The 57,866-nt window shown below is 42.0% G+C and overlaps 1 protein-coding gene across 1 annotated transcript; it reads left to right on the top strand.

Annotated features, from left to right (window-relative positions):
* The first annotated feature begins 10,477 nt into the window (after positions 1-10,477).
* Positions 10,478-53,637, top strand: clmna (calmin a). Its single transcript, XM_054614600.1, has 13 exons — positions 10,478-10,829; positions 37,780-37,841; positions 40,543-40,638; positions 40,749-40,832; positions 40,912-41,004; positions 43,454-43,647; positions 43,836-44,029; positions 44,502-44,584; positions 44,894-46,855; positions 49,873-50,051; positions 51,175-51,265; positions 51,346-51,407; positions 52,378-53,637. Exons 1-13 carry the CDS (start codon positions 10,745-10,747, stop codon positions 52,499-52,501), a joined length of 3,309 nt encoding a protein of 1,102 aa, XP_054470575.1. The 5' UTR covers positions 10,478-10,744; the 3' UTR covers positions 52,502-53,637.
* Positions 53,638-57,866: the final 4,229 nt, after the last annotated feature.

The raw sequence follows: 57,866 nt of genomic DNA, 5'->3' as shown, positions 1-57,866 counted from the left end.
TGTGAAAGTGGACACGGACGTACACGTTGTACACACTGAGCTATCTGCTATCTGACTTATCATGATACTATATCCAGCTACCACAGTTCCACTCTTTTTGGAGACATCGCTGCGTCTTCATCATCTGATCTTCATGGCCGTGGCGGTCTGTGTGAGTGTTCTTCTGAATGTGCGCTGCCTCCTACGCCGCCATCACCCCGTCCTCCCAGCCAGGCCCGCCGAGCTGTGCCGCAATCTGGAGCGCTCGCTTTGCCAAATGCGTGGAGCAAAATAACACCAGAGCAGCCTCTCTCCCAGAGAAGATTCCATGTTTTTAATATAGTCTCAGTCCAACAAAATAATCAATGTAAATTCTCATTATATATGAATATGAATTCCGCCTTTTTAAGAAATTCACTAGAGGGGTATCTAAAGAATCTCTAAAGCTTGTGTCAACTAGACCTTATTTCAGTTAATAAACCAAAACCCCAATAAAAATATAACATTGACTTCAAAATGAGGGAAGCGGAAGAGCTAAAATGCTAACTCATTTCCAGGTTTTAGGACTCCACTCCGCCATAGACGTAAACCTTAAATGTTTCCATTGGGTAGCAGGTTTTAGCAGCTGGCTTTGTTACTTTGCATCTGTAACGTCGTCCGTGTTAGGGGAAGTGATCTCCATGGCCCTGTCGTTGAGCAACCACGTAAACGCATTAGTCGAACACAAAGGAATGTGTGGTCGTAGCTATGGTATGTGTTATTATATCGCCGATACGCAATAAGATCACTCGATTTCAGCTATCCGTCTTTATAACAAGTACTAAATACTTCAAGAAACTTCCCTTCAAGCCACAAACAAGGTGAGGTGTAGGCTAGCTGCTTCCAGTCATTATGCTAAGCTAGGCTAACCACATTCTGACTCCTGCTCTGTACTTAACACACAATCTGATTATCTCACTCTCAGAAAGACAGCAAACTGTTTCTTTATTGATAGATGATGCTGTGTCTTTAATAAAACAGCCCTGTCCTTCACTTCATTTTGATTATCATTCTAGAGTACTGTCTGTTTTTGGAAAATGTTAAAGGGGAACACCAATAAACTGAAGGTGTAGGGTTTAAAGTGGACATGTAGGAGGCAGAGGGTCAAATGAGAGACTTTATCGACTTGTATTGTGAAAAAGAGTGGGATCTATCACCATAATGGCTAAAGTCAGGTTATATTGGCCTCTGGAGTCCCTACATTTTATAGAAATGAAATACTAAACAGATTTAAACCATGAAAAACTATAACAGGTTTGCTTCACTGTGTGTTTGGTCTGTACACAGCCCAAAGCCAACGCTCCAGCTCTATGGGCCAGAGGTTCACATCCCCCTCTCATGCTCCCATCTCTCCTGTCTCGGTCTGTCTTTATAGTGAAGGTCTCTAAAACAGCATTTAGGACATCCGGGGGATTATAAACTCTATTTTTACACACACTGATACAAATATTTTGGGATTAGTAGGTCACAGAGTCTGGCTGTCACATATCTGTCAAGATCTTTAGGCCACTTGTGTGAAACACTTTACTAACAGCATAAACTGAAATTCCTAGGGGGCCCCTGGATCTGATTTACCATTCATCCTTAAGTAATCTCTCTTGAATTATAGAGCTGCATCTTTTTTTAGTGCATAAGCACATCTATCATTTATGGTGTTAATATTCACATAGACCCATCAGACCTATGTCAATCAGAACGTTCCACATCCCAGCATGCTCTACCAGCATAATATATATATAACGCTTACTGTCACTTTTTATACCACACAATGATTGCCCTTCACCACAGAGGTCTGTAGTGTAATTCCATTGTTGAGCGTTCTAAAAACACTGTGTTTGCTGATGGGAAGCCAGTGAGGGATTGGGTCCCTGCTGTTGCGGGACTCCCTAAAAACTTGGCATTTCATACTCAAGGCCATGGTTTTGCAGGACGTAGCAGTGCACGCTTCGGCGAGCTTGTGAGTGCACGTTCACAAGTTACGGTAGCTTTAAGTAGGTACTACTTCTAATTTCCCCTTTCCAGTCATGCTAACACTAGAATGTCATAACATGTGCCCCATATCAAGTGCCATGAAAATGGCATTTTTAGTCCCACGCTTGAAAAATAAATATAAACTCATGTTGTGTTTATCACATCCACACACCGTCTCCAAATCTTTCTCCGGTAATAACGTTTTGGTTTTTTTGCTTTTCTGCGTTTTTCTGCATCCATCAGAGGCGTTTGATCACTCAGAGCCACCGCAAATGATCCTCCAAAAGGGCATCTGATGAGCTGATTTACTTGGTAAGTCGTCTACCAGCACAAAGCACTTTAGGACAAAGAAAATAAAGAACACAGAGATGCAGAGATTGTGTCAGGTGATCACAGAACAGCTTGGAATCAGAGATGGCAACAAAACAAAGGATGTAGGAAAACATTGATGGTAGTGATTAAGCTCCAGGCAGCAGACCTAATGTCATTGTTTCCTTAGCCCCGTTTGGAACCCATGTAATGAATTCAGTTTTGTCTTTTACCGCAACTTTTTGAAACAAATAGAATGATAAAACGCATCACACTCAATCTGCAACATATTGTATCGGATTAAAAGAACATATAAAAAAGGTATGAATTGGGAGTGTAAAGGCACTGGAGGTCAAAGGACCACAGTGGAGTAGCTATGTGTACTCAACACTTCTTGGTGATGTAACGCTCTGTGTCAAAGCTAACTCAGGACACTCGGTCTGAGGACACCAGCTGAGCCGACGCTGATTTGAAAGTGAAATGCACTATGCAAAATTACACAGAGGTTATACGAGAAGAGGACAACAGTGATTATCACATCACGCTATGATATCTGTTCATGGTTACACTAGGTCATGTGTATACGACCTCTATCAGTCCTGCCCATGCTGCCGTCCTCATAATACACACGGCTTCATCAGGGTCCAGATTCAGGCTGAGCATACAGTATCACACACTGAATCAGCTCTGTGTTTGTGCAGTCAAGTGTTCCTTCCTAGCTGCATGTGGTGAGAGCGCATGGGAACGGGTGCAAGTGACGATGAGTGTGTGTGTGTGTGTGTGTGTGTGTGTGTGTGTGTGTGTGTGTGTGTGTGTGTGTGTGTGTGTGTGTGTGTGTGTGTGTGTGTGTGTGTGTGTGTTCAGGCAGTCACACAACAGATGGACAGGGAGATGGACACCAAGGTCGTTATGGGAAGGGGAGGAATTTGTATTTGTGACCATGTTGATGTGTGTGTGTGTTTGTGTTCAGGAGAAGTGGATAAGGAAGTGTTTTGGTTTCAATGCTGTGGATGTTGTTTTGTTATCATCTGAGAGTGTGATGTGAATCAGTTATTCTGTTTGCTACAAGAAATCAACTCACTCGATATAGAGTTCATAAACGTGTCACGCTTCGAGGTGTCTACACGGGAGCGGCCAAATGTGATGTCGTCATCTTCTACGATGAAGCACAATAGCTGTGAGATCTTCAGTTTATCTCCTAAGTTATGCAAGACCAGCTGCGAGTCAAACAACAGCAAACATTTTTATGCTTGGATAATGCAGTGAAGATAAAGTTATGAAGCTTAAATTCAGTCACTGCAGACCCTCTGTGACTCAGGGCACCGGGGGTTTGGACGGTCGATCAGAGCCACTAAAGCCGCTAAATGAAGCTCCGTCCCTGAGAGCTGCTTCACGCTCCCCTTGCAGGCATTACTTTTGCGTAGAAACGCCCTGCTGTGGGTCAGTAGTAAAAAAAAATAAAAAAAATTGTATAACAGGGATCTGTCAATTTAGATCGTATGACCCAGTAGTGAAGGTGAAATGCTGCCACCTTTGTGTTTGGTGCAGATTGCTCAGTACCACCTTTAAAACATGAAACAAAAAATAATAATTTGCATTTGCAGATTTTCTGGAGTTTTAATAAAAATTTAGCCAAACGTTGATAAAAACTTGATTGCTGTCTTTCGTTGCCAAATAACACATTATTTCTTACTAAGTTACCGCTGCATTAATCATTTTTTGACCACTTGGGTGCAACAGGATGAGCTGAAAACAATCACATAATTTTATCACATTATAAAGTGGTCATGGTGAACGTACTAGCACATCATTTAACACAGAGCAACAATGCTCATTGCTAAATGCTGTAGTGTGAGAAACGGCCACAATTTCTTACTAAGTTACCGCTGCATTAATCATTTTTTGACCACTTGGGTGCAACAGGATGAGCTGAAAACAATCACATAATTTTATCACATTATAAAGTGGTCATGGTGAACGTACTAGCACATCATTTAACACAGAGCAACAATGCTCATTGCTAAATGCTGTAGTGTGTTACCCGTCTCTTACTAAGGCGTTCTGTGTGTTGATGCTGGTGAGGCGGTATGAGAACGCTCTCGCTGAAAACAAGTTGCAAAATAATGAGCTATACTGATGATAATACTCTGCGGTTTCATCGCTATGAACCACCTGCTTTACACCACACATGTCATTCCATCCACATGTACAGTACGCCTGGACCCAGATACAGTTAAATATAGCCTACCCTGCCATGTGGCATCTTGCTCCTGATTGGCTGAGGGCCCTCTAGGCAGTGACTCAATGAGCCTGTTTCTCAATTACTGTAAGAAGGACTGACCTGGTCTCTATCTGGACAGATTGGATGGATGGATGGATGGATGGATGGATTGGATGCATGGATGGATGGATGCAATTCATACTTCTGGAGTTATGGCTCACTTCCTGTTTATGTCTCCACTGCCAACTCTGTCACAGCCAGACGTTCTGCCATAAATGACATGATGTTCCCGTCAAAGTTTCAAAAATGTTAAACCACTCACTCGCACTAGAAGAATGTGATAAGTTGGTTTATTCAGAATCGTGACTCATCAGCAAGTCAGTTTCTGTAAATAATGCATGTGCTCTCTGTAATGGAAAGGTCCATGACGTAGGTTAGCTTAGCTGTTATCTCTGCTGTCCCCTCTTTCTTCCAGGGGTGGTCCACCCGCTCTGTTTTCTCCAACTCGTCTGACTGGGTGGTCACCATGTCGTGGGCGATGATTGTCTCAAGGCCGCTGCACTGAATCCAATCACCACGCTTCCTTTTCCGGTGTAACGAGTGTCTCTGTGATACATGCTCCAGTAACAAATGAAAACTAAAATGTAGTGCAGTTCAAGGGGGCACCTTGGAGGGGCAAACCATCAAAACAGTGGTAAGAAGTGACATTTCTTTACTGTCAACGATTGCATTTTATTTCCATGGAAATTGGTACCAATATTCAAAGTCCCAAGAGGATGAACCCCAATTTAGCCTTGGTGTTCCCCAACCTTTCTATAAGCGCCTTCAGCAGGCAAATAAGTTTTCACTTATTCATTCATATACATATCTTGACATTTACTAGATATTTACTAAGTGTAATCTCTTTTCATCTAGCCACTTTCAAGTCACCTTTTCACTTTGTCCAATAGTTTATGCCGTACTTAGCGTTTACTGCTAATTAGCAAAAGTAAGCGTTCTAACACGCTGAACTAAGATGGTGAACATGGTAAACATTATAAATACCTGCTAATCATCAGCATGTTAATATTATCACAGTGAGCATGTTAGCATGCCGACATAGAGATGCTGATGTTAGCACTGTTGATGTTAGCATGCTTATGTAAGCAGTGTGGATGTTAGCATGCTGATGTTAGCATGCTGATGTTAGCATGCTTATGTAAGCAGTGTGGATGTTAGCATGCTGATGTTAGCATGCTGATGTTAGCATGTGGATGTTAGCATGCTGATGTTAGCATGCTGATGTTAGCATGCTTATGTAAGCAGTGTGGATGTTAGCATGCTTATGTAAGCAGTGTGGATGTTAGCATGCTGATGTTAGCATGCTGATGTTAGCATGCTGATGTTAGCATGCTTATGTAAGCAGTGTGGATGTTAGCATGCTGATGTTAGCATGCTGATGTTAGCATTTATCTCGAGTAGCATCACAGAGTTTCTCGTGTAGCTTTAGGTTCTTGTTGTAGAAGAACAGCTCTTTGGCTGAGAACTTTCTCCAGCTGCCACCACCACTCTTGTTATTGCACATAGCAGCTTCCTTCGCCTTCTGACACACATAATGAGACCAGCACGACCTCTTCTCATCTGTGGCATTCTCTGCATTCCCCACCAGCAATTACAAGGTCGATGCTCTTAAAGATAGGAGCACACAGCATGGTCAATGAACCCAACACAAGTATGTGATTACATGTTCACGGATTGAGCCACATCAGAGAGGCGGCAGCGGTGGAGCAACAGGCGGGGAACCATTTTACACTGTGACTGGATGAGTGATGTTGTGTGCTGATTGTAAGACAATAAGTCCTAAGGAGTGCATTGTTCCGGTGGAAGTATCGCCCTGAGATTTGATTATTTGTTGAGCAGCCGGGTGCAGTGAAATGTGCCAGATGGCCGTTAAACCGATTTCTCCAGATGATATGTGCTGGCGAGTCTCTGATTTCAGCCCAGCAAAGAACAGGATGGACTGTAAGGTTGACTCACTGCAGTGGCTTTGTTTTTTTGTCAGTGGGAAGATGATCACTTTGCTCTATAGTTACGTAACATCTGCGCCTGCTGTGCGTGGGCAGGGGTGCACTGATTCGTCATCCGAGAGGGAGAAGTAACCTCCTAACTGTCCCACTGGGTTAATGTGGGTCAGCATGCAAATGTGCCTCTCTCTCATCTGTGTTTATTTATAGGAATCCCCGTTTGTGTTTTAGCTTGCGTGGGTTTCTCCATGTGGGTTAAACAGAGTGGAGGCTGCTCCTTCAACAGATAGTGAAAAGAAATGATTAAGTGTTAGGCACACAGTTCGAGCGGTCTTCTTTTATCATCTTATCTTAGTGTTGAAAAATGCACGTTATCTTTTTTAAATGTAGCCGGACTCACTTTCAATAGCCTTTTTCTGAACCTTCCCAGAAATAGTTTGAGTCATTTTCATTTTGGGAAATATGCTAATCTGCTTCCTCCCTGAGAGTGCGATCTGAAGGTGGGGTGGAATACAGAGCTGGGGTCAGGACATGGTTAGCTTAGTTTACTTTAGCTTAGCATAATGACTGGGAGCAGGGGGAAACAGCTAGCGTGGCTCAGTCCAATGTGAAAATACACATACTATTACCTCTAAAGATACTGCCAATAATAAGGGCTGCAACTGACAATCATTTTCATCAATGCTTAATCTGATAACTATTTTATTGATTATTCTATTAATCATTTGGTTTATGAAATGTCAGAAAATGTCGTAAAAATGGTGACGACAATTTGTATTCATCCAAACATCTTAACCCTAAAGATGATCAGTTTACTATCATTTAGAAAAGAAAAGAATCAAATCCTCATATTTGAAAAGCTGTACCCAGTAAATATTTGGCAATTTTGCTTTGAAAATTACTAAAATCATTAATCATAATAGTTGATTAATGTTTTTTTTAATTTTTATTATTCAGTGAAACAAGCGAGGACATGGGAGACAAGAAGACAAGACATCTGATTCATTTTCTGTCCATTTGGGCGAATAATTGTTTGCTCTACCACCAGTTTATACATTCCATTTGATTTGCTTAATAAGGAGAACAACAACAAGTTCTTCTGGGCCACCATTTGTTTTTAATATCTCCATGCCGACATGTTTGTACCGAAGGTGGTAACTTCACTGTAGCAGTAGTGCTGTGTGAGTTTTTTTCCAGGAATAGTTCAAGCTACTTACTTTCCCAAAAAATGCAAAACAACACAGTGTGTTTATTGGTTAGCCATCGCCTGTTTGGCTAGTCTGAATCAGAGTGAAATTGAATCTTGTGGTGGTTTTCTTCAGTCTGGTTTGGTTTCACAGCGTTTCACACATTAGAGTGGACCAAAAGAATAAAGAATGTGCTGAGGGTTGTGTTCAAAGAATCTATTATGAAAAACAGTGATTTTATCTCACAGGACACAGGGCTATACACACAACCCCACTTATTGTTATTTCCAAACAAAGCAGAACGTCCGATTACTCAGATCGTACTAGCGTTCACAAAATTCATAACCTTATACACCTCAGAAAATATTATCATAATGAGTAACTGTTCAGTCGTGGCCTACGCTGTTAATATGGGGGACACCTTTAATCTGAACTGGTTCAGCTTCATCAAAAAAGACGTTAATGGAGACTTTTTCAATTCGGTGTCTGTCTGTCTGCCTCCCTCACTTCTTTATCATTGTAGCTCCACTGTAAACTTCTGTCTGAGGTGCATAAACATGCCTCACTAAGATGAGACTCATTTCCCGTGTGGTGACAGAGACCAGACACGGCTTCGGCCTGGACTTAATGACTGCAGCACAGGAAGAGACGCATCATATTAATTCGATTTGAAGCCTCGTTCAGCTGCTGTTTATACACAAATGAAACATGAATAAATACTGAACCAGAGCTCTGCAGAAGATAACGAGTTGTCTTCACGTAATCCAGTGTGCACGTGTTTAGGAGGTCTTGTTTTACCAGTAAAACACAGAACACATTATATCTCGTCTGGTCACACAGACAAAGTAGTAGGACTTCTTCCTAACCTTCAATTATGTTTTGACATGAAAAGACTGACAGAGAGACCTTAGGTTTTGTGCAGTTAGATATTATGACATCGACCAAGATTACATTTGTTTAAATGCATATTTATCAATGTACATTATGTTAGTTCATGTGTATAATCAAGAATCAGGTATTCAATGGACTATAGCTGTTCAACTGAAGATGTTGAATATCTAGAATCAATCATGTTCTGTTTGGACTTTTAGATAAAGATAAAGAGGTTTTTATTGTCATTGTAGTGATTCAACAAAATTCCGTTTCGTTTTTAAACTGACTTGGTTCAACTTGGTTATTATTGTGATCAGGAATGACCTTTTTGCCAGACACAATCACAGGATGTTACAGTGACCCATCAGTGTAAAGCAACATATTCAAAACATAAAATGTTGCTATATTTTTATATTTATATTTGTTGTGTTAGTCCATCTCAATACTGCCCGGCTTCCCATCATGTCTGTTCCACTCCCAAGCCCTTTGGTTCCTAAATGAGATGTAAATATATAGTTTCATAAAAATAGTTCATTTGTTTGGGACTATTTTCAGCGCTGGATGAATAAACTACGTTACTGTAGTTTCATAGGTGTGTTGTAGAACTATGGTGGCCTTCAGGTGGAATAAAAACGTCTCTCTCCAGTGTTTAGTTTGTCCGTTTGGGACGTTTTAGGCAACGGAAGAGAAGAGTGTTAGCATCAGAAGCGTTCTTGTGTCAGATGGGAGTCTGAGTACTGACCAATCAAGTCTTTGAACCCGTCCTCTTTACTGGTCTGAAATGAGCTTGTCCCCTGGCCTCTTGTGAAACAATCTGGTCCTACATATCTGTCTCAACTACTTTACAGCATCCCAAGTTGCTAATAAGCGTGTGAACAACGAGCAATGCAGTTTTGGCCCGAGTATAAGCTGGCTACACCGGGACCCTCAGAAATATGGCACCTTGCCCCCAGAGGATTATTGTTGTCATACCAATAGACGATGGGTTCAGAGATTTGAGAAGAAGACCTGCTTCCTGTAGATATGAAGGGCTAGTCTTAGCCAATGAAAACACAACGACTCTAATCAGTAGTCCTTCAGAACTTAAACTTCACTTCTTCTTCATATATCTTGTTACAATGTGTTACATTTCTGTGTAGTAGATCTTTATTGTACGCACACTTTTCTTGGTTGTATTTGACACTTGCTTTGTAGAGGTATGTTTCCATTGAATCTCCTTTGAATTCAATTCAAATGGGGAGAGAGAGAGATAGAGAGAGAGACAGAGAGAGATAGACAGAGAGAGAGAGATAGAGACAGTGAGAGAGAGGGACAGAGAGAGGGAGGGACAGAGAGAGATAGAGAGAGAGACACACAGAGAGAGACACAGGGAGAGAGACAGAGAGAGAGAGAGAGAGAGACAGACAGAGAGAGGGAGAGAGAGAGGGAGAGACAGAGAGAGAGAGGGAGAGGGAGAGAGAGACAGAGAGGGACAGAGAGAGAGACAGAGAGGAGAGAGAGAGAGAGAGAGAGAGAGACACATACACACACACAGAGAGAGACAGAGAGAGAGAGAGAGATAGAGACAGTGAGAGAGAGGGACAGAGAGAGAGAGAGAGAGAGAGACACAGAGAGAGACAGAGAGAGAGGGAGAGAGAGAGAGAGAGAGAGAGAGAGAGAGGGAGGGAGAGAGAGACAGAGAGGGACAGAGAGGGGAGAGAGAGAGGAGAGAGAGAGACAGAGAGAGAGAGAGAGGGACAGAGAGAGAGAGAGAGAGAGAGAGAGGAGAGACAGGACAGAGAGGAGAGGAGAGAGAGGACAGAGAGAGAGAGAGAGAGAGAGAGAGAGAGGGAGAGGGGGTTGGGCTCTGGATCAGCTCCATCCCACCTCGGAAACACTAACCAGGTGCTGCGGTTCTTCCTGCCCTGCTCTCCGCTCCTCCCCGCGGGCTTCTCCTCTGTGTGACGGAGAGAACCCCGCAGTGCGCGCTGAGGTCCGGACTCTGACATGGAGCCTCTCCCTCTGTAAAGTTACCTGCTCGCATGGCTCTCTGTCGGCCGGCCGGACAATAGACAGCCCGCTGCAGCTTCTCCTCCTCCTCCTCCTCCTCCTCCTCCTGCAGCCGGGGAGCCCTCTCCCTGCTCCGGATCCCCGCAGCAGCAGCAGCCTCTCCGCGGCTCCAGATGGCTGGACACGAGTGGGAGGACTGGTTCGAGCGGGAGGAATTCATCGGGCAGATCAGCGACATCCGAGTGCAGAACCTCCAAGGTAGGAAGCATCCCGCGGCTCTGGGGCTCGTTACTGCCGCTAAACCCCGCGGGTCGCCCGGCCACGCACGCACCGTCCTCCGGCAGAACGGTGCGCAGCTCCCCGCCGGCAGCTCTCGGGTCTGGGGGACTTAAGCTCTCGGGTCTGGGGGACTTACTTGGGACGGTGTTTAGGTGCTTTTCCACCACGCGGGCAGCCCAAACTTTGTGTCGTGGTTCTGGGCAGCGTCCCCGCCCAGGGTGGAACGGACGGCATTGTGTTTAAAGAGCAGAGCATGGAGCCTGAACGGGTCCCTGGTCCCTGAAGGGCTCTCTGTCCCAGTGCTGTTAAACAGGAGCCTAAAGTTACATGGGAAGCACCACTACAAGCTGACAAACTCTGAGGATGATTGATTGATTTTATTTGTGGATTATCAGAAAAAAATATTGTGACAGGTTTAATTGGAAATATTTTATTTCCAACATGGTCCCAAAATGTAAAAAAAAAAAAGAAAACAACCCAGCACAAGAGATTAAACATAAAAAAACTAAACAGAAGCCATCCTGAAATCTAAAAAATATGTCCCCAAGATTTAAGAAAAAACACAAAATAATTGACCAAAATAAAAACCAAGGAGGGATAAATCTATGAGCCTCTCTTAAAGAAAGACTTGTGCATCACAAGGATGTTGCATTCAATGTCTCCAGTGTAAACAAAAAAAAAAGGAATTGACAGAGAATGTCCCTGATGGTCAACATTTTTGTAATGGATCATTGAAGTCAATGTCTTTGCTGTTGTGGACAGAAGGAGCTGAACACATTCTGAGCTGCTGTCCATCACACAGCTCCTCTGAAGAGATGAGGGAATTCAGAGAGACTCATTCCGTGCGTTGCATATCAGGGTTTGTCTGCGTTCAGCTTTTAGAGGCAGGACTCGCTGATTCTTTATAGTCTTTCTTTGTATTTGACAAATTATGGAATTGGCTTTGTGAGCGTGTTGATGTGCGTGAATACAGTCAAACCAGCAGCTGAATGAAAGAGCCATGCTCATTACATTTCATACATTTGGCAAAGGTGGCATTAAAACTCCATCAGCAACTTAAAGGAACACTTCACCCCCAAAATGATCATTTGTATATCAGTTCCTCACCATGTGTTACCTTGAATTCTTGAATGAAAACGTTGTTTTTCAGTGAACGAAGAATTCAAAAATGTAAAAAAAAGTCTTGATGAATTAATGTAAATGGGGGCAGCATTTATCAACAGCAAAACTACATGAAAACATCTGTTCACAAACTTTAAATAATGAGATTTTAGTGAAGATGCATGTGTTTGGGAAGTAGTGACCAAAGGACCGGATAAATATGACTTGGATAATACTGAACGAGCTGTTTGAGTTTTAAACGGATGTTTTGACGTCCTCCATTTGCTTCATTTCATCAGGACTTTTCTCTGATTTTTGATTCTTTGTTTACTGTGGAGGCTTGAAAGAAAAAAACAAACGATGTTCAAGATCTAAATACTATAGTCCCTAAACTCCAAAAAACACTGGGTCCTATATTTGTCATAATGCAACAACTCTATATTTAGCTAGACCCTCCCTGCAATGATCTCTACTTATTCTGCTGACCCTGTTTGATTTAAATAATGCCTTCTGTGCGACTGTTTTGTCCATTTTTTCTTGTGGTGCGTTCTGCCTCAAATAGTAACTATGTGCAGAGAAGGGGTGGTGTTGTTGCTCTCACTCACAGGTGGAGGTCCTGTATGAGCTTGGTGATGGTCAGTGATGGGCTCCTGACTAACACCCCTCCCTGAGGCTTCTTTATGCTCACGTCTTTGTTCTCTCTGCCTCCCCGGTGGATCTATTCCTGTATGACTCCGGTTGAAAGAAGCCCAAGTTGCTGCCTGAAGTTGATTGAGTAAAACCAGAACCTGATGTTCACTGTGGATGTTGTTGATGGGATCAGTGAAACGCTTTCACGCATCAAATTATGTTCCACCGTATGCAGCCGCTGGAAATCTCTAGTATGATGTCACATTGTCTATAGCCAGTTATCCACACAAATAGGAGCCAAAAACAATCAAATGTAGCCAGAAAAGCAAGTTACATCACTGGAGCTGAGCGATGGGGTCATCTTTTTTATAAAAAAGCGCACATCAGTGATTCAAATATTCTAAACTGTGACAGCCCTTTTTAGAAAAAAGAACTTGTAAAGCTGTTATGGTAAATGGACTGTAGTTGTATATTGTTTTTTCTAGTCCTCCGACCACTCAAAGCGCTTTAACACTACACCTCATCATTCATCCATCATATCAAACCCATCATATAGACAGCAGTATGATTAAAAACCTTTTGGTACAAAGTGTTGCACGCTGGATCACAAACACACAGGCCAACATTTAAATAATAAATATATTAAAACATGTTTGAGATACATGACTTGCTCTGCTGTTTGAACTGGAGTACACTGTAAGGGCTGCAAGTTTGCCAAACAGCGGCTTTACAGAGATTAGAGGGGCATACTAACAATAATTGCTCTTTAAAGTGGAAGTAATTGATTTAATGAGTGTGGTGAATGAAGGCTTTGTAAAGCTCTAACCCAGTTCATCCAAAAAGCCTGTAAGAGGCAAGAACTATAAATCTCCCCATACATTCAGACCGTCACTTCATATTATATGTTGGCACAGAATACAAGGATGAAGTATTAAATACAAGGCCTGCTAGTCACTGATCTGGATACGATTAGCGTAGATGAGACTTATGTATCAACATTACAAAGGTAATATGGCAGCATCATCTTAGGTCATGTTCGTGTCCACCTGATTAACACAAGGCCAATAAAGATCCTTTGTTTCCTGTGGGAATGTGGATCCTTTATGTCAATTTGAGGAGAGCATATGGTTTGCATGTTCAATATTGTAAGTGTGTCATGCAGTGTGGGACTCAAACTGGTCTGGTCTTGAATGGGTCTTGCCCTGGCTTGGTCTCGGTTTTGACATGGTCCTAAACCCTAAAGGTCTTGGTCTTGTCCCAGTCCATACACTCTGGCCGTGGTCATGACTTAGTCTTAAGGTCTTGGTCTTGTCTCGGTCTTGATACATTCTGGTCTTGGTCATCACTTGGTCTAAAAGTCTTGGTCTTGTCTCGGTCCCGGTACTCTCTGGTCTTGGTCACAAGTTGGTTTCAGTTTAGGTGGTCCTCTAGAACTTTGCTTTTTAGGAAGATGTAGGTGATGAAGGTTTTTTTCACCCTAATGGGTTTAAAACGTGATAGAAGATGGATAAAGTGGGCCAACAGTGAAATATGTATCTTATAACACCTGGTGAGCAACCGTTGCCGTGGGAGCAGAACAACTGTGCAATGCAATCTTGGCTCAGAAGTCAGAGAAGATAAAAAATGTATTGGAATATGTTTCAAATAACACATGATGTCTGATGATTTGTTTTGACTGTTGTGGTGATAATCAAACGTAACTGGTTCTTGAAATTATGCATTTTACTTTGACCTTTTGTTATTTGGGAATTACAGGTCAAACAAAAATACTTTTACCAGGAGTCACTGTTCTTGTCCTGTGTGAAACCACGTCAACAATGACTTGTCTTACTCTTTACTCCTTCTAATTTAACTTTTCTATTTTCGTAACAAACATACTTATTTTAACCTAAACCACGATCCTTTCCTAAACCTAACCAAGTACTTAATTAAACCTTAAAACTAAGTAAACCTACGTTGGAAGTTTATTTTGAAAGGAGACTGTATGCTTGTAATCAGCAGAGAGTGAGCCGCCGTCCCTGACTCTAGATGGGGACCTAGAGCATCATAGTTTGAAGCTGAATGTGTTGTCCTAGATTTTAAAGTCAGAATGAGTCCAAATGAATAATTCTGGTTCATTACAACATGGCTCTTATTTTGGAGTGTTTCCATCATTCCTAGTGTTAGTAATAACACTACGCCGACCGGACTGCTTATGGTTGTTGGTCTTTAAATAGACCCTATAAGTCACAATAAACCAAAATGACCCTGGTGCTTCTTCGTCAAGTGTAGGTCTGCCTTCATGCATTGTACGCTTCCTATTGGTTCTTCCATGTGACCCCGGCCATGTGACCAGTTTCAGGCGACTATTAACATGGTCATATGAGCTGTTCAGTTTGGGCATTGGGTGTCACTTTGCAGCCAGCAGACATCACATCTTACCCAGGATACATTGGATTGGACGGAGGCAGTATGAGCTGTAGGGATACAACATTAATAATATTTATCGATTTAAATATTACCTCTGTCCTGGGGCATTTATTTGTGAGAAACATGCACTATTAGTCTATTTTGTTGCCTTTTATCCACTCTGGCACCGTATTAACTTTTGTATTCCCAGAAGATAATGGGCAGGACTCGTGGTACCCTCTAGTCCTCCGGCCCTAAGTTGAGGATCTCTGAGCTAGTGTGTGTCGAGCCTATAAGAGTGTGACGAACTCACTGCAGCAGCAGTTACACAACCTGTGGTGTCTGTCCCTGCTGGAGTAGGAGCTCTAATGAGTAGGTTGCAGATTCTCACTGCCTGTTAGCTTCGTGGGCTCCAGCTTTGTCCACATTTTTGTACAACACTGAGGGACGAGCCCGAGCCGTCTGATGAGTGGCTGTGATCCTCTGTGTGAAAGCTGGAGGAGCAGCTAGCTTTAAAACAATGGCCTGGAGGCTGTTGCATAACACATGATGAGAGGGGAGAGCTGGTCCCTCTGCATTACAGAGCCCGAGTCCCTGAACATCATCATACTTCCCACACAGCGCTCTCTCACACACACACACACACACACACACACACACACACACACACACACACACACACACACACACACACACACACACACACACACACACACACACACACACACACACACACACACTCACATGCCCACTTACACACACAACCACACACTGCCTCCCACCTCAGTGGAACCAGGGTTTTCTCTCTGAGTTCCAGTGAAATGAGAAATACACTTTATCAGTTATTATCCTGTGTCTCTGTGTTGATTGTTCATTTATTTTTTTGTCAAATAGATGTCAAAAAATCTCCATCGGAGTATTTATACCTGTCTTTTCTCTCTTCTGTAAAACGGTTTCAAATGTTAAGTGAGTCATGCTTCACTCGGGGGCTTTAACAAAAAGAAAATCATCCAATCAAATGAGAGAGCCACTAGCTAGCCGCACGGCTCATATAAAACTAATTAAAAATGCTTTTGATCGTGGTAGTTAATGGAGCAGTAACCGTGCACTGCTCAAACATTCAGCTTCACTGTGAAACGTGTCACAGTGAAGAAGGTTAAGGCTCTCTGACTTCCATTTCACCGGGTGTTTCAACATTACTGTTGTGGTACTGTGTTCTGCCAATAAAGCAGTTCCATCATGGTGTAGAACTGGATTCTGATTGGCTGGAGAATGATTTTTTGCAGATGACTGGTGATGTCATCAGGGTTGTTTTAGGCATTTCACTTGGTGGTTGTGGAGTTTGAACGATGTAAGTGTATATCCAACAACTCGTGTGCCACTTTGAATTCAACCTTTATTTGAAATATGAAAAATGTCAGGAAGGAAATGAATCAATAATCCCCATAAAGGATCATAAGGAGGTGATACTGACTAAAGTAAAGACTAACCCAAAGCCTCCAGTGAACATAGCGTTCAATCTAAAGCCATATCAGGCCCTCCTGGTCACCATCTCGCTGTCTGCTGTAGATTAAACAGAGATACATTTGGACTGTTTTCTGACGGTTTCCTGACTTTTAGACTTTTGTTTAAACATCAGGAAAATTAGTTAGGAACCTCCCTGGCCCCTCCTCCTTTTCACCATGTGAGCGTTAAAGTCCCGAGCAGAACCAACACGTTCCCATCCCAACTCGTCACATGCCGACGCTTGGTCAGATCCCTTGGTGTCACTTTGGCCCACCGGTTAGCCCGGCGGGTGAAACTATGACGCTTAACTAAGGTCTAAACACCGTAAACATAAGATAAAATAAGATAAGATAATCCTTTATTAGTCCCGCAGCGGGGAAATTTGCAGGTTTACAGCAGCATAGAGTAAAGTGCACACAAGATAAAAATAAAAAATGAAAATAAAAAAAAACAAGTATTATAAATAAGCAATAAAAAACAGTAGAAAACAACAATAACTGAAATATTATATTTACAGACAGAAAAAACTATTTTAACTATTATTGCACAGTGTAATGTATTGCACAGGTTTTTATTGTCATGTTTTTATTGTCATGTGTCATGTGGTCTGCTGGGAGCAGAGTTGATTGTGCAGCCTGACAGCAGCAGGAAGGAAGGACCTGCAGTACCTCTCCTTCACCACCGGGGGTGAAGCAGCCGGTGGTGAAGGAGCTGCACAGAGCTGCCAGGGTGTCCTGCATGGGGTGAGAGGTGTTGTTCATCAGGGATGACAGCTTGGCCATCATCCTCCTGTCTCCCACCACCTCCACCGTATCCAGTGGACACCCCAGCACACTGCTGGCCTTCCTGACAAGCTTGTTGAGTCTCTTCTTGTCGGCTGCTGAGATGCTGCTGCTCCAGCAGACCACTGCATGTGGTTACTGCTGTGAATTCAAACATATAGAAGTAGAACGCTCCCTCTCTTCAAACAACATTTTAGTTTAGAGATTCAGATTTGATTTACCAACGCACCAAATGTCTGGTTGTTAGCGCTCCTCCTGCTCCTGCTCCTGCGGTGCCACAGGGCCGCTACGGTTCCTGACGAGGTTAAAAAAGAACAACTGTACTACCAAGATGTTGGGAAAAATTCTTTAGGTGCCTTTCGCTCCCTGGGCCACTGTGCTTCATTCAGCTATGGGGATCCATTTAAAACAGGGATTAGGCTCCAGTATTCTCTGAGGTTTAAAACATATTCTATTATATAATGAAGCCTCAGGGACCTGAGTTAATATCAGAAATATTAGCGGGGACATCAATTAGCTGGGTGGATGTTAACAGAATTGGTTGAATGTCGTAAGAGCTTTTTATCATTGGAAAAAAAAACCCTCCCCTTTTATTGTTGATACAAAATTGCATAGAGACACTTTTAAAGTATGAAGAAATATGGAGATAAACTTACCATGACAAACTTGAGTGATGGATTATTTTGATACTGAAGAAAACCCTAAAACCTGATGATTCTTGAGCAAATAGGGAGTTTATTTTTAAAGATTTCTAAACGGATTTATGGATCGTCTTATTTGCCAAGGACGTCGGAGATACTGAATCCAAAAATATGGGCTGTGTGTTCAGATCTGACTGAACTATGACTCTAGGAAGACGCTTTGACAATATTTTTAATGTGATGGGAGATTTATTAAATGTACACTGTGTGTGTGTGTGTGTGTGTGTGTGTGTGTGTGTGTGTGTGTGTGTGTGTGTGTGTGTGTGTGTGTGTGTGTGTGTGTGTGTGTGTGTGTGTGTGTGTGTGTGTGTGTGTGTGTGTGTGTGTGTGTGTGTGTGTGTGTGTGTGTGTGTGGTGTCATGGAGACTGTGTGAAGGTGTGTCCAGCCTCCATCTGTCACTGTGTACATGCCCAGTCCTGCACAGTAGAGCGTCATGTCTTCATCTGTTCTCAGAGAGAAACTCTTGTGAAGGATTCCTCATAGAGTTCAGACAAAGCCCAACAAAGGCTTCTTCTCCCACTGAGCTGTGTTGACGCTCCAGTGTGCAGACGGCGGTGAAAGCACAGCCTCTGCTGCTCACGCTGGGCTGAATGTGGCGTTCCTGAACTGGTGCCCAGTCCCCCCTACATGCCCAGGGGGCCGGGTGGAGGGTGGTGGGCCTCGGCCTTTCACGGACTCTGCTACGAGGGTCCTGGAGGTTATAGGGGGTCCGCTCATAACAAAAGGTCCCTTCTCTTCAGCTCATCCACTCACCGTTCCTCCATGTCCTCCTCCGGACGTTTTCATAAACACTTTTCAGGAGTCCACTGTATTCGCTGCAAATAAGCTTTTCTCTGCACAAACCCTCAGGCCTATATTTACTGAATAAAGGCAGGATTTGTGATGAGGCAGCACATGTCACACACACACACACACACACACACACACACACACACACACACACACACACACACACACACACACACACACACACACACACACACACCGTGGCAGAAGACTGCAGTGTGCTACAAAGGAAAGAGCTTTCCTCTTGCACCTAGAATGCTTTCAAACACGGCTCTGTGAGGAGAGGCTGGTACATGCTGCAACTGTAGTCCATCACCAGACATCCTGATGATTAATGAAGCTGCCAATCCTCCAGCTTGTGTTAGGCTCAACTAACGCTAATAGACAGTAGTACTAGCCACCAGTTAAAGAACGAATGTGTTCCGGTGTTATTAAAGGAGAAGTTGTGACAAAGCTGGACAAACCTACACTACATTCTTTACACGGAACAATTCAAAGGATTCTATGCAAAGTACTGCAGCAGAGACTTTTTTGTTTAGTTGTATTTGCTTAGACAAATAGCTGTGGTTCTTCTCTGCATCTGCACGTTAGCATTGTCAAGTTAGCAATTAGCTCAAAGAGCCGCTGTCTTAGTTCAGCCTCACTGAGCTGCTAGCTCGCCGTCTTTTTCTCTGTTTGATGAACGATTAATAGCACATCCTGTCGACCGGTTCTCACTCCAGACTTCTCAAAAACGACGCTTGGTCAAAAAAAGCCCATTAGTGTCTGTAGGAGACGACTCTGACTTCAAACTAACTCCAATGTAAACCATACATGTCGGGATTAGATGCTCAGTGCATTGTTGTAGTATGAAGAGCGTCAAACTGTGAGGGGAGGTTGGACAGGCCATACAAACACAGGACTTTCACCCAGGACACAGCTGTTTGTGTCCCACCTGAAACCAATCAAACATTGACTTATTTCACTGTAATTGTATTATTCCGAGCGTGACTCCGGACTTCTACGCCAGTTGTGCAACATAACAAACACGCTTTCATTAACCCAGACCAGGTTATTATCGTAAAACCTAACCAAGTAAGTAAATGACCCTACGTTGGAGGTTTGTTATGAACAGAGACTACATGCATGCGACCAGCAGAAAACTGTACTTTTACCGGGAACACGAAGAGTTTATTTTGAAAAGGCACTACGCATGTAGCAAGAAGAAGCTGAGACTCCGTCCCTGACACGACCAAAACTGACTCAGAGGGGAAGCAATAGTGTCAGATTTTGAAGAGTAGGAACACTGACCAGGAAATGTTATACGACAAGTTGCGAGCGAGTCTGTGTTGCTGTAAGGAAATCCAAACCTCACTCGTATTCAAGCTCCTTCTGTCCTTTTTATCAACTGGTCCTCATAGCTGTCATCCACCGGCGATGCAAGCTTAGTGAATGTGCTCCAGCCCACTCTTTTGCAATAAAGGGTTTAATTAATGGAAACATGTTTTGTAATACATTATTCAGATTGTATAACATCCATCCTCTGAGCTGAAACTGAGGAGCGAGGTGTACAGAGTGTCTCAGTGTAGGTGTGTTGAAGTGTGGGCTGACAGGCCACATGGTGAACAGGCAGACGATGAGTAAGCACCTGGTTTCTGTGGAGGAGGCGATGAAAGATCAGTGCCGGCGCTGGAGGGGATAACGCTGAGGAGATATGCTGAAGGTATCCTCATCACAAAGTCTCTCTTCACTTCTCACAACAGACCGTCCCTTCATGGCGTGCCTCGTTCCCGCAGCGATCGGACGGTTGAATGGTTATTGTGCTCACTGACACAACCCTGAGCAGAATCTTTCACGAAGTAGTTGAGCGGAAAATGGAGACGGAGGCCAAATCCATCTAATACGGGCACGCTGCCTTTTAAAAGAACGGAAGTCATTGAGCAGATCTGTTTACATAACTCTCACACAAAAAATACGAGAGCTCTTACCGGCTTTTACCTTACACAGTGTCTGTATTTGATTCATGTCGGGAGTGAGTAATTGAATTCAGAGGGCAGCAAAGTCAGAGACCGACCGTATCTCAAACACACTCCTAAATGATCTTTCAACATCACTGAACAGAGCTGACTACAACAGCTGGACTGACAGGAACATTCACAGCGTTAATCCTGCTGTTGGCTAATGTAAGTAGTTCGCAAACACACAAGAGGTGACTAAGTGCCAGGCAGCAAACATACAGTCAACCATGAGGATATTAATGGGGAACACTGGAGGGGTATAAAGGCTGTTTACATTATGCAGTTCTCATTGATAAATGTCTAGCTTTAAGAATTTCACAAGTAATGCATATATGATTGGGGATGTCCCGATCAAATTTCTTTGGATTTAATCAATCTGAGTTCTTTAACTTGGTCGGTATCTGCCAATACCAGGATGATGCCATACTCTAATGTAAAGGTGTAAGATGGGGTCAGAATTTCGGTTTAATGTTAAAACATTTTTTGAATAACGTTATGAACAGAATGCGAAGAGTTAAGAGTGTTAAAGTCGGGCGGCAACCCCCGGTTCTGAAAAGTGATGTATCTTTAACCTGCATTCTCTCTAGTGTCCATCAGGGGGCGACTCCTCTGGTTGTATAGAAGTCTATGAGAAAATGACTCTACTTCTCTCTTGATTTATTCCCTCAGTAAACATTGTAAACATGAGTTTATGGTCTCAATCTCTAGTTTCAAGTCTTCTTCAAAACAGCATGATGTTCATTTAGTAAATGATGCTCCATTTAGAGTCAAACAGACCATAAAGCAGGGTATGCTTTAGGGCGGGGCTACATTGTAATTGATAGGTCTATACCAGAGCCGTATACGGCGTCTCTATGAATCTCCTCCGCAGTCCAAATATGGTCCCTTGCTGTTCACTGGTTGCAAAGAAACATAATGGCAAAGGCCGACATCCAAGATGGTGACAGCCAAAATGCTTTGAATGTAAGTTGTATTGTTTTTGTTTTAGTTTTGTAATGGTTGTATTTCATTTTTAACACTGGCCTGACACCCAATCCTCCCCATGGTCAGAACCGGGCCTGGAGGGCAGCAAAGAAATGGCCGGCATTTAAACAGCTTTATTTTAGCTGATTCTGATTCAATAAAATAACCTTAGGCGGGCCATGTTACCGACCCCTAGGACTGCCTCGACTCGGGTCATCTCTAATCCTAGTGTGACTGGTATATACTGTAAAAAAGTTTTGAAATAGTTTACTGCTAGCCCCAATTATAATACGTTGATTACTCAGTCAAATCATCTGCAACTATTTTAATAATTAATTGTTCAGTCTTTTTCAGGTCAAAATATTAAACATTTTGTCACATATGAAAATAAAGTAAATAGCTTAAGGTTTGAAATGTTAGGCCACACGAGCAGAGTTAAGCCAGAATGTAACCGTGTCCTTCCAGAAGTTATGAATGTTTACGTTTTATAGAATTGATTTGAGTTTTGTAGTATTCATACTGTTACCAACCATTAGGATTGAATTTAGTAATTCCTTTAATAAGAGAAACAGTCTGAATGTTTTATTGTTAACAGTGAGTTCTGACATGAATTCCTCCTGCAGGTAGCAGCTTTATCTCACTCCCACTGTTTTTACCTTTGGAAGTGCTCAGAAAGGAGCCTGAAAAGTGCTCCTTTCATAAAGCCGGCATTTCCCCTCTAAAAATACCTCGTCCCTTTTAAAGGTCTCGGTTATGGTGTGAGATAACCGTTGGTGATGTAAGACTTGGTTAGCTCACTCTCTGTCTCCAGTCTGTGATTGGGCTGGAAGGCTGCTTTTTATGAGATGCAGGTGGTTCCACTGCTGGGCTAGAACAAATATCCAAGGGGGCACGAGGCTTACAGCAGGGGGGGCGCGGTGGGCGTAGCTTTCGTTTCAACAATGGGGGGTGCACATACAGTGAGGTGGATGTCCTTTTTGAGCATCAAACACTTCATTTCCTTCTTTCTGGTTCATTTTTATGCACCAATGTATGGTTGAAATGTCTTATGTACAAAATGAAGGCTCTCAGACACTTTTGCTTTGAAACATTTATATATATATATATATATTATTTATATTAAATCTCCTGTTCATCAACTTTTCTCATTTAATGTTAGTTCTGCTGAGTCATGGTTTACTCTTCCCTCCTCTCTGTGTGTTTTGTAGTATCTGCCACCGATTCAATGCTATAGGAATTCATTTAATTGATGTAGTGATTCATTTATGTATCTCACATATCTTTGTTCTCTGAGATTTCTAGAATACTTTAGTAACATTATGAGATAAAAGGTGTAATTTAATAAGAATAAAGTCAAATGTTTTACAAAAAAGTCGTACTAATACCATGATAATAACGTAATTAAATTAGGAAAGAGTCAAATAATTCAGAAAAAAAGGCTAAGTATTATGATGAAAATGTCATAATTTGAGCACAATAATGTCATCATATTTCTAGAGATAGTTGCAGTATTATAAGAATACAGTTGTAATGTGACGAGAATAAAGTCAGAATATATCATGAAAAAGTGGTAATATTTAGAAGGTTAGTTTATAAAATTGTAATTTAGTAAGAATAAAATCATAATGATTGTAAAAAGATATTTCACGATAAAACATTTTATTACCATGATAAAATAGGGTCATAATATTTCTAGAAATAAGTTGCAATATTATGAGAATAAATTCAAAGTTAGTCGTAGGAGCGCCTGTGGCTCAGTGGTAGAGCGGGTCGTCCTTCAATAAGATGTTATTGCTCTGCTGATGTGGTAGAACCCTCTTTAGACCGTCTGACAGACACAGAACCCTGTGAGGGATCTCCCTGAAGGAGACAGTTTAGAGAAGAGACTGTACGCTGCTCTTCATCAGAGGAGGAGAACCAAACTAACAGAAAACACTGGAGCTCTCTCCTGCTAAACACACTGTGCTGATTCTGCTTCATCTGACAGTCACTCCATGATGATGATGATGATGATGATGATGATGATGATTTGTTTATAACCAGTCAAGCAGCACTGTCAAATTAGATTGATCAAAAGAGGCCATTCAGAAGGTAAGCCTTCCTGAAAACATCCCGGCCTAGCCATGATGTTCTTATATGTATTTTAACGCGTTTGCAAATGAGTAGTTAGGCAGAGCTGCCCTCAAAGGGTTAACAGCAGTGTTGACGGAGAGCCATGTGCCTCACCAGGCAGTGTTTCTAAGTGACGGTGCTCTCAGGTTGACCTGCGGCCCCCAAGGGCCTTCACTCCACAGAAAAACAGCCACCCACCAGGGATTGCTTTTCATTTTTCCACCGGATCAACCTGAGCTGCTGATAGCATGAGCCTGTCAGTTTAATCGTAGCCGTGGTTTCGTGTAATCTGCTGGAATGTGGACGACGTCTGATGCTGGATGACGGCCCATCAGGTATTGTGTGGAGCTCTCAGTACAGTTAAACAATTCAGATAGGAGCTTTTACTGAAAGGCAGTCCCTCTGATTTGATCTGAGGGATCAGAAGTCCATTATCACTCTGTGTCTGCAGTCAAGGAGCTCTGGAGATCTCTGTATTCTGCCCTCCCTTTGAACACACGCCATCACATCCATCATCCATCACAGTTTACTTAACTCCGCCCTGAATCATAAGCTGTACAAACACATGACATCGTCCCAGCTACAGGAAATCCATATTTTGGTAATGAGGGAGGAGCTGACCTTCACCTTAACTGACTGCTGGCTCAGACTCCCCTCCAACAAATGAACTGCTATGATTCATTTGTGCACATTTCTCCATGTTTAAAAATAGTAGAATGGTTTGTGGACACATTTCTGGAAACGGCACCATTGTTCGGGCTATGTTTGGAAAGGGTATTGGCTGCTCTGTTCCAACTATGTTAGGCTGAACAAATGTGCATGCAGGCTGGGTAAGGAAAAGTCTGCTAGCAGCTAGGCTAATTCATGCAGTGTAAAATGTCATATGCTTCGTGCTGCATTCATGTGGTATACGAGTAATTGAAAAAATTTGTTCCCAACCGGGAAAATGAACGTGAATGTCCCCTAAAGTCTGAACTACAACTTGGAAACAGCTTTGTAAAAACCATCGTGGTAACTGTTACTTTTTCTTTTCTGGAGCGTGAAGCCAATGCTTCATGTCTTAAAGCTGCATTCTCTCTAATGTCCACCAGGGGGCGACTCCTCTGGTTGTATAGAAGTCTATGAGAAAATGACTCTACTTCTCTCTTGATTTATTCCCTCAGTAAACATTGTAAACATGAGTTTATGGTCTCAATCTCTAGTTTCAAGTCTTCTTCAATACAGCATGATGTTCATTTAGTAAATGATGCTCCATTTAGAGTCAAACAGACCATAAAGCAGGGTATGATTTAGGGCGGGTCTACAAACTGATTGACAGGTCTCTACCAGAGCCGTATACGGTGTCTCTACGTCACTCCTCCGCATTCCAAATATGATATGTTCACTGGTTGCAAAAGCCAAGATGGCGACGACCCAAAGGCCGAACTCCAGGCTTCAAAACGTCCACAAACCAATGAGAGACGTCAAGAGTACTATGTCCACTTCTTGCATACGGTCTATGATTAAATCAGAAATCATGTCTTTTTTGGGTCATACCCTTAACTTTTATTAATACATCCGTACTTCTCATGACACCAACCTTGGAATCTGAAGTCCACATTTTGAGCTGCTAACTACCCGACATGTTAACATGTCTTCCATGTAACAATGGAGAAGTCCTTAAATCTCTTCTAAAGCGTCACACTGTATATTCTGATGGGCTTTCAGTGCACCCACACTAATAGAATGCAATAAAGCATTACATTACTCTGTCACCGAACCCACTCTGAGAGATTGCTCTGATGTAACCGAAGCTTTTATATAACATTGAACTCTGCTTATTTGTGCAAACACATTCATTGTTTAGTCTAACTCTTGTATCTGCTGATCCTCCAAACAAGGATCTCCATGGAAACCGGTTGTCAACTCAGCTATTTATTTCCGCCATCAACCACGCAAGAAATAACTACTATATCTGCTTTATACTTGTTGGGGCAGTCCCAGATATCCCGGGAAACTAAACGCCGTCTTGTCTGGGTTCATAACATCACCCGGTGGCGCCGTATTCACTGATTACTACAGCTGTATGAACCGAAAATAAACAATTTTACTGTGATTTAATTGCAATAAATGTACAAAAAGGGACGCTGAAATAAGAACATAATGATGGTGGTTTGTAAAAAGTCAGAATTCATGTTTTGTTAGTTCTCTCTGCAAGACGACAAGGAAATCACTTTTAAAATGCTTGTTTTCTGAACGGAGCTCGGATCGGTTGGTGCTGGACTTTGTTTACATGACAGAATGACAGGAGGAGAATCTCAACGATGATTGGCTTTCGCAACACAGCGTCACGCATTCTTTTTCCCGAATGAGCCGAATTTCGCCTCATTCGCAGAACTGATAGGCTATAGTCCGGCTCTGTCAGACTTCCAGAAAGTTCTTACAGGACATTTCTATGGAATACCAGAATTCAATTCTTAAATTAAATTAAATTCTGAATTAAAGAAAGACGAGATGTCGGCGTGTTGTTAAAGGCAGCGTACCAGTAGGTGATGAAAGGAGTTTTTGAGACACTGAAACACTACAGAGTGTTGTGTAACTCATAGAAAGAGGATTCTAAAACTCTGAGAGTTATCACAGTGACAAACGTTTGACTCTCCGTTGTGACGATCATGAGCTAAACAGTAGAAATACTGTGTTCACCATGTCATCTGGCAGGAATGTCAACTTGTATGTAGTGTATTTGCAGGGGCAGTGTATAGCTTTACCTCGCAGTGCTGCCGTTGCATCGTGTTGCTTTGTGTAACGTAGCACAGTGTTGCGTTGCATTGCTTTGGCTGTGCTGCATTGCATGGTGTTTATTTTAAATTGTGTTGCTTTACGTTGCAGTGCCTTACATTGTATTTGGTTACCTAGCGGTATGTAGCATGGAATTGCATTTGCATGGCTTTGAGTATGCTACATTGTGTTGCCTTACATTGTGTTGCTCTATGTTGTGTTGCTCTAAGTTATCTTGCTCTATGGTTATTGCTCTTTGTTATCCTGCTTAACGTGCGTTGCTTTTATTGTGTTGCTTTATGCTGCGTTTCTTAGATTTTTTTTAATGTGTTTTTAAACTTCTTCTTTGGTTTAGTTTGCTCCTCTCGTCCCATGACTAATTAACCCTTTCTAACGAATGAGCTGGATAAGTATCCTCAGCTGCACAGATGGTGATTGGCCCTCCTTGTATCTGTCACTTCTCCTTCCATCCAATAGACATTAAGCACTACCATGGCTTCTGAATAGCTTATACAACATCAACAACCACACACAACAAATGGACCTGGGTGAACTCCTCCTTTGTCTGATGTTGAGTTTGGTTAAGAGACACTTGTGTGAGACACTTTATTGATCACTCTATGAGGCCTAGAAGTGAAGAGTAAAACTGTAGTTTTATTGGATGTTCCTGAACTTTGTTGCGTGAGAGAGACAGGAAACAGAGTGGCTTTTCTGTAAATGATTGATTAACCTCACTGCTCTGTTGTTCTGTAAATGCTTTTTGAGTCGGGTTATGTAATAATGCTTTGTAGGACACCGTGTTAAAGTGCTTTCCATGAGGATTTGGACTCTAGATGAGACAGACTGTCAGTACATTAAATGCTTGTATTGGAGGTTTCGTAAACAGTTGTATAGTTTAGAAGCTTCCACTTCTAATATTCAAGAATGACCAATCGTAACTATATATAATGCATAAATATTATAAATGAAACTTTTCAAGTAGATATGACTGAGATTTTTTAAAATTCAAATGGTTTTGTTTTTATTCGTTTTTAAATGTAAAATTCAATTAAAATTAAAAGGAGTCTGTTTTAGTAAAACACAATATTCCTCAATGGAGTCTCACACTGAATTATTTATACAATTGATATAAATACATTCAGATGAATGTGTCATAATGGTAACTGACAACTGCACACATGCGTTTCCTCCCATCCTTACACAGATGGATAATAAGAACACAGGTGAGAGGGCGCTTTGGAGAAACAGCCTGTGTGTGAACTCTGCAGTGATGTAACACCTCTGATGATGCAGCGCTGCAGTCTCAAGGGATGCCCGTCACAGCAGCTGGATGAATATTTCAATAAAAGAGCCCTCCTGTATTTTTCATGTTCTTAACTGTTACATTGGGCTGCCCAGACACAGACTTACTCCCAGTCTGATTCTGACGTGCGGTGGCACAAAGGAGCTCCGACACAACAGCCAGGACACATCTATGACTCGGCGTCTTTGATCTGCTGCTGTCTGTGTTCAGAGTGAGCTGGGGGTGTGTGGGTGGTTCCAGAACATCTGCAGGCGTTCCTTTTTTTTTTTCTTTCTGTTTCATCAGAGTGGAAGAAGTCGTCTCCGTGGCTCTAATTGGCACCCGGGTAGACGGAGCCCAGAGCTAGGTCAGTGTCAGCTAAACTTTGCCGTACAGAATTTCATTCAGTGGACTGAAAGCAGAAGTACAGAACCGAACTACTGTTATGGATCTCTGAATACATTTTTCAACATAACGCACTCATATGTGTGGATACACATGCACAGGAACTGTTCGACTTGCAACCATTATTTACTTATATTGTACTTTACTTTGCTATTATTGTATAATGAGAGAGGAAGACAAAAATGGAACTTGAAGGATTTTCACTTTTTTAACGGCAACAAAATCTGCAATAATCAAATCAAATAAATAACAGCAAAAGCCAATAAGAACAACATAGAAGCAAATGGCAAAAATAAATATCCTGAAGCCTATGTCAACTTATGGAACAACTAGCGCTATCCGTCTGAGAATAACTCATAATAATCAGGAATAATGTACATTGAGCCGTCCATTATTCCTAAAGGCACCCAGACAGCAGGACACTGGAGCAAAGCGTACTAAAAAAAGAAATAAACTGATGCATTCAAATACTGATTTGGACTATGATTACCATGGCAACTGCCGAACCGATTTATGTCAGCCTTAGTCGACTAACTATAACTATATAACTATATAATACTTCCATAAAAAGAATGCGCGGCCTGTAATCCTCAAGGTTCCTGCAAATGGTTAAACGCACTGCGCTGCCAAACAGATAGTGTCTCTGTGCTATTAGCACCTATTTAAATACATTGGAGACATTTGGAGACATAATTGTGTCCGTTCCATGCAAATGAACCTCATTGCAGATTCAGTTTAATTAACCAAGATTAGCGCCGATAATCACAAGTGTAATTATTAGCGTCTTCAGAGAGTTGGTGGTAACTGGAGTGCATTCATAAGAGGCGTCCACTCAAACTCATTATTTTGGGATGCAGTGACAGTTTTGTCATGAAACTTAAATGAATAAAGCTCACCAACATGTCATATTTGAAACTACATGAGAAAAAAAAAAGTAAAAACTAAGGTTATCATATTCCGTCTCCAGCGCATTTAAACTTAGCCAGATGGATAATTGCAATCACATGCATAAAAGGGCCAATTGCACAAAGAGACGGGGCAGATAGCGGTTGCATTTGACGCTAATACGCTGACACGCGGCCACAATCCATTCTTTAAGAATTCACCTGTCACAGTGAATTAGCACCTCTGCTTCCTTTCCTGGAGCCTAGCATTGTATACATAAAGGAGGAAGGGATCTTTGCTGTACTCTGGGTAACATAACAAGCTAGCAAATGTTTGAGTCTACGCTGTTTGCCACTACGCTGGTTACGATGCTTTGAGGTCACCATCTCTACAGGGGTAGTCCTTCCTCTAGTACTGCTGTCTAAAGGTAGTAGAGCCTAGTCTCATACAACAGAACTAGGGTTGTCAATAAGGATTGAAGGGAATGTACCTACTCCAGGATTATGTCCGATTTGATGTATGCGTTGAATCAAAGTCGGCGTGGGGTGGAGGTCAAGGTGGATGGATGCGTCAACTAATTTTCCCCCAGGAGACAGGTGTTCGTCTTTACGGTTCAGAAACATGGAGCTTCAACTCCTCCGTGGTTTTCAGAAACGCACAATGCCAACATTTTATTCTGGCGTCTCAACTGAAAAGTTTGTCTGTTGTCTCTCTGCAGCTGGTGTGTGTATCCAGCCGTAGTCTGTTTTCGAGTGAAAAGGCCCATCACACTGTAACACCACTGTAACACCACTGTATGACCGCCAGTGAACTGTGTTTCTGTAGCTCAACACAGACAGACAGGCTGGCGGCTCAGATCAACATGAATCTGATCAACTTCACAGTTGTGAATCCGGAGCTTCAGTATCTGGTGGACTAAATTGTGCTACAGCTGTTCACAGACAATATTGCATACATTCAATTAACATTTCTTCTGCTGCACAGCTCATTCTCAGGTCGTCGCTACAGCTACTGAGCATTTTTCAGGCTCCTAATGAAAATAATCCTCTTTGGGTTTTCAGCCAACAAAAGCTTGTTAGACATCGGCAATTGTTTTTGGACACCAGAGCAGAGACAGAACACCGGAGTATTTATACAAAAAGGAGTTTATTAACAAAGTCACAAAATGAGACGAAGCGGGCAGTGGAGGCAGGAGGCTGGCTGGCTCGCAACAAACGCCACCGATCTTGAGGAGCGAGCACATGGAGGCTCACTGGCACCAAGAAAACAAAAAACAGGTAGAGAGAGACTCACCAAAAACAGAATTATCTGGCACCGAGGTGGAGTTGAAGCCAAGCTTATGTAGTCTGAGACTGATGAGTTGATTGATTGCCGCTGTGTCTGATCCTCCTGCCACACACACACACACACACACACACACACACACACACACACACACACACACACACACACACACACACACACACACACACACACGCCCTGCAGAAAAGGGGAGACATAGAAAAATGGAGGGGAAGGACAACAACAACAAAATACAACTAGGTACCAAACAGAAACCTAACACTATCAGACTAGAGTGTTGTCTTTTCCTGAATGTTAAAGGCTGCATTACAGTAAAGTGACGTACTCTTCTGAACTCACCAGACTATTTAAGATGTTCTGTTATTTCCCTTTACCCACTTAGTCATTAAATCCACCTGATGATTATTTATCAAAAATGCCATTGTGTAAATATTTTGTGAAAGCACCAAATGTCAACAGTACAATATCCTTGTCATATTTAAATTGAGGTATTTGGTCAAAAGCATGGTGATATTTCATTTTTCTCCATATTGCCCAGCCCTGTGTGTCAACTTGTTGTGTTTTTGGACTGAGTAGCGTACTGGTGACAATAGACTGAAATGTTTTTTTCTTAAACTGTCGTGTCTGTTAGTTTCCAGTAGTAACATAATGGCTACCATTAATAGCTGGGCTGGTACAAATGGGATCCTGTGACAACAAAGGTTGGGCCCTTCTGTCCTAAAGTGTGGAACGGGGGTGGTTCAGCAGTAACCCTGCAGACACTTGGTGTAGTGTTTATTTGGTTGTTAGTGGTTACCATAGCTGCCATTGTGTTTGCCCTGCATTTGTTTGGTTTCACTTTACTCCAAATGGTTCTGATCCTGCGTCTTCACCAGATGGATAAGTGGCTCAGGTAGCCCAGTGTGTCTTCACACAGTGTCTAGACCTGCAGTCTTTAGGTCTAGGTCTCCCATTTTAAGGGAAGAACTCAGACTATTGTGGAGTTAAGCCCATTTGCCATCAGTAATGGGACGCCTCAGGGATCTTTTATTGGTCCATTATGTATTGATGGTGACTTTGATTTTATATTCATACAGCAACCGGCCTGCAAATGCTCGGGGCGGACACGAATGGACAACTGGCCAATTTATGGTTCTGACCCCTTTTACAGCTCAATATCCAACATGTCAGCGGCCTCTCTCTCTCTCTCTCTCTCTCTCTCTCACTCACTCACTCACTCATTTTTTTCATGACTTTTGGGGATATAACATTGACTTACATTCATTGTCTGAAGGGTTACTTTAATTCTAACCATAAACGCTACCAGCCTAGTAGTCCAATTTTAATCCTTACCCAAACCTTAACCTAAACTTTAACCTGAACTTAAACCTTAACCTAACCTGACCTGGCAAAACACACATTTTGTCCCGATAAGGAAAGAGAAGACAGATATATGTCCCCACAAGTCATCAAAACACTCCCCCCACACACACACACACACACACACACACACACACCACACACACACACACACACACACACACACACACACACACACACACAACAAACACTCAGGACAAAGGTAACTGTGATTTTCAATGATAAAATAAATGTACATTATGATGTGCTATGCTCAGCTAACGGATTGCTTAGATGTGAGCAGCCTTCACCCCGGGTCTCTCCGTCTGGCCTGATTTGTGTTGTTTCTCTACGCTCTCTGTGTGGTTGTCTGTTCTCAGGTCTCAAATAATATTTCAATCTAGATCTCAATCGAGGCTACCTGATTAAATAGAGTCCATGATATAAAATAGACCAGATCCAACTTTTTGCTGGGAATGTTTCTGCAAATATGGCCACAAAGGAGCCAAATAATAAAGAACCACAGTAAATAGAATGCACACTGTGTGTCTCTGGTACATTGGTCCTCCGTCTGAGAGGCTACAGGACAATTAACTTGTGTTCTTTGGTTGGAATTCACAAAGCAAAGAGACACAGACGCCACAAAGGAGTTACTCATTGCCTGTCTAGTTTCTTTTTGGTAGATGTGTGTTCATTTATAGCCTCCACAGCTAATTGCATCTTGATTGTATTTGCTCGCTCCCTTTGTGCCTCCCCTCCACCCAGAAGTGTAATAAAAGAGTGGTCATGCTAAACGTGTACATGTGGCTTTGGTGTACTCTGCTGAGCCTCCACTGTTTGCATGGCAAGCAAATAAGATCAACCAAATCACTCGGAGTCAGAGAGGGCTCGATTTAGACAAACTCAGATGTGAAGAAAAAGATGAATTCTTTGTTTACAAAAGGTTCAAAACCACCTTTTAGGTTTTCCATTGTAATTTGTGAGTTTGAAAGCTCACTTACCCCCCAGGCTAATCTAACCCCCAAACTAAGCCTAAACCTGGAGCTAAATGCAGTGTGAAAAGCCCTTACGTGTACGGATGCTGTTTGCTTTCATATTCAAATGTGGAGTTATTATCCCTTAGATGGACATTCAGAACAGTTGGCCAATGCATAAAAAAAACATAGAATCAATAAAAAATAATGAATGTTTGAATTTCACTGAGCATGCATAATACACCGGAGTACGTATCCATACATGCTGACCCACACATTTGTACAAAGCACCAAACTAACAAGGCAGTCCAAACAGAGGAGTCGTTAGGACTCTCTCCTCACAAGAAATGATCAAACCCTTTTGCAGGCTTTTTAGTTTCTACTGTATGTCTAGCTTTAGAAATAATGAACTCAGGTCCACTGCAGCACATACAAGCCCTTTATTTGTGTTTATGCAAAGCTGCAATTTTCCACAGTACATTAACAACGCCCATTATGTGAGTAATTACGTCATCAATCACCGTGGGGAAACACACGGAGTCAGACCTGTAAAATAAAACCTTCTGTAACTTTCAAAGAGAGGCCTAGTATGTGCAGTAAAAAAAATGCCGTCATCTGATGTCATTTTTCCAGGTATACTATCCAAAGTAGAGCTCTGGTTTCTGTTAGGGAAGCACTGCCGAGTACTACGACGTAGGTGTTTGACTCTTTTATGAAAGATTAGGTCACCGTGTCCGGACTTCTCGGATACCTCAGTGTATCCTTATGAATGGGCCATATTGTCAGCTCTGGTGGTTTATTTCATGCAAGTGGCCAAGAGAGTAGTCATTTCACTTCATCACCCCCTGGTTGGTTGCCTGTTCTGGTCCTTTAGCGCGTATGCTGTTCTAGCACGTCATACCTCAATTTCTACAACACTGCGTTATTTGCTTTCCACATACAGTACCTAAATTCAGGTGCGATGATTCTGAAGACTTGCCGCGCACCATCATCAAATCATATTTCACTTTTACTAATACTTTGGTCGATGAAAAGGTACTCTCACTGTCTGTATTTCCTGTCAAATGTGCTGTGAAGATTCATGGTCTCCAGTGGTTTAATCCTTGGAGTTGCCTCTAGCGCCAAAATCCCCCCCCAAAGAAGTATTCTTGTACACTTTAAATATATCATAATCAAACTGAAACAGCTTTACTGATAGTAAGGATCTAAACGTAGCCATATCCCAACACTTTAGTAGGTTTTTCGGTTTGATAACATTTATAAAATTCAAAGCCACTATTGAATCCTTCTTTCCAAATCTGAATCCTTTTGAAACCCTCATCAAATCTAATCAGGTGAATTGATCAGCGTTTGCGAGTAGCTCAAAATAAAAATAAATTGAGCAGTAGGGGCATGCCTCTAAAAAACATTACCTTCCCTAATCCTAATATGTGCATTTTTAATTTTTGGAACAATAAAACCACGACAGAGGACAAGAGCATAAATGATCTCTCAAGCAGTAATCCCTTGTTGATGATGGCCGATGCCGCCCATATGGCAGGGGGGTCCAAACGGTTCTCAAAGGTTAGATAAAACATCTGCAGACGAATGTGCTTCCTGTCATCCTATTGGACCAGAACAGAGTTGAATACAAATGCACTGCAGTCTTGCCCTAGCGTATTCAGATGCTTGTTATGTAAAAAAAAAAAAAGAAGCCCAATCTGCCAACCATACTGGATCTGACACTTTTTGCATTTGTTGTCCACTTTTCAGACAGAAAAAATGCCAGATTATCCCCCTGAGAGACGGCTGAGTCATCCTGCGTCATCGTGGTAGAGAACACATCTCCATATTCTGCCTTAAAGTCAAGCAGGAGCCGCTGAAATTGGTGGTAATACAGGGCTTTGGAGGCGATGATGTTAATAGTTAAAATTAGACAATCCACCTTGTTTACCAGCCATGGCGGGCGCACCATTAGTAACTATTCCACTAACTTTACCCCATGGTAGGTTCATGTAATCGTCAGCTAAAAAGACAAAGAACGACTCTCTCGTCTGGCCTTTGAGAATTATGGAGGTCAAGCAGCTCTTCTATTAAGTTCATGTCATCATCAACTCCTCAGGAATTTAGTGACTTGACATTGACTAGTCATTTCTTTCACCCACTATATTTATTCAATTCTAGGTGTCTTGGTGTTACGAGCCAGACAAACATTTGCAAACCCTCGCTTCTTTCCGGGGCAAATGTTGCCCAGCGTCTGCTCCAGTCTCTCTGTGTGGTCACTCGCCGGATGCATCAGAACGGTTAGTCGGATAGTGTCTCCTTACATTGAATTCCTTGAACACTGTGGCAAATCAAACAAATTGTTTCAGCTTTCAGTGGGGTAACATTGCAATTTCGATCGCTCCTGGAGGCGGCGGCCCTCGTTTTCAACCTGTCTCTCTTTCTAGCTGCAGTAGCCGTGACACACACTGTGTGCCGGCAGCTTGAAGGGGGTCGGCCTGACAGAGGTACAGAATGGTCCCTTCTCACCCCGCGGTGAAGGGAGGAATTGTAACTTGAACTGAACATGATTTATTCATTTTGTTTGACAGTGCTGGAGGGCGTAAAGCATTTTCAGAGGGAAGCTGGTGAAGGGTGGGGAACTTGTTGCTATTACATCACAGATGGATTTTTAGCTGCAGATACGCTGCTGGAAAGCTTTATCATTTGTTATTGGTTATAGAATAAGTGTTTATGATTAAAGCCATGTCATTTAATCATTTGGCTGTATCACACTGCGGCCTATTGAAGCTTGCATCAATGGATACATAATGCCAACAACTGGTTTCATTTTTGTCCTTTAGTTTGTAGCGACAGTTTTTTCATTAATGTTCTTAAACGTGCTCCTCATTTATGTTGCTCGTCTGCCTTCAGGCTCTGTCTCTCACTCCATACCCTTTCATCTCCTCTTCTTGTCATCCTCTTTATCTTATCTCACCTCCCTCCATCCCTCCCCCCCATCCTCCACCTCCTCCCTGGGTCTGCTCACAGAGATTCATGCTTTAAAGCCTCAGCTACGCCACTTGAATACTAACCCAACTCCAGCATTGTCTGAGAACATTGGGGGGGATCTCTGCATTTAGGGGCGTTCCCCGGTGAGTAAGCAGCACTCTACGGGACATACTGCTATTCCACTGACGGGCCTCATTAACAAATCAGTAGCTGGGACCTCCACATGCCACTGCTCTACAACTAAGAGGCCGATATGGCATGACCCCCCCCCCCCCCCCCCGAGAGCAATATTTTCTTCTCCTGTAGCTGTGTTATCTGCTGTCTTCCTCACTGAAGCAGTTCTGCTAGATGAAGAAACAATCAATATCAGCCAGAGCTCTCCTTCCCTTGGTGTGTGTGTGTAATGCAGTGTTAGCCCCAGTGCCTCCAGTGAGCCATACTGGTCATAAAGATGAATAACAGCTGACTTTGCTGCCATGGTAACCTCTCCAGAGTTTCTCCCACCCTCTCTGGTTGCCGTTCCCCTTCCTATGTCTGCTGTCTGTACTCGGGCGCAGCAGAGTAACTGTGGACTGAGTAAACGCTGCTGTCTGCCTCCCAATCCAAAAATATGTCCTAATATCCTAATAACTCACGAAACTATACATTTGTACTGACTTTGTAAGTCTGTTGGCATATTAAAGTCCCTAACCCGGTGTGTCCATCATTACAAGGATCTGACACCAAAGCCTTGGTTAAGCTTGATTTATGCTTGTCGCCAGTGTCACATCCAATGTTTTCTGTCTCACCATGCTGCTGATGTAATGAGATTTACAGCTGTGGAGAATATGGGTTTGTTGCGGGGAGTAAGAAGATCCCAACGGTTCCTCGTCACGATTCCACGTCTGCTCACGTCAGCTCATAATTTGGGCTACATACTCCCAAATTGATGTGTACAATGTTCTCTGTGGATCCTGTCTATATTCCATACTGGAGTCCACGTTCCACACCTTCACAGCCATGCTACCACCTGTGGCATGGTGGCTGCGTGGATAAGTATGGACGCGATCCCCACCCAACAAATCATAGGTACGGCGGGACGACCAGAGCCTACTCCTGTACACCGTCTGATGACGAGATGTACGTCACACGGACCCTAGTGAACCCTTGTGGCCCCCACAGACCCTTGTCCCTCCCTGAATGTCGATATTATAGTCTCCACAGCCATTCTACGGGCTATGTGGCGCTGCACTGAGCTAAATGCTATGTAAATCATGCTAACAAACGCACGATGATGCTGACAGGGTGATGCTAAGAGGGTATACCATCGTCACCATCTTGTTTTATCGTGTTAGCATTCTAACGTTCGCTAATTAGCCCTTAACACAAAGCACACAGCAAATCATGTACTTTTTACTCATGGGTAATACAGTCTAGGCTGTAAGGCCCACAGCCATTCCACGGGCTCTGTTAAGCGGCACAGAGCTAAATGCTAGCATCAGCATGCTAAAAAGCTCACAATGGCGCTAACAGGGGGATGCTAACGTTTGCTAATTAGCCCTAAACATAAAGTATAAATTATGAACTTTTCACTTGTAACGTAACAAGTTATAACATTTTACACGTTGTTACAGTTTGAGTTTAGTGGTAACTGTATTATGGAAAAAGTACATATTTTAATAATTTATTCAAATGTAATGCTTTAATGTTCAGTATGTAGTGATATACAGCACAATTTCCATCACGTCATGGTCTGTCCACATTCCATTTGTGCCCCATGTATTAACATGTACCATGTGGAGGTCCAATCAGCCAGAGTAAGTGGAAACACCTGTGTGGGTGTACGCTTAAATGTTACGCACAAATGGTTATGTTTAAGGTATGGCGATCACTGCAGCTTATTAAAAATATCAGTTATCAGTTCAAATAGGTTACGGTGATATGCCTCCAGCGGGGGGGAGTCCCGCTCCCCCGCTCCCTCTCTAATGAGTGCTGTGACCTCGGCTTCAGTTTCCTGGTGACTGAAATCTCTTCTTTTCTTTTTTTTCTTCTCTTTCTGTGTTGCAGTGGAAAGAGAGCTGGTTCAGAAGAGGACCTTCACCCGATGGATGAACCTACATTTGGAAAAGGTTTGTTGACAGCTTCCTGAAACGGTGGCTGCAGAAAAAAAAAACACAAAGTGATCACGTCTCCACACTCAGTAATTAGAGAGCTGCTCACTGAGCTCTCATGCAGCCCCTGGGTGGGACGAGGCGGCGTGTTTTATGGCGACCGTCCCGACATCTTAGGGCGAGGGTAGCTCCGTCTACACCACAGAGTCGTGAAGATCACTGCACGTGTTTTACACTGCGGTCTGTACATCAAACGACGGTTGCAGCCTCTCCATCTCACTCTTATGAATTATGCATGTGGTTGTGTGGAACTGCCTGTGCGCAGCAATTAAAGCTTCATCAGGCTTTAAATGGTTAATCTGAGGGAGCCGTGGAGATGTTACAGGTCTAGCTGGCCCAAAGTGGTCGTTTCCCCCCCCAAACCACCCAGCTAGCTGCTGTATGGGAACAATGGCTGGGTGGATGAGGGGCCCCTCCTCTGCAGCTTGGAGCTTTGGGCCAAATACAGGAGAAATGCTCCAAGGTAACCAATGAGTATCCTGTCAATGAAAGGGACTAGAAACTAGGGTTGTATGGAGGCCCAGCGGGGACACACATGTAAATACAAAGTGATTGGTGAATAAGAAATAAACAAATTGCAGCACCATCATATAAACATTATTTTTTCACATAGGTAAATAATAAATAAACAAATACATACATACATACGTACATACATACATACATACATACATACATACATACATACATACATACATACATACATACATACATACATATCTGTGTATGTATGCAGTTTTTTCACATTTATGAAGTGCGTCACAAAGGAAAAAAACTACGTACAAAATAAATGTCAAAAAAAAAATAATGTAGAAATCAGATATATTTCCTATATAAACAACTATATTAATTTGCATATAATTCAAATGTTTACATAGATCTTTAGTTTGATTTGGCCCACTTATCAACACAGTCATCAGTTGCATGGTTTCAATTATAGTCCTTTAAAACTCCTAACGCCCCCTTGCCGCAATCTGTATCATAAATCTAGTCTAGTGAATTTTATTTATACAGCATAAAACCACACATCAAAAACTGCCTCAGGGGACTTTACAATCTGTACAGCAATATGACACCCTCTGTCCTTGGTCCCTTGATTCAGATAAGAAAAAAAACCTTAATGGTAAATAAATTGGGAAAAACTTTACCTGCGTGCAGTCGAACTCCACCTTGTCATGCTTAACGTCAAGACCCACACCTGTACACTGATAGGCTGCTCAGATATCAAAAGACTACGCTCGGAAATGAAAGTCATGGTTTAACGTAGTCACTGTACACCTGCACATTAAGCCACAGCCTGCAGCAGAGCCTTACTTCAGCCTGTCTTTGCTTTCTGTTTCTCCCCCCCACCCAACAGGGGTGAATCCGGGTGAGCAGAGTCTGAGAGCGTCTGATCAAACCTTTTGTTTCTCTCACACAATGAGCCTCTCTTCTCTTACTCATTGTTTGGCCCCGCATCAAATGTCTGACCCACTAATTAACAATCACACACTTGTCTTCTGTCTCGTTGGAAAGTTCCACTCACTTCCTCCCCCCACACTATTCACCAGTTCACCGTGTTCAGACAAGTTCACAAATGCCTGAGTTAGTAATGTCATCCTTGTTATGACAGGGCTGAGAGTTGGCTCAGGCAGTGCACGCCGTGTGTCAAATATAAACCTGCATAGTTTACTTTTGGTGTATTTAGAATGATCATCTCCGATCTACCTTATTGTTACTGAAAGCATTCAGCAGTCACATGGCCTTACTTCAGTTCCAACCAATGTGTTGGATTAAAGGGAGTAAAGGGAGTAATCAGCACCTTCTTATGTGTCTGTCTAATCAGTGTTGATGGTAAATGTAGTTTGTTGAATCAATGAATTCCTCAGTGCACAGAGTATTGGTCCGGTGGTCCCGACGAGCTGCAGCATTTATTTGTGCACAAACTGCAAACTGTAGAGCCTCTGGCCCTCTGGCTACCTGGAGAAATCCATAAGGGAAATAGTTTGTAGTTCAAATGACAGCGATGGAAGCAGGTAAAGCAACAGAATTTTGCATCTGCTAACTCAGCTTTCTGTGTCAAAATAGCATTCACTGAGGAATTCGTTGCTTCAGTAGACTACATTTACCATGAACACAGATTGGACATCCACATAGTTTCCCTGTAAAGCTCCAGGGTGTGTTTGAGAGGAACGGCGGCACACTGTTGGATTTTTACTCTGATTGTGCCCTTTAGGTTCTGAGATGGATGCATTTGCACTTTTGTCAGATTTGACTCCATCTTGAATGTCTCTTGGTTGCATTTACAGTTTTAGATCCAAATGTCCAAGACATATACAGGGTAATGGTGTCAAAAAACTTCTGAAAATCCATGGTATGTCATGGTATCCATTTCTGTGAAATATTCTATATTCTAGCAAGGGCTGCAACTAACAATTATTTTCATTATTAATATATTCCTTTAAGATGAAGAAAAACATCAAATCCTCTAATTTAAAAAGCAAATACTTGACATTTTTGCTTGAAAATTACAAACAATTATTCAATGATCATAAGAGTTGCAGATCATTTTTTTTCGTTGATTTACTATTTGATAATGTGACTAGTCATGATGCTCTAATTCTCTCCTCTCTCCTTTCCTCTCCCTCTCTCTTCCATTATTCTTTTCCTCCATTTTCAGTGTGACCCGCCCATTGAGGTCCATGACCTTTTCCGGGACATACAGGATGGACACATCCTCATGGCCCTGCTGGAGGAACTCTCCGGCTGCAAGCTGGTCAGTGTGACACCTGCACAGTGCTGTAGCCGTACAGGTATAAAGAGTTGTGTTGGCCGGCAGTTTTATATTGCTTAATAATACTTTTCTCTTTCTTAATGATCCTCCAGCTTCACGGGTTCAAGAAGTCCTCCCATCGTATTTTCAGACTCAACAACATTGCCAAGGTCCTGTCTTTCCTGGAGGAGAGAAACGTGAGTGTCCCAGCAGGTAGCATAAAGACATGTACACATGTCTACGTGTTGATTGACACATGCCTACGTGTGTCCCCAGGTAAAGCTGGTCAGTATCGATGCAGCCGACGTCGCTGATGGAAACTCCTCCATCGTCCTGGGACTCATCTGGAACATCATCCTCTTCTTCCAGGTAATCTAATTCTCCCTGCCAATTCTCTTGAACTATCCTCCCATTTAATGCCCCTTCATCCTTTCCCCTCCGTACTTTGAGTTCCCTCCTTTCCTTTGCCTCTTTTTTTACTCAAAATCAGGTCAAGTGTAAAAACGAAGTGGCTGCTTCACAGCCTTTGGACTTTCCATTCACAAAAGCCCATCAAAGTGCAGTTCACTGCGTGGTTTATGTAATCCACACTGCGGTTCAGTGCCTTGGACAGACACCATGAGGAAACAATTATCTGTACAGTTCACTCAGACAGTCCTCTCATTCTGAAGGCACTGAGCTCTATGAAGCTGTCTACACTGCCAGGTCTGACCTGGTATGAATTGTAATAATGTACACGATCCACTGGTCTTCTTGATGGGAAAAGCACTTTTTTTCAGTGAACCGAATCACTAAAATCCGTTCAACAAACAGATTTGATCAAAAGGTTCGTTCACCGAGTCGTTCAATGCTTGATCGAGCTCCAACTGCACGTAGTCCAATTACTAAATTGAAACTTGACTGTTTGACAGTTCAGCTCGCTAGCTAGTGAACTGAGAACAGAGAACTTAGTTAGAATTTTAGTTAGTTAAGATACCATTAACAAACAAAAGGTGTACGTGTTGTTAAATATGTTTCTTTACACTGAAAGGAAAACAAGAAATAATATTATAATTATATATTTTTTATCATAGACTAAAAATAATCTCTGTTCTTCAAGTCTTTATAACACAGTAAAACAGAACTATTTATTCAATTTTTTTCAGGTACATTGTTTCTTGGTGGGTTAGCAACCAGTATGGGATCAGCTGTGTATTTTACCAAGGTTAGGTCTTTGGTCTTTGATGAGTAATGTCCTGATGAAATGAAATGATCCCAGTTAGAACCAAAAGTTAAATACAAAGAGAGACATCATGTTGCAGAGATGCTCAAAGTCAATTTTCAAGCTAGCTAGCTTTCTAGTCTCAAGTCTTTAAGCTAGAGTCCAAGTCTAGTCTCAAGTCTTTAAGCTAGAGTCCAAGTCAAGTCTCAAGTCTTTAAGCTAGAGGTCAAGTCTAGTCTCAAGTCTTTAAGCTAGAGGTCAAGTCTCAAGTCTTTAAGCTAGAGTCCAATTCAAGTCTCAAGTCCTCAAGCTAGAGTCAAGCTTTGTTTAGCTTACATCTGTGGCCAAGCGTACCAGATGTTTATAAAGAGAAGAATGACATTTTTTTGGGGGGGGCATTTTCATTCATGTAAGTGCGATAAAAGATTAGATAAAGATCTTAAGTACCAAATCTCCAGTCTAGTCTCAAGTCTTTTAAGGACAAGTCTCAAGTCAAGTCCTGAGTCTCTTTGTGTGGACTGGAGTCCCAAGTTGCACACTCAAGTCCCCAACTCTGCCAAGTTTGACATGCTAATATCATACTTTGTAAGAAGTAGTTTGACAGAATAGTGAATGTTCATTTCCAACCATTTCATTTGCAGTGCTTCATTGTTTTGTACTTTGCCATTAGTCGGCACTGCCAGGCCAACAAACGCTTTTTGAATGTAAGGATTGACCCATGTCTACGCTGTGGGCATATGTAGTCACATCTGTTCAGGTTTCTGTTCACGTTGAGGTACCTGTCTGACACTGTTGCTAAGCTTTAATGTTTAGCTGTGGAATAACTAGAGAAGCATCACAGGGAGGGCAGGGATGTCCTTCAGTGATATGTTATTGCATTAAAATACAATAAAAGTGGTCTTGTTGCCTTTCAACCACAGGAAAAGTGTTTGCTTCTGCCACATGTTGTTTTAACATCTTAAGATTCCAGATATGAACCTGTTAGGACTCAACCACTTGATGTGTAAAGATATAAGTATCTTGCATGACAACAAGTTCAAGAAACCACATGCTTTTCACCAATGGTTTTCGTTACATGTCTGTTATGCAGGCTTTCAGTTATGAATTTGTATTCCTGAAGACTGACATCATCCCATTTATTTTCTCAGACTTTAGAAAGCTCCTTTTGAAGACATTACGTAACTGTTTTCATGGACTAACCATGACAAATAAACTGATCATGAATTTGACTCAACTGATCCCCTGAGGGTTATGACGGCTTTGATTCTCACGTATTTCTGTTGAACTGATTACGTCATGTGTCATTGTTGCCACAGTAACCATGGAGTAATAAATCCTGTTATTGACTGGGACTTTTACCTGTTTGTTGTCTTGTCCAAGAATCTTGAATCAGAACAGAGTCTACTTTGTACCTGGGATAGTTTTTAACACTGTTTGATGTTTCTGGGCCAACCCCACACTTCAGTAGGGAACTATGTATAGCACTTTGTCAGCATAAAGCACCTTGGTAAATAATCTGCAGCAGAAACATGGTTTAATTTTGATATTCAACAGCTGAATGGACGGATAAAACTGCTGACTGAAGGTAATATAATCTGACTCACTGCCTCCTCCCAGATTAAGGAGCTCACTGGGAACATCAGGAGCCAGTTCCCCTCCTGTTCCAGCCTGTCCTCCATCCCCACCAGCTCTGACTCCGACACGTCCTGCAGCACGCCATCAGACGAGAGACAGTCGGCGTCCACGGCCATGCGGGAACACAGCAAGGCCATCAAAAAGCTGCTCCAGTGGGTGCAGAAGCGAACACGCAAGTGAGTGTTATCTGCTGTTTTCAATAAGGATTGTTAAATAAAATCCTAAAAGTGTTAAAAAATGTTACAATTTCTTAGTATCGTGTTTGGTTTTATTTCTGGTGAATATATGGTATGGACAGTAAGAAGGGAAAAAGTTTGGTGGTCTTTCTGGACTGATCCTGACCACTTGATATGTCCCGTCACAGGTATAGTGTGGCAGTGCATGACTTTGGGAAGAGCTGGACAAGTGGTCTGGCCTTCCTGGCTGTCATTAAGTCCATTGACCCAAGTCTGGTGGACATGAGGAAGGCACTGCTGAGGACCGCCAAGGAGAATCTGGAGGACGGCTTCAGGATAGCCCACTACAGCCTGGGTATCCCACGCCTACTGGAGCCTGAGGGTAACAAGAAAATAGCTATTTTTACTAGGGCTGTGAATTAGCAAGATTCTGGCAATAAAATGTATATCAAGATACAATATTTTGTGATACTGCAAACAAGGCAATATATTGTGATTTATTTAAATTTTTGGGAAACTGTCACCGTCCTGGTGAAAATTTGGTGGCGTGTCCTAGACCACCATATGCATGAAATCTGAATAAATAAAAAAGTTACTTTTTTATGCAATCAAAACCTACATTTGTATTAATGGGTTACACTTGATTAGTCTTAGAAAACTATACAAGTTTTCCTTTTGTACTGAGCAGCAAAGTAGTGTGTGCAATGTGACTGTTGCGTATGTGCACATCAAAATGTTGATGCTGAAATAATATATCCTGCAGCTCTTTTCAGACCTGTCCATGTAAAATTGCCAGCACTGTTATGTAAAATGCTTCTGTGGTAATTCTAAATTGTTTCTCTTCCCATGCTCAGATGTGACTATCAATGCACCAGATCAGCAATCCATCATGACGTATGTGTCACAGTTCCTGGAGCACTTCCCTGGCATAGAGGAAGTAAGAATCCCTTCCTTAAGCCTTTACACACCCGGGGCTTTCTTGCCTGTGATTAAGTTGCAATATACCCTCTCGAACTGTTGTATTTGTCATCATAACTTTCACACAGAACGTGAAGATCACGCAGCCAAAAATTCTATTCGCGGTACAATAATCCTAGTTGAGTATTCTGTATTTCCATGTTGTTTAGTTTTCACGTCCCGATGATGAGCACGGATGATATGTGTCTGACGTCAGATTTTGACAAAACACTTATCTCTGATAGTGAGCACGGATACATTTCTCCCATCTTCTGTGTTTCTCTCTCAGCCGGAGGAGCCCGTCCAGCTGATCGAAAGAAGTGTCTCCATGGGCCGACTCAACTTCCGCGACAGTGACTCCAACCACATAAGGAATAGCATCCACCAAAGCAGAGTGAAGGAGAGGTCCTACATGTTCCAGAGGGTCTGTACCCAACCGCCACCCAAAATCTTAATATCCTCTGTGTCAGAGGACCGGAGCGCCATGTCACCCCCCTTCAGGCCGGCTGCAGCTCGCTCGTGGTCCAGTGAAGACATCTTAGCAGATCCCCCCCACATAGAAGACATCTCCAGCAGTGTGGTTGAAGGACCTAAGGGATCTGCCAGTGAGGTCTCATCCTCTAACTCCCCACAATTGTCTTACACTCACTCGCCCACTGGCTCATCGGTGCCCGAGTCTGAAACCACGGAGTCAGTAATTGGCGACTCAGCAATCAGCTCACCAGACTCCTGGGCGGAGAGCGAGTTTGGGGTGATGCCGGAGAAGTTCTGTGAAAGCCGAAGTGACAGTTCTTTGTGTGACAGTGGAACAGCCTGGGATGTGTATCGTGCCACCCCTGTGGAGGTCACGACTTTTGATGAAGGATGTGTCCTATCCATGGAGGAAAGAGCCCCCGATGAGCAGTCCATTACTGAGTCACATATCGATGAAGGGATTTACTCACTGAGCTCAGTGGAAAGCACCCAGGAGAAAATTCAATGGCATTTTGAGACAAAGCAACCGGAAGTAGTGAAAGGGAAAGAGGCAAACCTTGAGAAGTACAATCAAGACATGGCACCAGAACGGGTACCTGATTATAGCAAGGCTGAAATTACAGAAGAAGTAGAGTCTGAACAGACGGATACAAGTCAGAGCAGAGAGGAACGACCTTCTTTGGGTCTGTGTAATGCAGAGGAAGTGACCAGCTCAGGTGTGCAAAATCTCCAGGAAACTGATCGATCTGACCAGTCGCTACTCAAACAAACCATTGTTGAAGAGAGCACTGGGGACTTCATTGGCGGTGTAGGGGACCATAAAGGACAAATTTCTGGTCAAACTGAAAGTCAAAATGAGTCAAGAGAGGTGTCTGGGACTTTGAAGGAAAGGGGCGACGAGGTTATAGAAACACAAGATGGAGCTAGTGAAGGAGTTCTAGGAGATGACCGAGATGCTCAAGAAAGCTTTAGCTCAGATACTTTAGCATACACACATCCAACCAACCAGGACAGAGCTTCAAAAACAAGTCTGGGCATAAATGTTCCTCTGATCTCTATTTCAAGTGAGCCAGAAGAACAGGACGAAGAGGGAATATGTGACCCAGAAAGACAAGATCATGCTGGGCACGGTGAGGAACGTCAGCCGGAGGGAGCTGACACGGATGTCAACTGCCCTCAAAATCCACACGAATTGAGCCGTGAGTCCAATGAGAACGCTGAGCTTCCTTCCTGTCTGGTACCAGAAAATGATAAACCGACAGCTTCAGAACAAATAGGGGACATAGAGAGCGGGCATGGGGATGAACATGACACCAGCAGATCATTGAATTCAGACAAAGGAGAGCCAGACACAAGAGATGACATGGCAATATGCGATGGACACAAGGACCCCTCTTCAGACAAGGACACAGCTCCCACACAGCAGAACCCATCAGATCCAGTCAACTTGAAACCAAATGGGACGACAGAGATTTCATCTGATGAACCAGTTAGTGTCTCCAGAGACACAGACTTGTTTTATACAGACTTTGATCAAAGTCCTCCCACAGAGGATGCAGTTGGTGACCCTATCGAACCCATGGATCTGTTCTACCCTGACAAAGAGGAGCCCATGTTTGTGGAGCCACCTGATACTGAAATGCAGAGTTGGCCTTCAGTTTTGAGTGTATCTGCTCTGGAGCCGGCGCCTGCTTCAGAGACTCAACCTGACGAACCCCTCAGCCTGCTGGGTGAAGACTACAGGAATGGAGTGGATTGGATACCCGAGAAGCACAAGGTAAATGTATGTTTTTTCAGCAGTGCCTCAGTACAATCAGACCATTATGGTTTCAAATGAGCTCAGTTTAGCTGCAGGGCAGTTTTTGCAATTTCCAGGTAAAAAAATGTATCAGTAATGGGGATCTCGGGACGGCAATGTTGCTAGGTCGGCTGGACAATTCAACACTTTGGTCCAGATTGAAATTTCTTGCCATGAAATCTTATACAGATGCTCTGTGACTTTTTTTTTGCGCCACCATAAAGTTGACATTTTTGGATTGAGTGAATCTCTCAACAACCAACGCTGATTAATTGACATAAAATCTGGTACAGAAATGTATGTTTCCCAACGGATGAATTGGAATAACTTTGGTGATCATCTGATATTTCATGAAGCGCCATCAGCAGGTCAAAATGTTAATCTGGGGGTTCATACTTTATCTTCAATGTTTATAAGTAGAGCTCTTCTGATACAATTACCAGTATCAGAAATGCCTCCGAGACAGCTTCAAATGTTTGCTGTGAGTATGCGAGTCTATACACCGATCAAGTATAACGTTTATCAGCTGATTTATGCTACACAGGACCAACAACTCCCGTCACTCACTACCCGATCCCTACATCCTGATTGATCAGTACTGCACATGTGCAACTCTCAACAGTGATGAGAAAGAAGTGAGATGGCTCAGTTGTTTGTTTCTTCCATCATCAGCTCCGATACGCGAGTTCAGCTATCAGAATCGTTATCTGGAAGGAAAAAAACGTAACGGAACATCTCGACTAAGAAGCACGTTTACATGACAATACAATAAACTAAGAGGGTGAATATTGTCAACAATAGCTGATAAACATCAGCATGTGAACCTACAGTGTTTCAGTTTAGTTTTACCTCAGTCTTGAAAAAGGAAGCTGCGATTTTTTCCATTTTTGATTGATGGATTTTTTCGTCATCATTTAATATTCCTCTATATATATAGTTTTGTTTTTTTATTATTATTATTATCTATGCTATGCTAATCATATTTCAAGTACACTTTAACCAATAATGACATATTCAAATAGCTTATTTTTAAACAAAAATCAAAGCCCCAAATATCAACATAAAACAACGAAAACGTTTACATCTTCACATTAAAAAACCTGGAACGAGTGAATGTTTTGCAGTTTTACTTGATAAATTGCTTTATTAAATCATATTTATATCAACACAGTCTTCTGGGTGGCTTTGCTGTGGGGGTTTTTTGTTCAGTCTAAGTGTTATCTTAGCAAACACTGCCTTCCGGTCAGTCTGCCTGTCTGTGTATGTGTGTGTCTAATGTCCAACTGCCCAAACAGGAACATGAAGCAATGTGACATGTCACACTTCCACAATATCTCACCTAATGACGAGATGACCTGCTGACATTCATCATCCACAGTCTGTTCCTCTGATGCTCTTAGAAGCCTGTCACTGTGATGCACTCGCGCTAATGTTCTCTTTTAATCTGAATTATTTATTGGAAAACTGAATTAATCAGAGTTAAACCCACAGTGACTACTATCTGAAAACGTTAGCTACCAATATGTTCATATATTAAATATGTCACACTGTGATAGATTGTGGTAGAATTTAACAGAGAGACTGAGGACTTGTTTGCCATACGCATAAATGCATAAATGATGAGAAATGATATGGGATTATCACTCAGTCCGAGTTACCGGGTTTTGTCTACAAAGGACTGTAGGAATAGCTGTGTGAATACATGTGCTTCAGACCAAATTTAGATACTCTGTGATATATACCTTTTCTGCCTTTTTTTTGTTTTTAACCCAGAATGAGTCCTCGATATGCTTCAAACTAAGTCGGTTGTTCGATTCGTCGCCCGTCCAAAGAGTTTAGAGGGTTAGAACGGGGACCAAATGGAATTAATTTGCAAAATGAGGATTGTCAGGGTTTAATCCAATAGACACGACGTTCTAAGCACTGAGGCCTAAATAGTTAAAAGCCCTCCAAGCAGCCTCTAGAGCAAAACATTTTTGTTATCCCTCAATATATGAAAGTGTTGGACGTTATGATAATCACTGCTTATCTAGCTATTCTTAGAGCTTTATCAGTAGTAGGGCTACAAATGTCATGTTTGTCCTAAGGATGAAGCCAAAGAAAATGTTACGAGGTCATTATTAGAGCAAGGGTTTATCATCTGGGAAGCATGAATGTATTCAGTAGAATTACATGGTAATCTATTGCATTGACATTTTGACCTGAGGTCGGCACTACAAGAAAGCTCACATAGTTCCCAACATGAATGGGTTTATCCTCTACGGATCATGAATGAGCTCAGTAACTAAAAATAAGTTTTTCTATTTTACACTTTGAATTTTGGACCTGAATGTGGTGCCAGAGAAGGAGCATTCTTTGGATATGTATACAGCGCATTGGGAATATGCGTCTCACTTGGCGTTAGTGGGGCAGTTTGCTCCACGTGGCCCCGGGGCCCCTTGCCTTTTTACGGCAAGCTCTGTTTGTTGTACACAAGGTTGCAGACTGGTTGTAAACAAACCAACTAGCTAACACTTTGAAGAGATGCATGCCCAAAATAAAAGCCCACATTTCTAGTCGGGAGGAGAAACACCTCTATTTTAAAACATCATTAAGGACTTGGAAATCAATAGGTTTTTGGATATGCGCAATATCCAAATATAATATATATAATATCCAAATATAATATATACCCGGATATACGCCAACCTTTTCAATAAGGTGGTTAAAGGAATGAAAGAGGGCGGCTGTGTTTACACACTCCAGCAAGTCCACCACCTGTTATGTTAATGGGTGTGTGCGCGGCTGCATGTCAAAGGAATATAAGTGGAAGATTAATTTTAATCACCCACGTATACAGCTCAGTAGGAACATCGTCTTTGTCTTTGTGCATGGAAACGTACTAATTGTTGTTGACTTGTTGGCAATTTGACCAGTAGTTGTTGAAATGTCCTTATGTCCTATACCTTACTAAGCTGCTGGACGCTTTGTCTCTCATCTTGTCTGGCTCCTATTAGGTAACCACAGACACCTACCAGGAGACTGACAGAGCATCTGAATCCCAGGAACCCTGTCTGTTGCCCGGGGAGAAGACGGGAGGACTCTGGGGCGGTGATGTTCCAGCAGACGGCAGTGATCTCAGCGAGGCCGAGCAGCAGAGCTCAGGCTCTGCCAGGGAAAACACAGAGCCCGTGAGGTAGGCTTTCTATTCTTAGTCAGCTCCCTGGTGCACTGAGAACACTGTGGACCCTGGGGGAAACCAGTGTTATGGCAATGGACGGGGCTGGTCTGACCTGGTCTCTCTCACTTTGCTCAGATATTTCCTTAAATGTACCGGACAAAGTAATCTATGTGGGCTGGTGATGGGAATGGAGACAGGCCTTATGAGGGTTGACAGACTGTGGACTGAAGAAAGGGGAAAACGTTAAAGTAAAATGAACTCATTAATGCAAGAGAGCGGGATTCTGTTCATGTTCAGCAGTGGAATAGAGTTATGATCCTCCAGACTTTCAGATATCAAAACCCATATCTGTTAGTATTAAGGGGCTGCAATTCTTTTCAGTAATAGCTGTTCAACTTGCACTCTGTAATTGGCTCTATAGAAGTTTTCATTGTTAAGTGTGGTTCCATGTGGGAGTCTAATTGTTAACCTACAAACAAGTGGTTCAGAGGGAATGATGCATGCATGGGGGAGCTGCTGCTTTGGTCAGGCGGAAAACAAAACTTCACTGAACTTCAGTAATGTTTTCTTTCCTAATTTCATCAGTTTACTCGTCCAAAACAAATTAAAAAATGACACAAACTACAAAAGACACACAAAATGATCACACAGAGACTCCAAACCAAAGAGAGACGCGAACAAAAAGAGGCTAAACACCATAAAGTCTGTGTGTGTGGTGCTCTTCTGTAGGAGTGGAAAGGCCCTTTTGCATGTTTGGGCCCAGGGGCCATTGGTTTTAATTCACCCATGAACAAGCATATTTACATATAGATACACATATATACATAGCTGTATTCATTAGCTATGTTGTTTTTGTATTTTTAGAACAGCATTCATGCCCATCATGTTTCAAAACCCTCAATGCTGCTTTGCTGCTTTTCATTTGCTCCATTTGTTCTTTTAGCTCATCTTTCCTTTGACTTGTCTTCTGACACCAATTTCTAATAATTATTTTAAAAGCAGGTCTAGGGTTTAAGATTTGGTTTCCTACTTTTATTATTTGAAAAAGGTCCCAAAGATGTCCCAACGGCTTACCACTGTACTCCCTGGTTCTGCTCTCTCTTGTGGAGACCTAAACTGATGGATTTTGTCTTTCCAGGAGTGACAGTAGAAGTTCCAGCAGACAGGATGAAAGCCAGATCCCTCCAGTTCTCCGTCACAGAAAGGGGGCTCGCTTCACTGAGTCCACGGTCGGTTTGACGCTCCACTTCCTTTCTGATTGATCTTCTCTCTGATACTGAATACTGAGAGTGTTTTTGTATTTTCACAGGACAATCAGACTGCTGTGACTGCAGCGACCAGAAAAGCTGACAACGGTGACTCTGATATTTGGTAAGAACTTTGCCTTCCTTGTTTTAGTTTTGTTTACACAACAAAACAGTTTAACTAGTCGCAAGGTCTTGCAACCTATAGTGGTGGACTAGTAGTCCTCTTCTCATGCTGGAGTATTAGTATTTGAACAGACTGAACCCAACTTACAAACAGCACTAAAGCTGGATTTCTATGTAACACGAGGGGTAAAGGAGAGTCCTGCTGTAGATACTGGTGACTTATCTTAACTTTAGAACGCCCAGCTCTAACTGTAATTCATATTCTTTAATCGCCACCCGTCCTGTAATGCCTGTATCTAGGTTAAGAATGTACCTCGGGTTACTAGAGATGGACAAACCATAATATCAACGGCTATGATTTGTCTTGCCAGTCAATATATATAACCTGTTATACATGATCTGGGAAATCTAAAGATTCTCAATGAAAAAGCATTTAAATCGTCATACAGTTTGAGTAGCCCTTCAATCACTATGTGCTAGTTTTTGGTTGTTTGGTGTTGGGTATGTTGTTTCCCATCTTCATTGTCATTGCCTTACAGTCCTAACAACAGGGCTGCAGCCATTTTTTGGAAGTTCTTTTGAATTTAGGACAGGCTCTCTACACGCCATCCTAATTTTGGATTCCCTTCAGGATGGTTCTGTAAAAGCTAAATACATGTCCTATAAGATACGATTATTTTTTTTCTGTATACAGTTAGGAAACACGTCTCTTTAAGACCAAAAATCCTAAATGCCATTCTAAATTGAGATAAGATTGGATTTCAGACTTAAGAAGTTTGTGGAATGGTCTCTATCAGAACAGTAAATGTTCCATGAATACTTTTATTGTAATGTATATTGTCCTCTATGACTGAGAATGACTGTAACCTGGTCGCTGCAGTGCGGCTTGCCACCATCATCTGTATACAGTTATTTTTACTACTCTGCTGACCTTATCTTGACCCCCCCCCCCCCCGTATTGGTGTGTGTAGGTGCACTGAGAGTGGGGAGCTCTATGTGCTGCTGCTGCTCTGGCTGCTGCTCTACTGCTTCTGGCTGCTGCCCCAGATGGACCTGAAGACACTGCCCAGCCTGCTGCTGAACCTCCACCCCTGAACACACACTCACACTCACACATACACATACACACACTTAGTAAAAAAGAGAATTATGTCAAATAAATACAAATTTAAAGCACCACCACCAAAACACACACGCACATACACACACACACACACACAAACACACACACACACACACACACACACACACACACACACACACACACACACACACACACACACACACACACACACACACACACACACACACAGCTCAACTGCCACTCCTCTTTCCTCTTCATTACACTGACTGTACTCCAGACCACGTGAAGGCATTTAAGAGATGTGTATTTCTACTACAAGAGCTTTGTCTTAGGTTTTTGCTTTTTAGCTTTCGATGTGGCTTGAAGTAATCTGTATGACAATGTATATGGGCCACTGCTACAGAAAAATGAAGTCAGAGGAAAGATGCAATTGTAATTTTACAAGATAAAAAGTCCTAATGTGTCTGACAGCTGTACTATTTGGAGGGCAAAAATATTATTTTGAGAATGAAGTTGTAAACTTGCAGAAAAAAAGTCACATTAAAAGAAAAACTTGTATTGTTACAAGGCTGGAATTTCATGAGGACAAATCATAATATTTTGAGGAAAAATCAGTGCTATTAAAATAAATGTGCAATTCCTTTTATGTAATTATTATTTAAATATACACAAACATTAATATCTTAGTTATAATATATCCAATGACCCAGAACGTTTTTCTTGTGACTTTGTGACTTTTTTCTCTAAATATTTACTTTTTACTCACAAAGTTATGACTTTATGTAACATTATAACTTCTTCTCGAAATAACAACTTCCATCTCATAACATTGCCGTGCTTCTCACAATGTGACAGTTTAAATGTGGGACTCTTGTGGCTGTGGCCCTGATATTCTGTTTCTAAGACACTATAGAAGTTAGTAGTTAACACAGAGCTGACATTGTAAGACAACATGACTGTACAGCGCACTCTGATTTGTAGATAGAGATAGATATATACTATGGATTTATGGACGCACCGTTTGCCTATCTGAACAGCCATTTAAGACGATGTGAAAAGTAAAAGTACTTTAAGCTGAGAATAAAACCTGGAGACTGTGGAGCTGTATCAGGAAAAACAATAACAATATATATATATATTGTTATTGTTTTTCCTGATACAGCCAGGCTTATACAGCTCGTATATCTGTACTGTTGTACAGATAACTAATGAAGGGGAATTTTGATCTGTTGCACTTTTTTGAAAAAGAATACAAACTGCCAAAGATAGTGGTATAAGTGATTACAAGGAAAGTACACAACTCACCACAAGCCCAGTAATGATATCTAGTTTTTAACACGTAGAAAGTCTAGTATAACTCTTGTACCGAAGCTTCACCCCAGCGGCTCTATATTGTATAATAGTTGAGGCAGAATATGTATTTGTAATATTTTGTGTCTCATTATGGGTTTTTAAAAGTTTTATGACCAAGAAAATGTTTATTGTGATTTGAGCTATGCTTGTCCGAGCCTGTCAATGAAAAGAGAATGCTTTACAATGAAATATCTTTCTATAAATGTTATTTTTGAACATTGTCTGTAATGAAGCGCTACGACAAAGTGAACATCCTTCATTCGATCATTCTTCCACATCAGCGACTGAGGAGCGTTCCTTACAGCTCGGTACCGACTGGCTCATCTCTATAGCACACTGCATCATATCACAGCTGTGTGTGCTGTTATCCTGGAGAACTACAGCTGTGTCCCAGTTCCATACCATTTGCTCACAGCATTCAGTTAACACTATATGCCAATTCTCCTAGTATACTCATTTACCAGTTAAAGTCAGTTTACTTTCAGGAAAAGACAGATGTCAATCAATCTTTGGAACACCATAAAGTACATCAATATTGTACATGTACAAGTACATTACTTTTGTAAATGTACTTAGTAGGAAATCTAAGGACATGATACATTACATGTGCTAATACTTTTCAGATCTGTTCATGAATAATCTCATTATGGGGATTAAAAAAAGGTACATTTAAATATGTATTTTCTTTCGTAAATTAGAATATAGACGTACTTTCTGGGAGACAGACTTGCAAACATCAAATGGCTTTTTTCTTCATATTGACTTATTTGAAAAAACCTTAGAATCACTATTCATAATGGGAATGGGACACAGCTCAGTTTTACAGAAGACGTTAAGCAAGTCCTCACTTCAACCCAGGGCTAGCTGTCTGCTGTCAGAATCTTTACCTGCTAATGCTTAGTGTAAGTTTCAGGTCTTATTTTAATGTTAAAAAAATAAAACCGTCATTTGGATGGTGACAAAACAAAACAAAGCTAGAGACCATAAAATGTTTTTCTCTATCAAATCGTGTTATGTGGAGATCAAAACATAATTAAGTCATGATGATGAGGTTGTGATCCCGGTAAACAAATCAGAAAATGTGATCTTTACGACATCATTCAGAGTCTCTGATTAGAAAAAGCAACCAGTATAGATTTAGGATTCAGATAAGAATTAAGTCTGGGTCAGACCAAGGTTTAAAGGGGACATATCATGCACATTTTCAGGTTCATACTTGTATTTTTGTTTCTACTAGAACATGATTACGTGCTTTAATGTTACAAAAACACAACCTTACTTTCCTCATACCGTCTGTCTAAACCTGTATTCACCCTCTGTGTGAAACGCTCCGCTTTAGCGCCTGTCTCTTTAAGACCCCGTTCCCTTTTTTTGGAAGGGTGTCCGCTCGGTCTGCTCTGATTGGCTCGAAAATATGTGGCGCACTTTTGCAAAGGTAGCTCAGCCGTGGCCGATAAATATTCTAATGAGCCTGAATGTGACATAAGAGGGCGAGACAAATCTGAATGCTTTCTGATGCCCACAAAAAAAAAGAATGGGCTGTCTTATTTCACAGTTTATGGGTCGGCAGGCTCCCCCCGATAATAATGTACAAGCACTGAAAAAGTATTTCATAACATGTCCCCTCTAACTGTACCCTCAGAGTGGAACCTCCTTACAGTTAAGGGTCAGACTGAGGTGACAAAGTGTCTCCTTCCAGTGGAACAAACGCCATGCAGTGCCCTCAGGTTTGGACGTGTTTCAACATAAATGCATCACGACAATGCGCTGGTGCCCCACTGCATGTGGCTGGTAAAATAAAATATATATATTTTTCACTCCAGCCCTTCAGGCAGCAACTGCAGCATACAGTCACTAACTACTGCGGCAGACCCTCTGAGTCTGGGAGAGGACTTAGGAAAAAAGAAGGAGGGCAGTTTAAGGTCTTTACAAGGATGCAGTGGACTGTGTGTGTGTTTGTGTCTCCAGTGACCATGGCCACGGGACCGTACCAGCCCCCCCCACCACCACCACCACCAAAACACTGAAAGGACTGACCCAGTAAAAGCATACTAGGTTTTGTATTGGCGCCTCAGTCGTTCTAATGTTTTAAAAGCACCAGTCAAGTGCAATAAAAGAATAGAAGTCTCTTGTTGTGAGTGTTTTGATCTTTCGGGTATTGGCAGATCCTCGATATCTGAGAATAGTTTAAAGTTAGCCTATTTAAAGTTAAGAAAATGCATAAAATAAATTGTCAGTATAAGTTAGATATGCTCTGATATCTAATTTAGCAAATCATAATCTATGATTTTACAGGAACGCTCAAATGACTGTGATGCGAAATAGGTGTCTACCAGTCAAGGTGCCACCTGGACTAACTAACCGTTCACACCCATCCACACACCGTAGCACAGCCTTCGGGAGTCATTTAGGGTAAAGTGTCTTGCCCAAGGACACATCGACATGGACTAGCGTTACGCCAATCCTCTGATGGAAGGACGACCCGCTCGCTGAGCCACAGTAATGACGACCCACACATAATTATCACTCTGCAGTTCTGCTCCACTCCACTAAGCCTGGGCCCGCATTCTTAAACATTGTGAGAATACTCTTGGCTTAACATCGACACTTCCAGCAAGGAGTCCTAACTTAGGAGTGATTGAGGGGAAATGTTATCTTAGTGAGGAAGTGTGGTTGACCTCTGTTGCGAGGTATGACGCATTGGTTTAAAGAGCTTTGATTGTCATAGAATTTAGTCTCTCTTCACACATGGTGTAATTATGAATGCTATTATATATAATGAACATCGGTGTTGAATAAAATGTAAGCCATAGGTTTAAAAGTAACCTCCAAAATGTTAGCAATCCACTACAAACTTCATCCCTTCACGGTCTAATCTGTAGCGTTTCATTAACTCTGTCATTCAGCGTTTGGAGAACATTTGGCCTAGCTCTTTCTCTTTCCACCATTTTCTCCTCTGCTTAAGAAACTCTTGAGCTTCTTAAAGTCCTCCTCTCTACGTTACAGTGTTTCACCTTAGAAGCTCTCTGAAGGGCTAAGATGCTTTGGGAATAACTTTTATCTTTACAGGATCTTGTCTTAAACTGTAAGGGGGAATTCTTAGAAAACGTCATAATTATTAGAATTTTCTATATTTTTCAGCATATTGCTCCGAAGTGGCCAAAAACAAAATAAAATGATAAATGCAGATTTTAAGTCTCATAGCAATACTACCAGATGTCAGTCAGGGATGTGCAGCCAGACAGATGTATGAAAGAACTGAAATGAGCTGTCAAAACTATCAGGGGTCTATATTTGGTTACATTTTCACACTTGGGATTTTCTCATACATTATAATTTTAGTGTCTTTAATGGTCACCTTACATGACACTTTACTCCACATGCACAATATTTGCTTTAGTAAACATAACGTTGGATCCTGTGGCTTCAAATGATTATTTTCCTGATTTATTCATTCTCCTGTGTATAAACAGCTGCACGGATGCTATTTGTTTGAGTCCAGTAAATTCAAAGTGTCTATTGTTTTGTTAAATCCAGTTCCAGGATAGAAGTGGCCTGACTCACCCGACAGCTGTGCCTGTGTGTAGTAATGCCTCCACCTAGAGGACGAACACGAGGCTGAACACGCTGAGGAGGAAAAGGTGAATCAGGCAGTGAAGTGTTCCTCCTCTGACCTTTGACTGATCAGCCTGTTGGATTGAGAGTAATATTGATTCATCTTCCAATTTAAATGTAAGATGTGTATAAAGTGCTGTTGAGCCATTTTTTAATACTTAATGCCATGTGGCATCTTTTTTTCTTTCTCAGCACATCACATACATTACCTGACATTTATGTTTTCACCTTAGCACACTATATAAACATAATGGATCCCAAACCACATACAAATAATAATAATCTGATTTGGATGATGTTTTTTTTCCTTTTTACTATGAAAAACACAACCAAGCCATTCAAAGGGTAGGATGTGAACACAGTGTCTCAATATGAACATATGTTATTGTATATATACTATATTATATT

This window comes from Anoplopoma fimbria, chromosome 15, assembly GCF_027596085.1.
Source record: "Anoplopoma fimbria isolate UVic2021 breed Golden Eagle Sablefish chromosome 15, Afim_UVic_2022, whole genome shotgun sequence".
Classification (NCBI taxonomy): domain Eukaryota; kingdom Metazoa; phylum Chordata; class Actinopteri; order Perciformes; family Anoplopomatidae; genus Anoplopoma; species Anoplopoma fimbria.
This window is presented reverse-complemented; position numbering and strand designations above follow the sequence as displayed.

What these genes read in the sequence shown, in the direction of transcription:
- clmna (XM_054614600.1), top strand. Translation starts at nt 10,745, where the DNA reads ATGGCTGGACACGAGTGGGAGGACTGGTTCGAGCGGGAGGAATTCATC. An exon ending in AACTCTCCGGCTGCAAGCTG is followed by an intron (nt 40,639 to 40,748) that starts GTCAGTGTGACA and finishes ATGATCCTCCAG; the next exon opens with CTTCACGGGTTCAAGAAGTC. An exon ending in ACTTCCCTGGCATAGAGGAA is followed by an intron (nt 44,585 to 44,893) that starts GTAAGAATCCCT and finishes TTTCTCTCTCAG; the next exon opens with CCGGAGGAGCCCGTCCAGCT.